At 39.7% G+C, this 72089-nt stretch overlaps 1 protein-coding gene across 1 annotated transcript; it reads right to left on the bottom strand.

Annotated features, from left to right (window-relative positions):
• Positions 1–15793: 15793 nt before the first annotated feature.
• On the bottom strand, positions 15794–31027 carry LOC131253340 (aspartic proteinase 36-like). Its single transcript, XM_058254312.1, has 10 exons — positions 30504–31027; positions 29982–30111; positions 28523–28779; positions 28202–28429; positions 25754–25916; positions 25523–25596; positions 25287–25383; positions 25061–25127; positions 16255–16326; positions 15794–16169 (listed from the first exon to the last, which is right to left on the bottom strand). Exons 1-10 carry the CDS (start codon positions 30746–30748, stop codon positions 15991–15993), a joined length of 1512 nt encoding a protein of 503 aa, XP_058110295.1. The 5' UTR covers positions 30749–31027; the 3' UTR covers positions 15794–15990.
• Between the last annotated feature and the right edge of the window lie 41062 nt (positions 31028–72089).

Raw genomic sequence — 72089 nt, forward strand, 5'->3', positions numbered from 1 at the left:
TCTTCAATACCTCATTCTTGATCCTCAGTTCTTCCTTCTCCCTCATTAGCATTTCCCTCTCCATTTTCAAAATCGCCCTCTCATTCAACTCTTCCCTCTCTAACCTCAAGGCTTCTTTCTCTTTTAGCATTAGTTCCATCTCCTTGAATACTACTTCTCTCTTCCTCTCCATCGATTCTTCTCTCTCTTTTAGCATGCGTTCCCTCTCATCAAATTATTTTTCCTTTTGCTTCAACTCTTCCCTGTCTCTCTCCAACTGAAGCCTCTCCACCTCCAGCTCTTCCTTATCCTCCCTCGACTCTCCAGTCAATTACAATCCCGCTCCCTCTCCCTTTCCCTCATCACCACTCTCTTCCTCTCCCCCTTCTTCTCCCTCTCCCTATCCCTTCAAAATGAAGTAATGTATATATCAAATATGTAACATGTCAAAGTAAATATAAAATATCAACATAAAAGAATATTTTTATGACATCTTACGTCAGATCTATCACGGACCAAACAAATAGCCTCCGTCTCTAGCTCCTTAATGGTGGGTTCTATGATAAGAACTATCTCAGTCTGCAAGAGAACACTATTCATGTTTATGTACAGAAACATATATATAGTTTAATGAGTGACCACTTAGTTTCATAAAAATTAACTTACATCTTCACTCTCTAGTATTTGATGAATCTTCTTATACCTCTAGCCCTTTTATCCCCGATATTGTATGAATCTTAAAATTTGGGAGGAAACGTATGAAATGATACATTCTCGAAGAGCCGGTACTCTCTCAAGGGCCCATATCTGTTACAATGAAATGTCAAGATGATCTTTAAAAAATATAATTTTGTGTAAACTATAAATTAAAATAGACAAGGAAAGAATCCTTACCTATAGGGGAAATATGCAGCCGGTGACATTGTACCGAAGCCCATGCGATGCCATCAAGGTACTCTCTATCCCTTCCGTCATCGTATGGAATGCCAAACTACCCCAAGGGTAGATATTAAGTCTTCCAACGAGTTCACAAAGTTGATATAATCTGTACAACACATAATATTCGTGTCGGTTCCCCTAATAAACCACTCAACACATAATATTAGGGCTCCCTTCACGACATCTTCATGCTTATTGCTATCAACTATCTTATTGAACACCTCATGTACATGTTTCTTTAGGATATGATGTAAGGCCCGTATCCTAGTCCGTATTGTTCCGTAGGCTTCCGCGGTCCTCTCAGTCGAATTCCGGCGACCCACGACCTGTAAGCAGCGTTTGCCCATGACCCTAAGTCATATCCCTAAGATCTATATCGACTTGACTTGAAACTTGTATCCTCGCAACCGCGCCGTCGCCATGGTTCCAATACCGCGTCTCACGCGCCGATGCGATACCCAGGCCAGAAGTTGTAGGCCCTCATGTATTTCGAGAAAAATGCCGTGCGTGCTAATTTCAAGAAACTCTTTACAACATATCCTATCAATCAGTCAATCAATCAAGTCAAGTACACACCCTATCACAGGTACAAGCAACCCATCCCCTCTTTCCCTAAGTCAACTCTCATGTCACTCATACCCAAGACAAACCCAAGTGTGGCCCACTTCCCTACCCCAATCTCCTATCATAGCTATCCAATCTTCATCATCCTCTATCAAGATCGAAGCAAAGGAGCCTAGGAGTCCAAGGAGCTAAAGAAGGAGGCCAATAGATCGGTGATCCACCATTGATTTTCAATTTGATGGCCCACTTGTGATGGGACCCAATTTGATCTATGTGTTGTAATCATATGAGGGGCCCATAGCAGCAGGGTCCCTCCATTACACCGATCTCTCTCTCTCTCTCTCTCTCTCTCTCTCATTGTTGATGGCCCACCCGATGATTTACATAATTTATCCAGGCTGTCCATTTTGTGGACCACACCATAGTCCGTTTGTGGGGCCCACCCTTCTACCTGTCCGTTTGGATGGGCCTTGATGAAGGAAAGACATAAATATCAACTTTATTCAGGCCGTTAGTGGGCCACACATGTGGACCCACCCTTAATGTATGTATTATATCAGCACCGTCCATCTGGACGGTGCCATGCAGGCCCTACTATGTTGTATGGTCTGGACGCTGGACGGTTTATAAAATAATAATAATAATAATAAATATATGAAATATGTATAATATAATATATACTATATACATATAGTATGTATGTATATGGTGGGCCCATGTGGGACCCACCCACTAGACGGAGTGGTTGGTGTACCTCACACCAGTAGCTAGCTAGTGTGATTGACGTCAGCAAGTTCTGAGGACCCCACCGTGATGTAAGGGTCTCATCCACACCGTCCAGCACTCTGGACGGGTGGGACCCACCTTAATGTAAAGTGTTTTAAATCTGCACCGTCCATCTGTCCAGGACGGTGGGACTCACCTAAGTGCATGTGTTTTACATCAACACTGTTCATCTATTGCGCTGCTGGACAGCAGCCCAGTAGCATTTAGCTACTGACAACGTCCGCAAGTTCTTTGGTTCCATCACGTGGTATGGGTTATATCCCACGTCCGCTGAGGACATGGACCCCACCACCATGATGCATGCGATTTACATCCAGACCGTCCATCCACCAGCCTTACAAGCTGCTGGATTGACGTCGGCTAAATTTCGTGGGCCCCACTATGCCATGTGTTATATCAGGGCCGTCCATCTGCTGGACGGCCAGCAGCCCCACCATGATGGATGTGTTCCATCCAAACCGTCCATCCGTTTGGCAAGCTCATCTTAAGGCTTGGGACAGAAAAATGAAGCAGATCTGATGATCAGGTGGACCACACCGTAGAAAACAGTGTAGAGTGAACATCCACCATTGAAACCCTTTTTGGGGTCACGAAAGTTTGAATCAATATGAAATTTATTTTTCCTCTTAATCCATGTCTTTGTGACCTTATGATCAGGTTGGATGGAAAATAAAATGGTGGGCCCAACGATGAAATCATTATCTCCACTGTTATTTGTGGTATGGTCCAGATGATCTTTTGAAGGGATTTATTTTTGGAAATGCCCTAATATGACCTCTAATTGATGTGTGGGCCCCACCTTGATGTGATGTATGTTGGGCCCATATGAGAGGCCCTTTATGATGTATTTGAGGCCCAGATATGAGGTCCAATGTGGCATGTTTTAAGGCTCGTATTTGAGGCCCACTATGATGTGTTTTGAGGCCCATTGGTGCGGCCCGTTGATGCGGTCCACTTGATGTATGTGAGGCCCACTGTCAGCCCATGTGATGCAGCCCACTTGATGCATATGAGGCCCATTGTGATGTATTTGAGGCCCATGGGTTAAGGTCCAATGTGATGTATATAAGGACCATGAGTGAGGCCCAATGAGATGTATATGAGGCCTTTGTGTGAGGCCGAATGTTATGTATATAAGGCCCATTTGTGCGGCCCATGTGATGCGGCCCACTTGATGCATATGAGGCCCATTGTGATGTATTTGAGGCCCATAGGTCAAGGTCCAATGTGATGTATATAAGGACCATGAGTGAGGCCCAATGAGATGTATGTGAGGCTTTTGTGTGAGGCCGAATGTGATGTATATGAGGCCCATTGCGATGTGAGATTCCACCATGATGTATGTAATGATGTTTATGGCAGCCATCCTTAAGAGCAATGATGTTTTGACGTCCACATTATAAGAGCAATGATGGTTAAATTTCTATATTATAACTCTCCCTAGGGCCCATTGTTAGGCCCATACTTATTGTGTATAGCCCATCTAAGCCTATCTTCGCTATGAATAGAGTTCATCACCATATAACATGCTTAGTATAGCTCCCTGATTCATGCTCATACACATCATATGTATGCTTGATATGAGGAGTGACTGATCATATCATATGCCTTCGGGTGGATTATTTATGAGGCTCCCTGATAGGTGGAGTTGCCCCACATGAGTGCGTGTTATGCGTAGGATTACTGCATGACTGATAGTGTAATTCATGCACCTCGCATTTGTATAACATAATTACTATACGCCCTAGCGACATCAGGGCTGTGGCCTCCACGGGCATATCGTGGATGGCCGGATCAGACACCGAAAATACAGTTACTAGCATTGGGGCGCCATAGATGCCCATGGGAGAAAATCCCTAAACCGGATGGTACTAGAGGATGACTTTAACGTTGAGACCGCGTGGATACATGAGCGCACGAGGGCCGAATACCATGAGGTCGCGTCTCCCATTGTGTCATGGTCGGTTGGAAGGGAGTGTGGCCTTACCCGCCCGAGGGTAGGGGGCGTAACTAGGCTGAGTATGACCAGCTCATAAATGGGTCCGCTATCGATGTGCCGGATAGGTATTGGCAGACTATTGGCCAAGAGGATGGTGAGGTTTCTTACGCTCACTTGGACTGCGTGCCTGGAAAAGGAGTAGTGTCATTTTGAGCGTGCTAAACCCCAGTGATTATCCAGAGTGAGAACTATACTGATATTTGATGCTCTAGTAATGAACAGCATTGATATATGGATTCGGATGAGGATTGGCATGCTTGAGTTGCATCTTGCATCGCATGGTCTTGATATGGCCGATAGCATTCATGTCTTGCACCGCATAGACTTAGTCCGACTGATTACATTCATATACTCATCAGTATGATTCCGCATTACTCTGATATTGCATTCTAAGTACGCTCATATTGCGCACACACTTACACTACCCTCTAAGTTTTTTATAAGCTTATACACGATTTATGCATGTAAGTGATGCCAGGTAGCGGCAGGAGCGTGCAGTCGAGCTTCAGGATTTTTCTGTTATTATTATCATTGTATTTCCCATACGCATTGTACCTTAAAGTTTTTTATCATATTGAATTTTGTGATGGTGTCTTGGTTATTGTTCGTGGGTTATACTTATGATTATGCTTATTACGAATCAAATTCATGTTAAAAATCCTCTTTATAGGATCTCAGGATCGGAACCTGGTGTATGGGCGTCGGGAGCTAAGAATGGGGTACTACAGAGGCTATCGACACCGGATTCGGCTATTGAAAATTTTGTGAGCCCAGTTTCCAAGTTTGGGACGTGACATAGGATATTTCTTGAAGTATTTCTCTCTTATTGACTTCTTCGAACGATGGATATTGGGTATGGAGAGGTCACCAGTTTTCAACCTTGCTATTAGGGTGAAGTCCATCTCAGAAAATTTTAAACAGTTCCCCTGTATCTCAAATACAAGATTACCTCTATATCTCTCAATAAGTGAGTGAAAAAATGCTCCTATAAACCTAAATGATGGGATATGCAATAAAAATGAGAATTAAGCCTGCCTAAATATATTTAATCTGTTGTTATTCTTCTTCAAACCACTCTTTACGCTATCAAACCACCATTTTAATGAACATCTGCATGGCAGGGTGGGGGCTGACTTGCCAAATCCTTTATGCATGGGTTTGTCATCTACAAGGATGAATTGAAAATTATATCAACGATAACATTCAAAGCATAATGTGAAAGTTGACTTGTTGTGGTGAAAAATCATAAAGTATGGTGTGAGTTTGTCAAGTCGGCGGTCAGTTTTTGGCGAATTCCAAATGAAAGTACAAGACTTACAAATGAATTTTCACAAGTTTTGGGCCTATTTCACTCATTTATCAATCAATTTCATGAAGTTGTTGGTAAATTTATACAAAGTTGTCGGTAAAAAAGATGTCAATATCAAGCAGTTATCGGTCATTTTGACATTCCAAGTCAAAGTAGTCAACTAATAGGTGACATTCCACAAGTTTGCAACTAATTTAACTCAGTTATCGATCAATTTTTCGAGTTATATGTTGCATTTTGGCTCAAGAACGCTGTGAAATTAACCATGAGTGAAGTTATCTTAAGACTGAAATTTGCCGTGAAGTGAAGGGAATTGATCGTGAAATGAATGGAATTGGTTGTGAAGTGAAGGGAATTGATCGTGAAATGAATGGAAATGACCATGACGTGAAGTGAATTGACCACGAAATACATGGAATTGACCATGAAGGGGAATTGCCAGAATTGACCGTGAAGTGAAGGTAATTGACTGTGAAATAAATGGAAATGACTGTGAAGTGAAGGGAATTGACCATGAAATGCATGGAATTGACCATGAAGTGAAGAGAATTGACTGTGAAATGAATGGAAATGACCGTGAAGTGAAGGGAATTGACTGTGAAATGCATGGAATTGACCGTGAAGTGAAGGGAAGTGACCGTGAAATGCATGGAATTAACTGTGAAGTGAAGGGAATTGACCGTGAAATGATTGGAAATGACCATGAAGTGAAGGGAATTGACCATGAAATGCATGGAATTGACCATGAAGTGAAGGGAATTGACCGTGAAATGCATGGAATTGACCGTGAAGTGAAGGGAATTGACCGTGAAATGAATGGAAATGACTGTGAAGTGAAGGGAATTGACCGTGAAATGCATGGAATTGACCGTGAAGTGAAGGGGAATCACCGGAATTGACCGTGAAATGCCTGGAATTGTCCGTGAAATGAAGGGAATTGACCATGAAATGAATGGAAGTGACCATGAAGTGAAGGAGAATTGCCGGAATTGACTGTGAAATGCATGGAATTGACCCTGAAGTGAAGGGAATTAAACGTGAAATAAATGGAAATGATTGTGAAGTGAAGGGAATTGACCGTGAAATGCATAGAATTGACCATGAAGTGAAGGGAATTGACCGTGAAATTAATGGAAATGATCGTGTAGTGAAGGGAATTGACCGTGAAATGCATGGAATTGACCGTGAAGTGAAGGGGAATCGCCTAAATTGACCGTTAAGTGAGTTATATGTTTCCTGCAGTTGTGAATCAAAATTCACTTAGTCCTCAGTCAATTCCATTCACTTCGCAGTCATTTTAACTCGGTTCACGGTCATTTTAACTCAGTTCACGATCAATTTAACTCAATCGCAGTCATTTTAACTCAGTTCGGGGTCATTTTAACTCAGTTTAACTCAGTTCGCAGTCAATTTAACTCAATTCGCGATCATTTTAACTCAGTTCAGGGTCAATTTAACTCAGTGGGTCCTCATCAATAACTCAGTGAGTCCTCGGTCAATTAACTCAGTCGGTGCTCGGTCTTCGTTTAGTTTCACATCTCATTTCTTTCTTTGTTTCAAAAACCCTTAATGTGGGCCATTTGAGCATGGAATTTGCTCATTTATCGGGACATGCCATACCATTCAATGTTTAAAAACAAGAAAATGGATTGTGAACCGTGTGCATATATAGTATAATATACAGTTGGGTCCACAAAAAGAAAGCAAGATTTCCAATATACCTGTCGTTCGAAGCTTCTTAGATGGGTGGACCATTTTCATCCTATCTTTGGTTCACAAAAGTGAAAAATGACATGTGTGGGGTGTGTATTCTTGACCAGATAATGGTATACCGAAATGAGGCTTTTACTCTTAGGGTGGATAGTCAGAAAAGGGGAAAGAAGAAAGTAGTAAAAGGAGGGTTTTACTGTTAGGGTGGACAATTAGAAAGGGGGAGAAGTTATAAGAAAATAGAAATCTTCGGCTATGATGAAGGATCAGGGAGAGGAAAGAAGAAAAAACTCAATTTCAAAAGGAGATGCGGCTGGCAACTTTCGAAAGTGCCTCTAGTAAAAGCAGGGGCATTTTCGACCTGTGAAAAGCTGTCCGTACTACATGGGCTTATTCTTGAAAGGTGAGAATAAGTAGGCTTAGAAAGGCGAATGGGCCATAAATGGGTCGTACAGTAGGAAAAAACTCAATTGATTTGGAATTAGATAGTTGTTTGGTACTCTGTTTAAGTGCGAAGTTTCATAAAGTCTATCATAAATTGCACACTTATCTCATGCATTATTAAAATTTAACCAACTAAAGTGTGGAAAATAACTTAGATGAGTCACGGAAAAATTATCTGATTTTTTGAATAATTTTAACATCTGAAGATATTTTTTTTACTGAATTAGGATCGTTGGTTGGTTTTTTATTTTTGACTGTATGATAAATGTCCATTGATAAGTTATTTAGATCATCAAATAAGCGTCGTTTACTTGGAAATATAATTGGACTGTTGATTTGAAGTAATTTTAATATGTATGCAACTTTTAACTGCCTATGTATCATGGATCACACTTTATTAGAGTATCAGTGTTTTTCTCTTTCCATGCATGAGAAGGATTAGGGTAATTTTTTACTATAAATTCGACCTACCAGCCACCTTTTTTTATTCGATTTGAACAAAACCTACCTTACCAAATTAGACCTCTACTCTTATGAACGACTCAATAAAAATAAAAATACCCCTACTTTTTCCAACTGCTTTACCCTAAAAACCAAAGGTTTTTTTATCCAAAACTCTCTTTCTGTACCCTAAAAATCTACTTTGGTAGTATAAATTTTCAATTATCAAAAAAAAATAAAGGCATAATAGGAAAGCGTCTACAGTTATAATTTTTTCTATTTAAAACATATAAAATTTTGATACTCTGGCATAGTATGATGTATGGTATGCACGCACTTAGAAATTATTTATCAATTGCTGATTTTGCTGAAATTAGTCAAATTAATCCGTCCAAATTATGTAAAATAAATAAAAATTGATTGTTTAATGGACCAAAAATTAAGTTTATTTGATTATCTAAGTATTGGATTGATGGTCATTTATTGGATGATTAAAATGAAAATAATGATTATGGAAACAAGAGTCCATAAATCATAGGTATTAATTGTTCAAACAATTTCATCTTGGGACGCGGATTGCCTATGAAAGGCTTTCCCAGCTTCTTCCTGTTCTCTGTAAGCTAGATGTGGCTGTCGTATTGTTTGTGAGAAATCCACTCTATTCATCTGATTTTCCGGCTCATTTAAAGACATGAGACAAAAAATTTGAGGCGGATCCAAGTTTCGAGTGCACCACACGGGAGGAAACAGTAGAGATTGAAATATTATTGTTGAAACGTTCATACGGCCACAGAAGTTTTGCACTTGGCTAAGTTATGTTTTCAGCTCATCCCATTGGAAATAATCTTATAAAGGATTTAGATAGCATATGAACAACAAGGTTGACTTAGAAAGATTTCAATAGCATGTATTTTATTTTTCGTGTTTTTACCTCTCGTGTAGAGGGGGGCGCGTGTGTATAGGGAAATGGTACCATACGGTCGAGTGTATGCAAGGCTATTGTGAGGTTGAGTCGTGTCTCCTCGTCAGCTGTCAGATAACATATTTGAAAATATACCGTGTAAATGCTTGCAGTGTAATCAAGTTGCTAAACTAGCAAAATCGGCTGTAACCAATTGAAAAGAGTCGTGTATGACTCTATCATCCTCTTTACATTTGTTAGCATCTAAGTTCCTAGGCTACGAGCCCAAAAAATGAAGCAGATCCAAAGCTCAACAATAGAAAGCACTGAGAATTGATCGCCTAGCATTGAAAACTCAATAATATAATACAATAGTGGATTAACAGAACTTGGTAACAATCTGCTTCCAAGAAGAAGCTACATAAATTACGGGATATATAATTTTTTATTATATTTTCTTGAAGTTTTGTGTGTGAGATCTAATCTGACCATTATATGCATAATCCCATGTTAGGCCCTTTTCCAAATGATCAGGATGTGTTTTGATTCAAATGGGTCACACAAACAGAAAAATGTTGGCATAAACATCCATGCTTGATTTTTACGGGCCCACCGTAATAATTATATGAAATTTACTCCAACCATTAGATTCCACATAAATCTTATGCCTGGTTCCAAAACTCATGTCCATCTATGATTCAGGTGGGCTGCTGGCATAGAAACAATTTAGAGGGTAAGCATGGTCATATACACTTTCCAACCGTGTAATCTATCTGAATCACAGATGAAGTTGATTTTTAGGTGAGAGACTTAAGTCGAGGTGATTCACCTGATAGTTGGGGTGGATTTTACATAAATAATACGTGGGTCCCACTTGAAGAACTCCAATGAGGTTGCAGTTTGCACATGTACAGTAAACTCCTGTAGACTTTCATTGTTAGTTCCCCACCGTGTAGACTTTCAATGTTCAGTCTTCCTCTTTGCATATGTTACACTGATTTACATTTATCCAGACCAACCAAATAATGGGTCTCATTTTTAATTTATCATATTCAAAAATAACACCGACCGAGCATTATTAGTTGTCTAATTAATGGAAATCAAATGACCGCATGACAGAATAAGTGAGGGTTGAACCTCCACTGCTCAACATTTCGCGGGGCTACAGAAGCTTTGGAAGAGGTTGATATTTTTGAGTTTTCAGTTCATCCCATTAGGAGTGAACATGTGAATGGTATGGATGGCACATAAGCATCTCGGTGGACACTAGAATAGTTTCTACGGTAAGCATTTCCCTACCTACTTTTTCTTGTCACACATTCCACTTGAGTTTTAGATCTGATTATGTTTAGGCCCATGGCTTAACATGACCTGACAAAAAGGTTGGACGGAGTGGATTTTCACGATGGACTACTTGACTTACCACTGGCAATGGACAATAAGATGTGGGCATAAAGAATTGCCTAATGTAAGTTATGTGTGCGTCACTATGATAAGTGTTATATCCACACGGTACATTCATTTTGTGAGATCATTTTAGGACATAAGCCCAATAATGAAAGGGATATGGGGCTCAAGCGAACCACAACATAGAAAGCAGGGGATTGAACGCTTAATATTAAAGACTTCTTGGGAGCCGCAGAAGTTTTGGACCAAGTTCATATTTGTTTTGTCCTTTCATCCAAGTCTTTGTGACCTTAGGAACAAGTTAGATGGTAAATAAACATAATTTGAGGCTTCAAGGTGGGCATCATTGTCCCTGACCCTTTCTTTGGTGTTGGTTCACTTAGATTTCGACCTGCCTCAATTTTTTCACTTAATGCACTAAAATGATCTTGTGAAATGGATGAATGGTATGAATATAACACATGCATCATAGTGGGTCCACAAAACTTGGTAACATCCAAGCACCACTAAGGTCTTGTGCACACCACGCAATCCCGCATGAGCCATAGGGCACCGTGTTACCATATTACACATGTTACCCTTAACACGGGGGTTCACCTTGATTATATGTTGTATATCCACACTGTCTATCTTTTTTCCAGTCTATTTTAGAATGTTGTACCAAATTTTAAATAGATCCAAATGTCAGGTGGAATACACCACAGGAAAAGTGGTGATTGAACACCTACCATTAAAAGTTTACCAAGACCCACCGAAAGCATATCCATAATGTTTATTTACCATCCACCTATTGATAAAGGTCAACCAGACCTGGATGAAGGGAAAATACAAATATCAGATTGATCTCATATTTTCGTGACCTAAAAAAATTTTAATAGTCATTCGCTACCTTTTCCTGTGGTGTGGTACATAAGAGATTTGGATGTGCTTAAGTTTTGGTATAACTTTCTAAAGTGAGCTTAAAAAGTGGATGATCGGCATGGATATATAAAAAATTCATAAAAGTGAGCCCCCACGTGATAAGGTAACACCTACTAGGAGTGGGGTATTTAATTAACAAATTTCAATTGCTTATATCCGATTTCCTAGTTTTCCGCTTCCTGCCTTATGTTACAGCACAAATATCTTTCCCGTACATTTTCAAATATGTTATCCTACGGCTGACGAGGAGACACCACTCAACCTCACAATGGCCTTGCATGTGCCCGACCGTATAGTACCATTTCCCATATATATATATATATATATATATATATATATATATATATATATATATATATATATATATATGGAAAAGGTACCATGCGCTCGAGCTCATGATAACATCCCATGAGGTCGAGCTGTGTGGGCCCCACCGTGATGCGTGTCGAAAATCTACCCCATCAGTTAGATGCACCATTCCATCTTGGGCCTAGGTCTCAAAATTCTAGTCAATCCGTGACTTGTGTGGGCCACACCACATACAGAAGTTGAGAGGGGCCGTGCACCATTAAAACATTCATAATCATTTTTTGGGCCCACCGAGATGGGGTTTGCAAATCCAGCCCATCCATTATGTGTGTCCTACTTGGATGAGGGTTCAGACCAAGTTTCAGCAGCATTTAAAACTCAAGTGGGCCCCACCAAGTGCTTTTATATGTTTTTGGCATGTCTTCACATGATTTTAGCTGGTATGGCCCACCTGAGTTTCATCTACGGCTAATTTTTGGGATATCCCATAATTTAAAGGGGACCCATCAAATGCACGGTGTTGATGGTTGACACACATCACGGTGGGGCCCACATAGCTCGACCTCATGGGATGTTATCATGAGCTCGAGCGCATAGTACCTTTTCCCATATATATATATATATATATATATATATATATATATATATAGAGAGAGAGAGAGAGAGAGAGAGACCAGTTCCTAGGGAACTCATGTGAACTTTTCGAGAACTCATCGTAATGATGTGTGATGTAGCACCCCATGAAACCTCAGGGCCTAACTTTTACTTTGGTCCAAAACTTTCGTAAGCCATGGGAAAATAAAACAGTTTCATTCCTTGATTTGCATCTTTGTTTTGGCTCACCAGAGTTTTAAAATCAGCATTAAATTTGTCCTTTTAGGGTTCATGAGATGCCGCATCACATAGACTGTTTGGATTAGATGCCCATGACACGTGTGTAAAGGTGTGCACATTCGCTGATGCGTTGCTGAACATGCCCCATATACACGTGTGTTTGTGTGTGTATGTGTTTTATTGAAACTGTTCATCTATTTTTTCAAATCATTATAAAGGATGATCCCGAAAATGAGGAAGATTCAAATCTTGAGTGAACCACATCACAAGAAAACATTGGTGATCAAATTGCCACTATTAAAAACTTCCTAAGGCTCACTGTAATGCTCATTTGTCATCTAAACTGTTGATTAGGCCACGCACACCTGAATGAAAAGAAAACATAAATATCAGCATAATCCAAAACTTTTGTGGCCCTAGAGAAGTTTTTAACTGTGAGTGTTCAATCACCACTCTTTTCCATGGTGCAGTGCATATGAGATTTAGACGTACCTCAATTTTAGGCTCATAACTAACATAGTCCGGAAAAATGGATTAAATGGGGGAGTTTTTTCCTACTCTACGCCGCTCTTTTAAGCCACCGTCCATTATCTGCCACTCCAAACTTATTTTACCAAATTCCTACTCATCTATACGGGCACTTTTTTACCAGACCAAAATGCCCCTACTTTATAATTTCCATCCTCTCCACGTCCGGCGGCGGCGGCACCGGACAGTCCGGGCAGTGGTGGGCGAGAGCGGATTGGCTGGTGTACAGCACACCAGCTAGTATTGACGTCAGCAAGTTCGGTGGCTCTCATATGTGGGTCCACTGACGTCAGCATGTTATGTGGAAACGGATTGGCTACGCCCCCGCCACCAGCCAGAGGCTGGTGGTTGGTGCTATGTAGACTCCACTATGATGTATACGTTCCATCCATGCTGTCTATATATTTTTCTAGATCATTTTATTGTATTATACCAAAAATGAGGTATATCCCAATATCAAGTAGGCCACATTACAGGAAACAGTATTGATTGAACATCAATCATTAAAAACTTTTTAAGAGCCATAAAAGTTTTAAATCAAGCTGATCTTTGTTTTTTACCTTCATCTAGGTCTATATGACCTAATCAACAGATGGGATGTCAAATAAACAATACAATGGGCCTTCAGAGGATTTTAATGGTGGATATCCAATCATTATTTTTTTTCCTGTGGTGTGTTCCACCTGAGATTTGTTTCCCTCTCATTTTTTGGATCAAGCCCTAAAATTATGTGTAAAAATGGATGAAGAGCATGGATGAAACACATACATCATGGTGGGGCCCACCAAACACCCACCACCAGCCACAGTGCTAGTGGTAGGGGGAGCAGCCAATCCGTTTCCAGTTCCGTGGCCTTATGAACAAATTCCATGGAAAATAAACGTTATGGTGGGCCCTACAAATTTTTTAATGGTGAAAATCATTATCTCCAATGCCATGTGGTATGGTCCAGTTAATCGTTGTATATGATTAATTTTTTTGGATACTACTCTAAGATGATTTAGAAAAATGGATAAAGCTTTGCGGATATAATAAATACATCATTGTGGGGCCACGTAACTTTGATCTCCTTTGAACTGTTTGTACAACCGTTTGTACAACTCGGAGCTCGAGGAACGTCAGCACTCGTCTTCACACGACATGTACCTACACCAACTATATAGATGGTATAGTTTATACAATCGTTTGTACAACTCGGAGCTCGAGGAACGTCAGCACTTGTCTTCGCACGACATGTACCTACACCAACGATATAGATGGTATAGTTTTTTTCGTGAGCTGACTGAAATAAGCTGCTTCCCATGTGAAATTGATCACGAAGTGAGTGAAGTTGACTGCTTTGAAATTCACTACGAAGTGAGTGAACTTGACCGCGAAGTTATTGAAATTAACCACGAAATGAGATAAATTGACCGCAAAGTGAGTGAAATTCACCACGAAGTGAGTGAACTTGACCGCGAAGTGAGTGAAATTCTTCTATCACCCCTCCCCTCTGAAAATCCTTCATTTTGTGTATAGTTGGGAGTTGAAATCCAGAATTTGTAAAAGTGGGATCTTCTATCACCCCTACAAATCCTAAATTTCAATTCAAAAAGGGAACCACTACCTTGCAAAATTCATGATTTTGAGATCAATCTCCAACTGCCATAATTACCATCTCCTCTTTTCTTAATGTATTCCCAGTCATTCATACCATTAAATGTTTTTATTTGCATTTACACCATGATAATGAGATATACTATCAAATTAAACCTATGCAATTATAATTTGAGCCACCCATAGAAAAAAATAAATTAACAACCACCCAACAAAAAATATAATATTTAATTTCAATATATAATTAATGGACCTACTTATAGGCCTCAAACAACCTAGAATTGCCTTGTTTTTTCGCCAAAGTTGTCTTACAATATGCTCAATATAATAATTATCTTATGCTGCATGTATGTCATGTTTAAAATATTTAAGAGTATTTAATTCACCACATTCATTATCTTGTAAATATACCCAAAATAATTCTAGAAATCTAAAAGTTAAAATTCAAGGTCCAAACACAATGTCTGAAATCCAGAATTTTGAATATCCATTCCAACAAACAGAACTGCAGGATTACAAGTCCAAGACATCAATTCCATGCTCCCAGACTAGTCCTAAATAGACCTCTGTAAAAATCCAACTGAACTCTATTAGGTCCAGGCCTTTTTACATAGATCTTGACCGCAGAGCTGTGAGGCTCAACAGCATCTTCAAATGGCTATGATATCAATGAAGAATCACTGAACCAAAAAGGAACGAGCATGGCATAAATGCTGCCAGGGAGCACCGAGAACTGTTGCGCACATTATCTCCCACCATCACAAGACAGCAGGCAGGATTACATAATCCATTCAAGAATTTGAATTTTCAGAAAGCCCATTTCGGAAATGCATGCTGAGATTCCCACCCACAATTGTTGAATGGACCATGTGATAGAATCTTTGAGATTGGAAGATCCTACCTGGCAATCCTTGGATCCTTTTCTCAGTTAAATGTGGACCATTGCTGCAATTCTCTTAACCATGTTTGATTCATCATACACCATGAATGGAATAGTTCTATTTTATCCATCGAAAACTTCCAGGGACGGTCCATCCACAGTAGTACGTGATCGACCGTTGGTTTGGATTGCAGAACCTTCGCCCCCATAAACCCAGAACAAATAATAATAATAATAAACTTGTGAAGCCGCCTCCAAACCAAAATATTTTTTTTAAAGGGGGGGAAACGCCCTGAAGAAACTATGATATGATGTAATACAAATGGTCCTTGTACAACAAATTTACAGATGCCCCATCCCTACCAATGGCCATAAATAAATCAGCATGACAGTATTTTCTCATCAAGTCAAATAAAGAATGGGAGGACGCATAACAAACAGCACTACAACCGAGCGAATTTGAACACGAAGTTAAGAGAAAGGAAACCTGCAATGATAATAGCCAGTATCGTCTTGTAATAGAAATCCGCATGCAGGGCTGCACTGCTAACACTGAGCTGACCGGTGTTGACAAACTCGTTCTTTCCAGATGATGTAGATGAGACGTTCACAGCTAATGAGCCTGAAACAAAATAAGATATGAAGTTTAATGGCTAGACGTGCTTGGTAAAAGAAGTTCTTGATTTGGATGAGATTGCTGGACTTACAATCATAGTTGGCCCACCCTATGCGCTGACCAGCCAGATCATAAACAAAGATCTTATCTTTTAGAACAAGGTCTGTGCAAAAGAAGCAATCAGTACCATTAATTCAAGTTCAATGAATATGTACATATGATTCATACCATAGTTTAAAAGCTCGAGAACTTGACTCAATGACTAGCTGGATCGGATCAACTAAAAGACTTGACCGGACTTGATATTTTAACAATTAAATTTTGAAGTATCTAAAAAGGTGGCAAATTTTTAAAATAGTTAAAAACTGATATATGGAATATCCAAACAAAAACAGAACCATGATATACGGCGTGCTGTCTGCATTTTTCTTTTATAAAGAGACCACGGTTGACTTCTCAAATGACCCATCAAGATACACCGAGTCGAGTCAAGTAAACTCAGCCAATTTTGGAGTCAAATCACCAAGTTTTAGAACTATAATTCATACAACAACAGGCGTATATTATCTACAAACCAGAGATCAGCCATACTTTCTACTATGGCTTAGATATGAAAGAGTAATTGTGTCTTTATGTGTGCATGTGCCCAAAAGTATTTCCATGACTATGTCCCAATTTATTCATCTTGAGTTCCCTTCATCTTTTTCCAGTCATGCATAAAGAATTTCCATGACTGATTACATATGAAATGTTATGAAAACAACCATTTCAATTAAGCCGTGAAAGTATTTATAAATAAACACACTGACAACAACAAAGGCTGTCAGGTGTCAACCTGCCAGGCTTGGGTCTATTTGGGACAGGAAATTGAACAGGTCAGTCTAAGCCCATTCAAATTTCTGATTCTGCCTGGCCCACCTTGGCCCATTGACAGCCCTATTCAACTAGCCCAGCATCCCAAGTACTGAAGTCTCTAGTTGAGCAAGATAATATAGCTGTGTAGCAGTCGTGGAGCTGAGTTTCCAAGAGAAGTAAACCAACAGCGCCCCGGCGCATTACACTAACGTTTGCAAAAAAGTCCTGAATAGACTTTGAATTTCTTTAGCGCAAACAGAATTTTCTTCTCAACCTTTCATCTCATTATCTCAATCATAAAAGCTCTGTAACTTCTAAGCTACTCCAAATTGATCATTCTTCTAGGGTGACTTCCATTTTTATTTAATTGAAAAAACTCATCGTAAGGAACCCACTAATACTGTGCATGCAGCAGAACTGTATTATTTTTTGTAAAAGTTGAAAAACAAGAAGAATGAGGCTACTTGAGGTTGAGGTTACAAGTTGGGGTTCTCTGTCTTTAATTTCTCAATATGGAAACTAGAGCCAAGCAGTCACACGACTGGCTGCTCTAGACTCTAGTAGTACGGCTGCAACTTCAGGTGAGGTTGGGTTGGGTCGGGTTGTAAAGGTCCTCTGGTTGGGTTCAGGTTGGAAACGCCAACCTGATTTGAATTTGGGTTGAGGAAATTCAGGTCAGGTTAGATCTGATTGGGAATAATCCCATGTATTAGGTAGGGTCGAGTTGGGTCACGTATAGAGAACTTCAGGTTGGGTTGCAGGTTGAGTCCTCTTGAGGTTGGGTTGGAATTCAGGTGGGAATTCGGTTTGGGTTGTGGGTTAAGTCCTCTTGAGGCTGGGTTGGGCTCGATCTAACACTCAACCTGACTGATGTAGAGCAGGTCGCGGACACTTTCATGTCCAAGATGGACCAGAGAAGGCCCGATCAAAAGCAGAAGTCATCAAGACCGCCAAAACCTTAAAACAGGCATATCTCGCAAACCGGAATGAGTTATTCGACGTACCATATATGATTTTGGGGTAGGACGAGCTACTTTAGCCAACCAACCTGGCCATGCCGGGTTGCCCATGCCGAATTTGTGAGATTCTATCATATCGACGGCCAAATTCCATGTTTAGTTCCGTTTTTACTATAAATAGTAAGTTTTAGTTTGATTATAACTCTTCATCCATTGGGCTTTAGGAGTTGTGTCCAACATGAAAAGTGCTTAGAATAATTAGGAGAATAACGTGGTTAAGCCACATAGGACACTTACTATAAAAGTAAATTTACTATTTACAGTAAGTTACGAATTTTAGGGAGTTTTAGTTATAGTTTGTTTCTGATTTCTTTCTTATTGCTTGGTATCCCTATTTAAAGGGTTGTGAACTCATTCATTTCAATCAATCAATCAAATTTTGAATTTATTAGAATTTATTTCTATTTTCTTGCTTTCTTTCCTCATGGATTCGAGAAGTCTCTGTGAGGAGTCCAAAGAAGCTCCGTGGATTCGGAGTAATTATTCTTGAGACAGTGATCGACCTCATCACGTTCATCCCTGCGTCAATTAGGGGTGCACATCTAACCGTTGGAACTGTGGAACCGGACCGGAACCGTTTGATCGGTTCAGTTTGGTTTGGTTCTAGGGTGCTAACGGTCCGGTTCCGGTTCCCAAATTTTCTGAACCGTTGATTACGGATCGGTTCTGGTTTAGGGTCCTGTAGAACCGAACCGAACCGTTGATCCAAACCGTGACAGGAATCGTGGATCTGAACCGTTGATCCAAGTTTAGTTTTTTATTTTTTTTAAAAGGAAAAAAACCCTAAGTTGCTATACCCCTGCCCTTATTGAGCGCCCTACCCCTGCCCTCTGCTCTCTCTCGCCGCCCTCCCTTGGTTGGTAAGTTCAAAAATAAGTGGTTGATGGAAAAAAATAAATCATCTTGATCCAAAAATTTCGTGGACCACAACAAATTCTTAATGGTCAGTTATCATTTTTTTTTCCTGTGGTGGCCAGTATGAATTTGGATCTTCTTCAATTTTGGTGTTATGCACTAAATAATATTGAAAAATGGATGGACAGCTTGAATATACCACACATAGATCAAGGTGGGCCCCACGTCAGTGACGCACTGTGTTGGTGAGGCCGGGCACACCTAATCTGCTCATACACAGTTGTATCCAACGTCAACAACCATCGCGTGAGACACGTGGCCACAATGCACGATAAAGAAAAAACACGTGCGCGAGTCTATTCGATAGTGTTCCGCGAAGCTTACCTCCACCGCCCGTCTCCTTCACGTTTTTCTCTCTCTCTATAAAGAAAAGAAAAGAAAAGAAAAGAAAACCCATTTCTTTCATTCCACTCCAGCCAGTCTTGAAAAACCCTTTCTTCTACTTCTTCCCAAAAAGCCCCTAACAAAGATGAGTTATTACAACCAGCAACAGCCTCCTGTCAGAGTTTCTCTTGGATGGTCTTTGTAAGATTGCAGGAAATTTCTAGGGTTTTGTTTAGTTGGATCTGACAGTGGGGTTTTGAATTTTGATGGATAGGAAATCCTCCGGCAGGGCATCCAAAGGACGCGTATCCACTGCCGAGGTACCTTGTGCAGGGATACCCGCAGCAGGGGTACTATCCTCAGTAGGGCTACCCTCCTTCACGGTTTGAATTCAATAATTTTGCCTGCTGCTGATGCACTAGTTCGTCCCATGTGTCGGTTCTGGTTCGGTTCCGATTCCATTCCATTTTCACGGTCTGGTTCCGATTCCGGTTCTAGGGTGCTAGCGGTCCGGTTCCGGTTCCAAAAATTGTAGAACCCTTAGGAGCGGTTCGGTTCCGGTTTCACCCCAGAACCGGACCAAACCGACCCGTGTGCACCCCTAGCGTCAATTGGTATCAAAGCGAGGACTCCCCTCGAGCCGATGGCAAACAACAAAGGTATGAACAAAAATTCTGTGGACGGTGATCCAAGGATTCGTTATCTTTAAAAAAGAATGGAAACTTTCCACCGGGAGAGTCAGTTGACCATGCAAGGGTTGCAAGCAACTCTCAACCGTATTGCGGATACACCAAATCCACCTCGACCTCATAGTGATGCTCAACCGCCCGTTGTCATTGTACGACACAACCTCGATTTCTTCAAAGCACCATCAGATGATGGTAGATCGTAGGTCACCACTTTGATCGTGAGGAAGCCATTATACATGCCAAAGGAAGAAATAGAATTACAGCAAGACAACATCCTTCGAACAAGGTGCACTGTAAGCCAAAAAGTCTGCAATGTGATCATCGATGTCAGGAGCAGTGAGAATCTCGTGTCAAAAATAATGGTGGAAAAGCTGCAGCTGAAAACAGAAAAGCATCCATCTCCGTATACAATTGGATGAATCAAAGAGGTCAACAAAACAAAGGTAACTGAACAATGTACTGTCTCATTTTCAATTGATAAAAATTTTAAGGATCAAGTACTTTATGACGTAGTTGACATGGAAGTTTGTCATATGTTACTTGGTCGACTATGACAAAATAATATTGATGTTATTACTACACATAAAGGTTAGGATAACGTATTTAAATTTACTAAAGATGGTAGAAAGATTGGCCTTCTCACTATTGGAACAGAAAACCAACCCAAGACTTTTAAAGTTGAGGAACAGTCTCTCACAACTGAATAGGCCTTTGTTAAACAATCTGAGAAAACAAAAGATATATATGCATTAGTTGAAAAGAAAAAATATATGGAGCCTGTGAACGTCCCAAGGGATTTAAAACTAGTGTTTGCAAGAGTTCAAAGCGATTGTGCTCGATGAATTCCCTAATAAATTGCCTCTCATACGAGATATACAAAACCACATTGATCTTGTTACAGGGATAAGTTTGCCTACTTGCCCACATTATCAGAAGGAATATGAGATCTTGAAGGCAGAAGTGAAGGAACTGATTCATACTAGCCAAGTCAAGGAGAGCATGAGTACGTGTATTGTGTCAACTCAAGAGCCTAATGTCAAGTACAAGAAAATGGCTAATAAACATCGGCATCAAAAGTTATCTCAGAATCATGAACCAAGTTCCTTGAGTAACTCGAGGACGAGTTTTTTCCAAGCACAACGGTCTGATGTAGAACGTGTCACAGATACATTCCTAGCATGGTTGGACCAAAAGAAGGTGGACCGTAAATTGATCATAACTTTTGATCTGGGTATCGTTACAGCGCACCAGACCGAGTATCATGAACCGAAGCAGCACGAGAACTCGAGGACGGGTTCTTTTGAAGTGGAGGGGACTGATATAGAGTGGGTCGCGGACACTTTCATGTCCAAGATGGACCAGAGAAGGCCCAATCAGAAGCAGAAGTCATCAAGACCGTTAGAACCTTAAAACAGGCATATCTCGCAAACCGGAATGAGTTACTCGATGTAACATATATGATTTTGGGGTAGGACGAGCTACTTTAGCCAACCAACCCGGCTATGCCAGATAGCCGAGTTGCCCACGCCGAATTTGCGAGATTCTATCATATCGACAGCCAAATTCCATGTTTAGTTCCGTTTTTACTATAAATAGTAAGTTTCGATTATAACTCTTCATCCGTTGGGCTTTAGGAGTTGCGTCCAACATGAAAAGTGCTTAGAATAATTAGGAGAATAACGTGTTTAAGCCACATAGGACACTTACTATAAAACTAAATTTACTATTTATAGTAAGTTACGAATTTTAGGGAGTTTTAGTTATAGTTTGTTTCTGATTTCTCTCTTATTGCTTGGTATCCCTATTCAAAGGGTTGTGAACTCATTTATTTCAATCAATCAATCAATCAAATTTCAAATTTATTAGAATTTATTTCTATTTTCTTGCTTTCTTTCCTCGTGGATTTAAGAAGTCTCTGTGAGGAGTCCAGAGAAGCTCCGTGGATTCGGAGTAATTGTCCTTGAGGAAGACAGTGATCGACCTCATCACGTTCATCCCTGCGTCACCGACCCAACCCGCTGAGTTGCATCTCTATCAAGCACATCCCTTGACTCAAAGGAGACTTGAAATTTCTCAAGAATCTGTAGTGTAGGAAGCTTCCTAGTCAGGGACACATGGAGCATGTATGAACTGAATAACTTCATAGGCAATGCCTGGTCAATTGGTTAGTGAATCAACTTAACCACCATCCTTTGGTACAGATGTACAGTCTGGGTTCAGCTAGAGAGTCTCCTTAATATGTTTGAAGAGGTTGTTATCCCCCATAGCTCAGTAGATAGGATTTCCTGATTACCTGCTCAAGCATGCTTTCAGAGATGAACTTCTATCCAGGCATCTCAACATCAATCCCTAATAAATATCTCAAAAGATGAATTGTCTGTGGACCAAAAGTCTCCCATGCATGCCTTTGTCTTGTGTTTCCCATGAGTCGTATTAATCTAACTCAGCATTCGACCTTTGAATAGCTTCAACGGGTCCTTGACCAGGCTTGACCTACAACTGTAATAACTGACTCCGTACCTTTCAGCTTCCATAGCTTCTCAAATTCATTAGAACCTTGGCTCTAGGTTTGTTTTGACCTTGTTAAAAACTAGGTTCGGGCTAGTCCTTGAACACCTTTGACTAATTGTCAAGCAACCTGTTGGACTCTTACCTACATGACACAAAAACACTACAACAAACATAGAACAAATAATGGCAGTAGCTATAGATTTGTACACAGTTCACCCAAGAGGCTTCTGCCCGTTAAGATTCAAGGTATTGCATAATAATGCGAATAGAAGCTAAGGACTATGCCTCCTCAAGATTCCAGTACTTTGATTTCAGTATATCAGGATTGGGCAAGGTGCCAAATGATCCCACTCTCTGATAAGATACCTAGTGTCCATAAAAATAAAAATAAAAAAATTAATAAAAAATCCAATGTATTTAAGGACCTAAACACAAGATGATATTGGTCAATTAACAAGTCGAACACAACCATGGTTAACTATGCAAACATATAGTCCAGATGCAGTGACTTAAGGCTTGTATAACAATAGAACGTAAGTTTGTATCTTCAAAATCAAAGTGCTATTCTCACAGTTTGAGAACCAGAAAATCAACTCAACTCAAAGGTCCAACATCTAAAGTTCACTTGAAGACTTGTTCAAAAGTCAAAATTGGATAATTAATGATGATGCAGAGACATTTTAAATGTTTAAAAAAATGTGTAAAACTATTTAAAATTGAGAGCATTCCTTGGTGCTAAAATCAGGTTGATCCACTAGTTGGTGGGGCTACATGTATGAGAAAAATGGGCAGTCATGAAAAGATGACCAACTATCCATATCCAGTGTACAGTTACAAACCACCTGATTGATGGATGACCTGGTTTTTGGGGTCACCAAATTATGGCCTGGATATAACAGGAGATATTCCATGTTGGCAGTTGAGGAAGGAGGCCTCTTCCATGACTCACGCTAGGAAAAAAAAAAAAGAAGTAAAAAAGAGAGACAAAGGAGGAGGCGGAAGCACAGCTATTGGCGCCCTAGTTGCAAGAACCTTCTATCAAGTCGACTCGACACATTTTTAAACCATGATTCACATAGCCTCCAACATTTTTGTCCATGATAGGGGAAAAAAAAAACTGTGAAATAGATAGCCACTTGGACAAAAAGTAAGCCAAGACCCTTGCAGTTTTGGTTTGCTAGAAGCATAGAATAGCTAGCTGATGTACTAAAACATTCAGGGTCCACTCAACACGTTTTTAAATGATGATTTCATAGCTTCAACTTTTTGGTCCATCAAAGCAGAAAAAGAAAGTGAAATAGATAATCACTTCTTTTTTTTTTTCTTTTTTTCTTTTTTTGATAAAAGGTATTCCAAAACTGCTGGGGTCTCCACCTGTAGGAAGCAAAGAAAAGCTTAAGCTAGTAATGTAATCACTAAAGAATTCTAGATAGGTAAATTTCATTTATGCATTAATTGAGGTAAGAATAGTTTATTATAGTTCAGCTTGAGTGCAAAACACTGAAACTAGAAGTATTGTGTACTGTTGTTTGATTGTTATTGTTAGCATCCCTACAGAGTGAAGGCAGCGCTGTTTGGTAAACATGTACTCTGGGCTCACTGCTGCTGTAGATAGCAACAGTTTGGTATGTATGTGAACGCATGCACCTTGCACTTGCACATTGTGTGTGTGTGTGTGGAGGTTGTTTGGGTTGGTTTTCTTTTTCTTTTTTCTTTTCTTTCTTTCCCTAGGTTTAGAGATGCTGTGTCATCTGGCCCTTTGGTAATTTTTTCCTTGGCTGTTTTGTTTTTGCCATGGCACTTTTAGCTTGTTTATTGAAGTTATGGCTGAGTATGTGGCTCTGGTGGGAGAAACTCCAAAAGGGCAGCTTGTCAAAGATCTCATTAGCAACAAAAATGGCATCTTGGACAGCCAACATGCCACATTTCTCTCTATATGTGTTTGCTTCATGTGTAGCCACATCCTTTGCTAAGTTCAGCAAATCAACAGATTGTTATTGGTAGGGTGTAACAAAGTGATCAGGAATTTCTTCACTTCTCCAATCACCATTGATGTTGCTGCAACCTAGCCATTAGCTTGGAATCCTAGTCATTAGCTTTGCTATTAAGATTTATTGCAACTCCATTAAGACGTGTTGCCATTAAGGACTAAAAGGATTTGGTCCTCAGGCAACTCCATGTAGCCTTTTGGTCCTTAGGCAACTCCATGTAGCACTGATGGGGGGAGGCACATGTGCAAATTTCAGGACCATTTCCTCCCATCCATGTTCCTCATTGATTCTAATGAACCTATGTAACAGACTTAGTACATTCAATTGTAAACAACCTATGTAACATTCTATACATTGCGCCTGTGTGAGTTTTGTGCTAAAAAAATCAAACCTTAAAAAAATGACTAAACCTTCCATAAATATTTTAATCACAGAAGAGGAGAATAAAAAGAATATGCCTAGCAGAAGACTGATTGCAATATGGAATCTTGTTAATATATGTGTGCATACTGTTTCCTTAATATTTTTTGTGCATGAAACCATCGCATTTAATGCAGATAACTTGTTAAAAAAGCCAATTCCAGCATACAAACCTCCTAAGATTGTGATTCCTTGACCCTGAACTTTCTGCCAGCCTATACACCACAATATCGCATTATTCTGCAGAAGAAAAACACAAAGAACTTAGGATTTATGCCAAGGCTTATAAATAGCAAATTAAATATTTAGTGGACGGCCCAGCCAAAATAGAATGCAGTCAGTCTTTGAAACTCAGGATCCTAGTGGGAAGGCTAAAGAAAAGCAGTTTGGAAAACTCACAACAGAACCCTGCTGCAGAAGGTAGTCTTCAGGTCTTAGAACCAAAGCTGCACCACCCTGGAAGTTTAGCGTCACAGAAGGAAATATCTCATCGACACTGGATACAAACAGCGTGCATCACAAAGGTTAGATAAACACCAACTCACGGATGGCATTCCTTTTTAACAAGATGCACATGAAATAAAATAATGACTTAATCATAGTTAAAAACAAAAAGAAAAAGAAAAATATTTAACCTGTTGGAGATCAAAAAACATTGATTTCCTTTAGAAAGAAAGGAATGCACAGATTGTGACACAGCAGCAGTTATCTGAAGATAAGAACATAAGAATTTGATGAGAAAACCAAACATCAGAAGGAAGCGATAAAAGATTAAATGGATTCACAGAATATCTTTCATGCGACATGGTTGCAGAAGTAATTGCACTTCATCAAACTACTGATAGAGGTGAGGCAGTATAACTCACTGCATTCACAAATGGATCATAGGCTTCTTCTGCGAGGTATGCCAAAGTTGTGCCAGAATCAATTATGGTTCCCCGATTGCTTGATGTTGCAAACACTGCTGGATCAATGGACAATGTTTGCCCATTGACAGCAATGCTCTGCAGATTCAAATTATAATGAGGCCTGAAAGATTGGAGATAGGATCAATCGCATCTTGCTGCAAAATTAGCATTTCAATACTTCAACATTATCATATTTCTTGTTTTCAATAAATAGAACTGCAGTAATTCGCAGCAGATCTTCGATGTAGAGGATGACTGCCATTTATATACCCCATCTCGTACATTGCATTAACAGAAGCAGCAACTATTATTGTTTTAATAAATGAGAACCACAATTATCATAGGAAGATTGTAGTGAAAAAGGTTTAAAAAATACATGAAAGCTCCTTCAAGGCAAGTTACAAGAAGGTTATAAATATACAATTGTTAGTCTCCATCTTTAACCAAAGAGTGAACAGTTGCAATTGCTTCTTCATGCATAAGTAGCGCAAATCTCATAAGGTATGCTTAAGTGATGCATATTTCCCCAAGATCCACATTGCCTCCTCATGGATGAAGTGCCACAAAATCTCACAAGGAATGAATAAGTTATCTATATTTTCCCCAGTATCCACATGTCTCCATGGCATTAATCCATCACACGAAACCAACTTTATATCATTATGAGAATTAACTTCCATCTTTCAGGTTACCTCAGCCCTGTCGGAATGACAAATCTTTCGGAGCTTATGCTTAAGCACGACCTCATCAGTGTCTACGATCAGACAGTGCCCATCAGGTATAAAGGTGAGTGTATTCTTCATCATTCTTGACAGGAGGAACCCGCAAACTTAACTCAAAGGTCTACCTTGTTTGATGTGTGGCCCACGATCCACAAGCTGTTGAGAAAGTAAGGGAAGCTTCCTTTTTATTCAACTCAGTATGGAAGTACCTTAAGTTAGACAACAGCATGCATGACTCAGGGCAATGCATGCTGCTCATGTGTCCAATCAAACCAGACCTAGAAAATCACCTGCCACAGAATTTTCTTCAAATTACTTTACAAAATTATCCCTCTCTAACCCTCAAAATAAGGTAAGATAGGTAGTGGAATGGAGGGAGAGAGAGAGCAGCTGGATTTCATATCTAGGTCTTTTCTTGAGAAGTATCCTCAGAACCTTAGCCATCATTTTCATGATTATATGTGTAAGTAACGAGGGCAAAAAATAACTGTGACACCAACATCTTTCAAATCCCTCCAGGTTCTGGTGCTCACTATGACACGACATGAGCATGAGTGTGGGACCCAAGCAGTACCATGGCTCTCCAATGCCCAAATATTTATGATTTTAAATCAATAAATTAATGTAAGTTATTTAGGATTTTTTTTTTTTTTTTTAAGGAGCACTGCCAGGGTTTGAACCCTGGTTCACTCACACACACTACACTGTCTCCACCAGTTATTTTGGATTTAATAAAAGTGTGTTTAAATATTTTAATAAATAAAAACAATAAAACATCTAGTTGCATCCCCCTCTGCTAAGATCTAGGGGTCAAGCGAGTCCAGCACAGAGTACCAGAGCACCATCTTGTACCTGATACGTGTACCCAAGTACTATGGGAATTTAAGTTTGTGCACCCTGCTGGCTACTTTATCCATGTCAAGCGTTGTACATCTTGCAGAAGTGGCTCCAATAAACCAAAATGATTGCCCCAGCATCCCTCAACAACCAACCTACCAGACCTTCATATATAACCCTAGAATATGTGGATGCTTCCATATTTGAAAACTGATGTACCTTCAGTAGTTTTCCCAAATGATAGGTCAACTATCAAGTATCATGTGCATGCTCAAGATAACATAGAATGTAGGTGCACCAAAATTCAGGCCATCCTGTTCAAACCTGTTTTAACACATGAGCACAATACAATAGTTGGTTTCATGCAGAAAAGTACCAAACATCTTAGATTCGGCGAGGCTGATGAACCCAAAGACGTTTTCCTCAAAAGATTTTCAAATAAAAAACTGCTTCTACATATATAAACTCGCCCTTAAAGCATCAATATAGCTGTCCAGTTATGAATCTTTAGAACCTAGATGAGATACTAATGTTTTCGGCATTAAACTCATTTTATCTGGCCTACGAAAGAAATATTTGTCCGCAAAAGTACATTGAGCCTTAAAAACAACTACCTATGCACATAACAAAAACACAATCAACCATGGCAGTCATTCCCATTTCTGTCTCCTAAGAAATAGAAACAAAAATGCAGAAAGTAGAAAGATTAAAAGCCAACATGTTTTGAACTTCTCAAGATAGAAGCATTAAGAAAATGGTGTTGGAATAAACATCAAAGCCCCAAAACAATCCATCATCACAAACCTATAATATTTAAAGATTCATCATGACAAAAAAGGTAACTTACTGTGACTGGACAAGTGGAGTATAAACGATACCCGGTTCCACAATCTCGCCAAGAACCAATATGCCGCCTCCATTGTCTGAGCCTTTCAAGCAATGAGAGAAGACTTTCGGGGCTATCCCTCGCGAAGATAGCTGTGAGATCACAGAAAGGTCGTGTTGCCCAAATCCGAATATGCCATCAATTGCCCTGTCAGGCTTTGTCAAGTCCCCTGTCTGAGAGACGCTACACCTGTTTCAAAAGTAGCCCGAATCCTTTAAATCTGACAGAACAAAACTGCAATGCTAACAGAAACTTAAACTCAATGAAGCAACAAAAGCGCACCCGAAAACAATAGAAGTCGAAGAATTGGCAGTCACGTCATCCCCGACGACCGTGTCGAAGAACAATGTGTCGGACACATAATACCCTGCCGTTCCGCTGCCATCACCATACTGGAATGAATAATTGCACTGGGAACTCGGAGACTGTGAAGCGCAGCCGGCTTCCGTAGTTTGAATTGCAGAAGAGCATATCTCATCCGAACAAGAAACCACCGAAGCTGTTGACGATCCATCCGGGTTGAAAGACTCGAGAGTGATCTATTAATGAACAAACAGCAACAGTGGAAAGAATTTCAGCTTTGCAAATGTGGTATAAAGTACAAACCCAACAGGACCGTGTCGATGCACAACCAAATTGCTAAATAAAGTAGGAACTAAATTGAGATTCATTTATTACAATCCTATTTACACAAAACAGTTACATCATTCATAATGGTTGCTTGCCCAGAATATGGAATAAACTTAAAAAAGCCTGATTTGTGCCTTTTCCTTTTTCAGGCGAGTACGTGTCTGATAGGGGTCTTTGGCCTTCACTGCCCACATGCCAATATGGCATGCGTGCGTGTAATCCACACCATTTGTCACGTGGGCCATAATATTACAACTCCATAGCCCTAAAACATAGCTGCCAAAGTTCTACACTATGTAGGTGGGCCCCAAATGCATGTTGAATTTGGATAATCCAAGTTCTTTGGGAAAGCAATCATTATGGGTGATCCCACCCAAATTGCTTTATGTAAATGGATTGCCAAAAAGGGGTATTCCCGACATCCAAACCGCCCATTAGTATTCAATAACAAAGCACATTTCAATTATTGCTCAAATAAAGTGGAATGAGAACCTATTACTTCCGAGTGAACTTAAACCTACAACCCTTTTTCAAAAGCATTTTACTATTGAAAATATCGATTTTCAAGGGCAAAATTGGAAACCGAATTCTTAAGGCATAAGAGAAATGGGTTGCAGAATACAAACTGGCTGTATTAGTACTGCAATCACATTACTTTCAAGTTCGAATTGAAATAAATGCAACTGCAATTTGAGGGCTACTTCCTCATTACAAGTATTGGAGAAACATCATTAATTTCTGTCATTTCGAATGTTTGCAATTCTGTTTGTCTGTGCGTCTAAACGTGGCCAATGGGATTGAAGATGGCAAAATATATGGCATTTTCAAGTGCAAATATGGAAACCAAAATTGTTAGGGGATAAGAGAAATGGGTTGCAACATACAAACTGATTGTTTGTACTGCAATCACATTGCTTACAAGTTGGGATTTTTATCAATGCAACTGCAATTTGAGGGCTGCTTCCTCGTTATGAATATTGTGGAAACATCATTAATTTCTGTTGTTTTGAACGTTTGCAATTCGGTTCGTATGTGCATCCAAACATGACCAATGGAATTGAGAACAGTGAAAAGAAGAAAAGATGATGGAAGAGAGGCAAGGGGATCATACACCAAGTCCGCTGGATTTGGGGCAACCATCACAGCCATTGCAGGTCACCCACAAGATGTCGCTTCCCGTGTCAATCTGCACATAGAATTCCTTTGGAGGGGAACCCAATTTCACTCGCGTAAAATAAAGCCTAGAACCGAACCAACAAACCAGAAGGAGAAGAAAGAGAAAAAGACAATATCAAAATAGAAACAAAAAAAAAAAAAAAAAAAATCCAAAGCCGAAAATCTAAACACCACATAAAACCCAAGAACAAAGATCTTCTTTTCTTCTTCTTCTTTTCTTTTCCTTTTTATTTTGAAAGAAAAGTAGAGAAATTCAAACAAAACCCAAAAGGTTTCGAACTGAATTGGCGAACAGATAGGAAAAGGAAAAATTTTTTAAAATACCAAAATCCTTTAAATAAAGAAAGAAAGCCAAGCAAAGAACCAAATACCTAGAAATGAATACCAATGAAAGAAAAAAAAAACCAAAAATCAAACCGAAGAGCGAGAAAGAGAGAGGAGAATTAAAATCGAATACCCAACGGTGAAGGGATCGGAGGAACCTTCGACGGGAAAATCAACAACTCCAGCAGCGCTTTGCAAGAGCCGTCCGTGCCGACTCCGATCTCGGGCCTTCAGCGCCTCCAATTCCACGCTCCGGCTAGCCGGAAACGCCCGCTCCAGCGTCAGGCTCGCCGGAAATGCACAGTAGACCACCGTCGACGACAGCAACAGCAAGACCACCGCCAAGATCGGGAATCCGGCGTGGAGAAACGCCGGCATTTTTCCTCTCTCTCTCTCTCTCCCTCCCTCCCTCCCTCCCTCCCTCCCTCTCTCTCTCTCTCTCTCTCCCTCCCCCCTCTCTGAAATACAATCCCAGAGAAGGAGAAGAAAAGGAAAAGACAAAAACGAGAATTCAGACACGCGAATCGAGGGTCGTGTTTATCTGCAACACCAACACACGATAAAATCTCAGCGAGAAGAGAACAGAGAGAGGAAAATGGAAGATTTTGAAATTGGATGACGTGTTTTTATAAAATGCGATAGCTTTTTAAAGTATATGCTCGCGACGAGCACGAGTTTTTTTTTTTTTTTTGTTTTTTCAACTCTTGTTTTTCTAAGTGCTACTTAGCTTCAAGGGTCTACGATACGGTTGCTGCGTGCTCTGCACGCCTGGTTTCGTATTTCTGTGTATTGTGTTGGTGGGCCATATGCTTCAGTGATTTCAGGCCGTTTGATGTTGTCGAAATCACCGTTGATGGATTGTTTTACAAAATATCACCTATTCTGTATTAAAGCTTAATTTTTGTGATCCACTAAGTAAAAATGACGTGGTCAAAGTTCGACGGTTTAGATCCTCCGAAACCAATCTGGAGCGTACTTTAGAAAGGGTCAGTGTCAGGTTTATCAGATTAACGGTGTGGATTACCAAATAATGGGCCCTACTTACAAAAATAGAATTGGACGCGGTTTGGCTAGTTACGCTGAAACCAGCGAGGTGGCTAGTGGTCGGTGCTATGTGGACCCCACTATGATGTATTTGTTTTATCTACTCCGTCCATCCATTTCGAAAGATGATTTTACTGATTTAATCCAAAATTTAGATAGATCTAAATTTCAGGTGGACCACACCATAGGAAAACAGTAGTGATTGAATGTCCACCATTAAAAACCTCCTAGAGGCCACTGTAATGGTTATTTGACATCTAACCTGTTGATTAGGTCATACAGGAATGGATGAAGGGAAATAATATATATCATCTTGATCCAAAAATTTTGTGGCCCCAATAAGTTTTTAATGGTGGACGTTCAATCAACACTTGCGGTCCACTTGAGATTTGGATCGACCTCATTTTTTGGTTCATACCATAAAATGATATGGAAGAATAGGTGGACGGAATGGATGAAACACATACATTATGATGGGGCCCACAGAGCACCGACTACTAGAGATGGGCCAGTGGCAGGGTCAATAGCCCACAGATTGATGGTTAAGTAAAAGTGGCGCGGCCAAAGGTTGATGACATGGATCTATTAATATATAGGTACTGGGACTAGTTTATAAAGGGTCAGATCTATCAGATAAACGGTGTGGATTACCAAGTAATGGGCCCTGCTTGACAAAATGAGGTTGTGAGAATGCATCACGCGCATTGGGTGAGTGAGTTTCTACAAGTGGGGCCCATTTCTCACTGATCCAAACGGTTGAAACTATGGGCCCCACTTGTAGTGGGCCATGAAGTAAAAGTATCTGAGACCGAAGAACTGGAATGAACAGATGAGAAAGATAAAACAGCAACCGTTCTCATTCAACGAATAAGAGGCCCAGCGTTCTACTTCCTTGATTTTCAAATCTGGGGTGTTTTTGGTACATGGGCCATCCAAGGTGAATCCCATCGTACCAACGTTTCAGATCAGTGATCCATGGACCCCAGATGTAAAAACAAAATAGCGGATGGTATGTACAATCTCTCCGTGCAACGCAAAACAATCATACAATCCATCTTCCATGAGAGGACCATGAACTCGCTGGTGGGACCCACTCCGTTGGCCTGTTGTGGGAGCTCCACGTAACGCAGTGCAGCTAGTGTAAAATGATACGGCCGAGAACGTATCATGGGGTCATGGAAGAACATTTCTCCGTAGCACAAGTGTCGGGCTGATGCGTAAATCAGAACCGTCCATATAGTACACTGTATCTTGGATGGAGACGGATTGCGTAGCGCAGCACCCAGCACAAACGTTGGTACGGTATGCCGTTGAAAACGCTTTGTGGGCCCCACCACGACGTATGTGTTTTATGGAAGCGGATTGGCTGGTGTACCACAGACCAGTGATAAAGCTGCTGTAGGTACGTATCGTGCGACGACGAGCACTGACGGTCCTCGAGCTCCGAGTTGTACGAACGGTTCAAAGGAGATCAAAGTAACATTGCTACACAGTAACGTATTTATTATATCTGAATCATTCATCTATTTTTAAAAATCATTTTAAAATATTATCCAAAAAATGAACCATATCCAAAGATCATGTGAACCACACTATCATTAGCAGCAGCAATAATAATTTTCACCGTTAAAAAAGCTTTAGGGCGCACCATAACATTTATTTTACATACATTTTATTCATAAGGTCACGTAGGCCTAAATGAAGGGGAAAAACAAATTTCATATTGATCCACTAGTTTTATAACTCATATAATTTGCTAATATAAATAAAGTGGCTATATAGCTGGTGTGTGGTACACCAGGCAATCCGCTTCCATATATTATTTGTGCACGTATATTATCTCCAGCACAAGCTGCAAATATATATGAGAAATTTATTATGTTCATCCATTTTGGTAGCCCATTTTAAGTAATACAGAAAAAAATGGAGAGGAAACAAAACCCAAGTGGTTTACACTAGAGATATTTATATGCTATCTAGACAGTTTATAAGGTCATTTCTAAATGAAAATACAAAAAATTGGCCTGATACAAAACTTTGATGGTCATAAAAATGCTTTAATCATGCTCACTAAATGCCCACTCTTTTCTCTTGTGTGGCCCACTTAAGCATGGCATATACATCATTTTTAGTCTCATAGCTTGAGATAAGCTCCCGAGCTTACAAAATAGATGGATAGAGTGGATTTCCCAAGCTTACAAAATAGATGGATAGAGTGGATTTCTCACAAACATCACGGTAGATCTACCTTAGTATCCTTGCACAAAAACTTCATGCAAAACGCTTTAACAAGAAATCTGTCCTTCTAACTGATCATTTTAAGACAAAAGCCCACAGTCAATTAGACTTAATTCTCAAGTGAATAACACCCTAAGAAACAATGGTGATTAGATGCCAACCCTAACAATTGGAGGTGACTTGATGATAGGATAGCAAATAAACACTATAGTAGGCTCACTGAGATTTGAATTTGCTTTTTTTTTTTTTTCTTTACTCATACTTTAAAATAATTTTTATCTAAAATGGATGGACCGTGTGGATAAAACAAATACATCATGGTGGGGCTTAAGAAGTTTTCAACCGTTGGCATTCAATCCGCTCTATTTCCTGTGGTGTGGTTCACTTGATCTTTGGATCTGCCTCATTTTTTGTTTTATGCCGTAAAATGAGTTGAAAAATCGTATAGATGGAGTTGATAAAACACATACATCATGGTGGACCCCACATGCAATCCACGTCCACAAAATTCACGCCCTCCAGGTGGGCCTCAACGTATAAAACAGTGAACGATCAATGGATATATTATCAGGCCTCAATGAACGTTTCTGGCCCACTTAATCGTTGAGATGGGGCCTACTTTCTCAATGGCTTTAAATGTCTCGTGCACGTGCCATGTTGTCTGTACGCCCTCAGTCCACTGAGTCAGGTCTGAACATTCCACGGCTAGTTTTACGGTTGTTTCTCAGCGTTTCACAAACCTACTTGCAAGGCAAGATTTGGAAACGTTACAGGAGAGGAACGTGCTTCGAAGATTCGAGCCTACCAAGAATTCAAAGAATCACTCATTCCACGTGGATTATACTTATTAGGGTTGTTGGGAACATTGGGTGGGAATTGCATTTGGTTGACGGGTGATTTTCCGTCCACTCTTACAGAGAATTACCACAAGATTTCTAGGGATTTCAAAATCCACTACATCCATAGGTTCACATTAATGTTTATGTTTTATTCACACTATTTATTTATATACACCTTTTATGCATGAAAATTAAGTTGCATTTGCATATATCTGACCAACATCAACTGTAAAATTCATTTCATTAATTATAATTTCATGAACCACCGATTATAAGTTTTATATAATATATTGTTCTTTTCACGAATGAATAATTTAATACCATTTAATTTGGCTTTCCAAACTAGCTTAAGCAATAAAAGTTTATTTAAAAATGACATACATGATATATGAGTGATTAATTAAACTTTCAAATTATAATTTCTAGGTATAATGGATCCACATAATGATAATCTCAACCTTCTACCTAAATAATCAGGCTACTTCTACCAATTGGCAAATGTCATAAATGCCAGAGTAATAATAATCTCTGCCCAAACATACCGCCCAAACATACCATGAATTTTGTGCTACATCCGCTCCATCCATCATTAGCTCACTTAGCTCACGTTAAAATGTGAGCTAAAAAGTCATAGACAAAACTCCAGTGATATAAAGCATGGGACCCAATGTAAAAGGAACACTCACCAACAAAACCTTCGTATCTCACTTGTAATTCTTTACATGCCATCCAGCTCTCTTAATAAGGTGGGTCCCACTAAGATGGAGGGGAAACACCTTGATGGCTCTTGAAAATAACAATGGTAAATATGTAGTAAGGTAAATTTTAACTTCTACTTTAATGTCGGCAAATGTAAAATTTTGGTCATTTGCTTGTCATAAATATATATTTTCTATCTTAATGCACTATGATTGGCCTGTATTACTACTAAGGGCCTGTTTTGCAGGTCGGATTGGAAGGGATTGGATAGTATTGAAAGGGATTGAAAGTTAAATCCTGGGATTGGCCAGGCATGCCAAATAGAGTCAGTTATGTGATCCCAATCCTATGGGTCTTAAGATAATCCACTGGTAACACCCATTTTACCTTTAAATCCCATCCAATCCACCTTAGTCCAATCAAATTTGCCTAAGACGTGTTTGGTTTGAGGGATTGAAAGGGATGGGAAGGTTTAATCTCAGGATTGAGAGGGCGTGCCAAACAGACTGGATTTAGGGATATAGCAATCCTATGTTTCTCAAGATAATCCACCGACAACACCTTCATTACCTAGAAATCCATGCCATCCACCCTAATACAATTCAATCCCTTTCAATCCACCCGGCCAAACGGGCCCTAAGTACAATCCAAAACGATGTGGCATCCTTTTTTCTTTCTTTTTTTCAATTGTTAGGTGCAAGCATAGGATGGGAGTTCATGCAACAAATGCATGAAATAAATATTATAATAATTAAAATTTTAACGCACAAATATCGAGAAGAGTTTAGCAACCGTACCATTAGTTAGTCAGCAACTTTGGCATGTATCTGGGGTGGTATGCGACCGGGCTTCTCATGATACAGCTCAAAGAAGTGATTTGTTGTATATTCCCAACGTGCCTAACGTATGACATCTGGACCAGTCATTATATGGGGCCAGGCCAATTTACTCATCAGATCAACCACTCTCATCACAAGGAAACAGACGGATAGAACAACAACAATAGCCTACATTCAAATTATTCGTGCTGTCCACCTTATCAGTAGACCATATTCGATTATATTACACGGAATGCTAGCTTAATACGTATCTATCAACGGTCCGGATCTCATACATATATGCCAAGTTTGCACATGTGCGGCGATTCATCTCCACAATCTCTTATCGCGCGAATCGCTTTAAAAGATTTGTTTCGTCAATGCTGGCAAAAGCATTTTCTGTTTGATTTGAAAGCCGCGGCAGGCCAGGCAGCAACGAGCAGTGCGATTTTCAATAAAAGCCGACGAATACGACTGATGCTCGCCGCAGCTTACTAAACTGGTAGCTCATCCAGTACCAACTGTACACGTGGCATAGATTTACATCAATCTAGACCGTTGGAATTAATGGCACCATCCTAGATGGATTGTACTAATCGATCAATACTAACCTTCCAATTAGAGAGCATAAAATGGACGGATGATAGAAATGTTCGTAGGTTCTAATTAGATAAATAATCATACGGTTGAGATCATCTGATCAGTGCAGTTTCTACACTATACAACATCCATAGTGGGCCTGACGACTTAAACGGTTTGGATTGGCGTAAATGCTACAAGCGAGAAGGGATCACCCACAAAGGTGCCAAAACTTGTGCTGCCATACCAGCTTTCCATAAACATGACACATGTGTGGGAGATCAGTACCGTGAAAATGGTGGGCCCCGCTATGAGGATCACATGGCACAAAAATCAGATCTGTACGGTTGGGAAGACCAGAAAAGCTAAAAAGCAATGGAAAACCGACCGTCTGACTCAACAGGTGTGGCCCACCTTGAAATCCAATCATCATAATTTTCTAGAAGGACAATATTAATGGTGGGACCTATCTTTTTCATGGTACTGATTTCTACATAAGTGGCATGTTAGCGGGAGTTTTGGTACAGTTGTGATGAACTCTGGTAAAGAAACAGATCATGTTCCACGGTCCAAAAGTCTCAAGCGAAGACTACCGTGATGGTTTAATGATGACTATTTAGGTTGTGGTGTCCAACTCAATGCAAACTTTACATAATCTAAATTCAAATCTGACCGTCCAAATCTCATGGTTCACGGCGGATGAAGTCTATCTTGAAAACTATACCAACCATCTAATTTCTGACCATCAATTGAAGTTGTCCGCTAAAGGTAAGTGGTTAAGGCCGTTTAATTAAAGAAGTTTCTGTATATGGTAAACTCATCCTGGGAACTACAACTTTATCGGTCCAGATTGCTACTTATTTATGCCACGTGTACGATGGATGAGACACCAAATTTTCAAAAATGGTGGAAAACTACCACAGTATCTTCGATTTTTCTCCTCAGTTGCTTTTATGCGGTCTTTGCAACGAAACCGATAAATCGCTGCCGACTCATACCTTTGTTTATACATCAAAGGAAGAGAAAGGACAAAGCGGATTTTGTTGACCTGACTTTTATGTGAATTGACTAATAAACCCCTGAATTCTTTAAAATGACAAAATTGTTAAAAGAAAAAGTTAGGATTTGTGTAAAAAGGAAAGGGTATTTTTTAACTCTCAACAACATTGACCGAAAGTCGCCTCGTCGACTCGGCAATTTGAAACGACTAATACGAAGGTACCAGCAACACTGCGCATAGCCGCGTACGCGGCAGTAGATCCGAGGACAGGTACATGTACTCGGGTTTTTAATTTCTAGGGTGTCTTCCGGAAGCGGATTAGGTGCGGCCCTTACAGTGGGGCCCACTTTAATCTATGTATTGTATATCCATTCCATCTATCCTGTTTTCCAGATCATTTTAGTACAAGAACCCAAAAATAAAGCAGATCCAAATCTCAGGTGAACCATCCTAGAAGAAACAGTGTTGATTGAACGTCACACCATTAAAAAATTCCTAGGAACATCATACTGTTCCGTAATGTTTATTTTCCATCCAACCTGTTGGTAATGACACCAAAGTCCTGTACGAAGGGAAACAACAAATATCAGCGTGATCTAAAATTTTTGTGGCCCACAATTAAATAGTCAATCTTACTTTTTTTATTTTTGATAAAGTCTACCTGAGATTTAGATCCGCTATATTTTCTGCCTATGTACTGAAACAACGTAGAAAAAGAATAAACTACGCAGATATACAATACACACATCAAGGCGGGCCCTTATGATAATGGCAAGATTGTCTGGGGTGAGGCAGTCAAGTCACCGTTTACTTGAGTAGAGCTGGACAACTCACACCTGTCCTCAATCCAGTCATTAGACAGTTCTAGACAAGAAGGTCCCAATTCATGTGGTTGGATAAGGCACATTTTGTAAATAACATCTTAGCTTTTTCGATTTTTCTACATACCCACGTGTGCATACCTCAGACGGTCACTTGGTTTTCAATCTCACTGTTGAAACATAGTCCAACGGGGAGATGTGGAGTCGGACTCAAATAATTTTCAACTCATTAAGTACACGTGGAAACTATTTTTTTTTTTTAAATGACATTAAAAGGGGCGTTTGGATTGTAAGCTCCCTCTACCTTAAGTAGCTTATCTTGATTTTCACTTATTAAACAAAAGATTAAATAATTTTAAAAAATATATATAATTGATGATACACGAAACTTACTTCCCTACTATTGTAAGTAGAAAAAACATCTTATTTGGTGGTATCCAAACAGGCCCTTGGTACAAAAATCAGTCACATCTACTCATTAGGTGGGCTACACTGTAAATAAAAATTTCTATCCATTGATAAAAAGGTTAATCCTTTAATAATCTAATTTTTACGAAAGTGAACCCTGATGGACAACTAATTTGGAAATTGAATTGCATGCTAGGTAAACTTTGTGGCTCACCATAAATGTATGTGCCTTATCCACACAATTCATTTGGTTTTTCAACTCATTTTAAGGGCTAGAACCAAAATTGAAACAAATCTAAAGCTCAAGTGGACCTCAACACAGGAAACAGTAGGGATAATGATGTCTGGGGTTGAAACCTTCCTAAGACTCCCAATAATGTTTATTTGTCATCCAACTTGTTCATAAGGTCATATGGACATGGAAGAAAGGAAAACTAAAATATTAGCTTGATCCAAACCCTTTGTGGCCCGTTAGAATTTTAATGGTAGGTGTTCAATTCACATTTTCTCATGTGGTGTAGTCCATTTGAGCTTTGGATATGCTTCGATTTTGGGCTCATACTCTAAAATAAGTTGGTAAAATGGATGGACATGATGGATAACACACGTAAGTCATGTTGGGCCTCACAAAGTTTACCTGGAGACGCGAGGAGTCTCCTAGTGAGTGACCAACTCTCTATTTCCTTCTCTCTACCTCTTACACGTGCATATGGTGGGTGAAGGCCTAGTTTCTTTAGGTTTTATCACTGATTCTCTCTTGTGGTGGTTCATATAAAGTGAGAGCCATAGTTAGATAGTTCTCTCACATTAATTCATCTTTTAAGGTATTCCTTGATGTAGGATTCCTTATTAGGATGGTAGATATATAAACCTTACATTTTTGTTTCTCTTGTTTTTAGTAAGAAGAAAACTCCGTGTTGTTGCCCCGTGGAGTAGGCCTATTTTCGAATCACATAAATCCTTGTGCATGTTGTCTCTTATTTTGGTTTGACCCTTTTAGCTTCTATTTGACATTTTCTCTTGTGTTTTGGCTTCACTTACATTGATCATGTGCAAACATTTTTCTGTAACAAATAAATGAGATTTCTTCACATTTATATCAGCTCCATTAGTGCTCACTGGTCAATATGAGAAGGCTTATTACCCAATTCCAAAGGTACAACATAATACCTAAATGTACGAGGATCAACCCGGTATAAGTCGCCACCCAAATCGAGTATAATCACTCAGATATGAGGTGCAAGCTTGTCACATTTAACTAAATTACCATAAAGGAATGGGCTCATCACCCAATTCTATTCACTCCCGGATTGTTCGAACGGTACTCCGGCACGGAACCATCGGTCGGGTATTTGACGAGGACAGTTCGAACAATAATATATCAGTTCCAATAGTGCTCACTGGTCACTACGGGAAGACTCGTCACCCAAACGTAGGTCGGCAGCTTGAACACAATATCCCATACCACCATTTCCGGCTCATGAGTCCTAGTGTGATCGTATCGCACTAATGGTTATGAATGGACTCATCCATTGAGAACGGGGTATCCTAGATTCTATTTGTTCATGTCACGCATTTTGAACATAAATACTCAGTCGGCTTGCGGACTAATTTGATTGACTTGGGAGAACCCCGACGTAACCGGCATTAGGTGCAAGCATCCTCTGTAGTCCAACTACTTTGGTCGTCCATGTTCAACCCGAGTCGATCGAACATGCCTAGGATGACCGCCTAAACTCGAGCCACCCCTTAGTTCGGACAGTTAGTCAACTAATCCAACATCGTAGCAATCCTAAGTATCGCTATGGACTAAATACTACATCACGTAAATATAGCATAGGTTCTACTACACAACTATTTAGGCATTTCATCAAACATATAAGTATTCATAGGGTACCACATTCACTAAGACATTAAATCGAACATGTGAGCATGCATAAAGTAATACAATCACTCAAGCATTAAATTAAATATATGAGCATCGACAAAGTAACACATTCCACCATTTAGGCATTTCATCAAACATGTGAGCATCTATATTCAACTAATATTATATATTATAGAAAAAATCAAAATGTTAATATATTAACATGCACAAAATTATTTACAAGCATCTAATCATTGACTGTGACCTTCAAGGTTCGATAAAAGATAACTTAGAGGTAATGATCCGCACCTTTAAGAAGGAATCTCTAATTTTGAGCTCTTAGGATTAGAGATTTGAGAAAAGTCGTTGAAGGACCTAAACAAGCATACAAGCTTGTGAGATTAAGGACAAACAACTATTGAAATCCTATATCACAAGTGGCATTCAATACTTATCTCCAATCGTTGCAGAAAAAGCTTCGACAATGGCTTCGGTTATAACGAGGCGACTAGAAAGGGGATGAGAGGGTGGAGGTGCACCAACACTCACACCAACTCCACAAATCGATATAAACTTGAACTCCACAAGTGTTGTTAAACCGAGTGAATTGAATTCCGATCAAATCAATGCTAGACTTAGTGAAACTCACCGAGCCATCCCGACAACACGAGGATGCACCCAATTAGACTCAGAATCGAACCCAAGCTCAAACAATAACTAGCATAACCACCTCTAATGTTGTTGAACATGATCGAACCTACTTTCACCTCACCAGGTTAAAATGACTGAACATAGTCCCACTATTATGCTGGACTCAGTGAAAAAGATAACGGAGTCAACTCGACAACATCGGATGAACCCAATTTAAATCGGATGCACCAACTCTCCATGGTATCTTCTTCCTTATGCCTCTCTTTTCACTTCGTTAACTTCTCTTATCCTATAAGACCCAATAGTGAGCTGAATAAGAACCAGACCTAGGAATTGACCCAGATCTCTTACTAAGTTTCGTCAGCGAGTCACGAACTCGACAGCTCCCCAATATGCATCTATTTCCTATTATTTCATTCTTCCATTTCATTTTATTTCTGTTTCTTTCTGCTAAAACATCGAGCCTTAGATATGGACCCAAATCTAAATCCAACAGCACGACTCGAAGGAAAATCATCTGAGATAACTCGGTGGTTAGGCGTACGACCCAACGCTTCTCCTTCTCTTCTTCTTCTTCTTCCTCTTCTTCTCGTTATTTCCTTCTTCTCGGCCGAAGAATGCTTTGGACAGTGGGAAGTGGCCTCAATGCAACTCAGACTGAGTCAACATCCGCAACAACGATGCCTTAACTCAATCTCAGAATAATCGCCCCTCTCTCTCTCTCTCACTTAGGATGTTTAAAAATGTTTAGATTCAACTAGACCTAACCCAACATGATCCCCGACTCCGCTAAGCTGAGTCAGTATAGCACAGTAATGAATAAGAAAGAAGCTTTAAGCGCTAAAGGTGGATCGTTACTCGGTGAACTTTTCTTCGAACTTATTATTGTGGAGGATCTGGATCTTCTATCTGATGCTTGTAGAAGTGAGAAAACGAAGCTCTATAGGGCCTGTATGGTCCATGGGATTAAATGGTATGGAATTGCATTAGATGGGATTAATACCATTATTGAATAATGATTACATGTCTAGAAATACCATGGTATTTTGGCCATACAATCCGATGTTTGGGATACAATTCTTGCTAAGGGAAAAATATTGGATTAAGCAAAACCACGTTTCGTAGACCATGGATTTGTAATCAACAAACCAAATTCACAATTGATGTTGGTCACTTGTATACGTATATAACTAGAATGTCACCTGTAAAGGGCGTATATGGATGGACAGCATGGTTAGAACACATGCATCGATGTGGGGCCCACATGTGTAGTGGATTTCAAAATCTATCGAAAATCCCACATGGGACCAAATGCAATTCCATCCCACATAATCCCAACCCTTTCCATCCTCCCCAAATGTCGGATGAACTTTTGCATGGGACCAATGCAATTCCATCCCACCTAATTCCATGTACCAAATAGGCCCTTGAAGTTTGGGGGTGGCTTTAAAGGGAGAAGGGCTTAGGTGATTTTCTACGGTTTCCGCAAGAAATAGAGAAGAGGCATGATGTTTAATCTCTCTTCCTTCTTATAGCACTCCCTGATTTCTCCCAAGTTATTGGATGAAAAAGATATATGGTTTGAATTGGTCGAATGGAGGCAAGGTTTCATGCTCTCTCAAACTCACAAAAACCATTTTTTTTAGTTCAAACAACTGACAATCCATGTGCTTTTGAAATCGAGGTCTAGGATTCAAGGAAATGAAGGGCTAAGATTTACGGATGATCCCTCACAGAGATCGCCAGGCTCGCAGCTAGAAACGGATTTGCATTTTTGGAAAACACCGTGCGTAACTCAACTTGCATTCACGATCGTTCGCACGTATGCACTTGCTTGCAGGACTACCATGATTTTGGTTGGATATCATTGCTCCCCAAGATGAACAACTCAGATTTTTCATTCGGTCCTTGATGTTGGGCCATGAACATCACAGTGGATGGTTGCCCATTTAAACACACTCGGGCGGGAAAATAGAAAGACAGAGATGTTCTTTCCTTCTTCAGGTCTTCAGTCAAACCTGAATTGACAGAGTCTGGTAGTCAAGGGCGTACACGTGCTATGTACACACACAATTATTGTTTGGTCCATAATGATGTTTTGACAAATTTACTACATCCACTCATTTTGTAAGATCAAGTTAGGACAGTGGATCAAACACGTGGCAGATTCCAATATTTAGGTGGGCCACACTACTAGATTTTAGTTTTAATTAGAGGTGTATACAAGTCGAATTGAATCGAACTTGGCTCGACTCTGCTTGGCTCGGCTAGCAGGCTACCCTAGCTTGAACTTGGCTCGGCTCAGTCCTCGAGCCTAATTGGGCTGCTCGGCTTGGCTCGGTCAGCAGCTCGAGCCAGCTCGAGCCAAGTTTCAGCCGAGCTTGAGCTTGATCTTTCGAGCGAAGTTCGAGTTCTGTTCACACCCCAAGTATAGGGTTGTGATGTAGTAATAATCTCGGTAAGACCGAGGTCGAATCCACATGGACTGAACCTTGTACGTAATCTGAAAGTAACTTGAACAAGAAGTAGGCGAAGATGAAATCTAAATCAGAGGTTTTTAAGAGAGTAATGGTGAAATATTAAACTAAAACTTGTGAAATTCAAAGGTATGAAACTAGGGTGTCAATGATCTACTTGTAGAGATCAGGGAGATCTTTATGCTTGATTCAAGAACACAACTGGACTCAGAGTCCTATCTTCATCCAGATGGAAGGTATAACATTAAAGATCAACTATGAACTTCCTTTGATCCAGTTTTCAAGAGATGAGAGGTATGAGAATTAGACTTGATTCCATCACAAAATCATGCCCGTGAGACAAAGTAAACAGTAGAATTTAACTAATCCACATCCAATTTGAGAGAGTTATGAACGTAGTGAAGGGTTCCATCATCCATCCATGCCCATGAGACGATGGTGAACAACAGGGTCCCTATGACCATAACCTCCATACATGCATGAAAATACTAGAAGATATTGCAAATCTATTGTAATTTAAGTCAAACAAACCATAAAAAACTAAAGACATTCCTTATAAATAAACTAGAATTAAATACAGTTCATAAATCAAACTTAAACCAAAGGCATAAAGGAAACTCTCCCATCTCACTACAAGCTTCACCTCTTAGCCCTAGCTAAGAGGTTTAGTTTGACATGATCATGCAAAAATATCTAAACAAAGTCATAGGACAAGAAAGAACGTAAAGAAACCGAGATTAAGAAGAAGAAGAACACCAGCCAACTTCTCTCTCTCTCTCTCTCTCTCTCTCTCTCTCTCGCGCGTTCTCTCTCTTTCTTCACGTGCACAAGATCGGATCTCATTGCATGATTTTTTGCTCCACATTCCCTCTCTCTTTTATAGAAGTCTGGAGGCGGTGGCTGGGAGTGCGCAAGGAGTTACACACTCCCTTTTGCAGCGAGAACAATCGTAACAATCCTTGCATGCACATTTGACATAACCAGTTTTTATACCAAGGAGGCTCGGTTGCACGATCTGGTCCATTCAGTCTCCTTGGACTGATCGGACGTCCCTGAAGAGAAGTTTGGAAGGTCCAAATTGTGGATCCGAATCTGGCCATGGTTGTAGAATGACTCGGATCGTCCAGGTCTCGGACGTGCGTAACCGACGCACGTAACCACGTTGGACTACTTGGTGGGCCCCACAGTGATGTTTTCAGAAAAATTCACCCCGTTCATTAGATTCATGGTGAAATTTCAGTCGGAAAAGGGTGGTATTGGTTGAGTTTTGGTGATGTCCACTCTATAAAATAAATTCGTCATCCATCTTGCGTTTTCTGGCGATTCAAGTGTGTACGTATCTAAGGGACCAAAAAGAAAGCATTAACAAGGTTTTGGCCACCCTCTGGATTCAATAAACGGTCCTGATCATGCAACGGACCCATGATGGTGGCCCAATGAGAGTCACAGCGTCCCCACCTTGCAGACACTGTTCTCGCGCAGACGCTGGATCGGGCGGGGTCGGTCAGCGTATGTTGACCGGTCCGGTGCCCTGCATGTTCATGCGCACCATGTACGCGCATGACCCCAGGTGGGGTCCACTATGATGTGTATGAAAAATCCGCTCCATCCATCCATTTTGCCACCTATTTTAAGAGATTGGGACCGAATTTGAAGCATCTTCAGATATCATGCGGGCCTCAAATCAGGATTTTGGTGGCTGATCTATCCGTTGGGGTACTTCCACAGGGATCCAATGGCAAAAATTCGATATGTACGGTTAATTTATGGTCCTCAGACTATATATAAAGTTTCGATCCAAACGGATGGTGGAAACCTTGTGATCTTGTATTAAGGACGCCTTTTAGGCCTCTTTAATGTGAACAACTTGATTTTCTCGGATCTCTGGCATGTAAATTCCTCGATCTTAGTCCCCTGGGGTCCATCCCTTGCCTTGGTAACTTTGGAGCATTAAATCTATGCTTTTAATACCATTTTTCAGTCCAGGCTCCTAAATTCATCTTGTAGCACAAACAGGATTAAAATAGAGCGTTAAACATTATCATGTATGTAAAATTAGGTAATAATTGGGGTCTAATATGAAATATTTAACCCTCAATACAATCTCCAACCAGCATTTTGCTAGTCCCGAGCAAAGTATGCGAAAAATAATTTAAGAATTACGGGACAATTCCTATAAAACCGAGTGATATTTGAAAAATAATCCAGTCAATAGAATTCTAAGATTCATGAATGGTGGGTATTACTTTCTCCTAGACTCAAGTGCATGGTAAACTTCATAGTCAAGTTCAAAGTATTAATCCATCAATTAGAAAAATTCTTAACATTGAGTTCCATGGGTGTATAGTGAAACCTAAACTTATCACAATCAAAGGCTCAATTCTTTATTTTCATGATAACATTAATAATCACAAGAACATTCAAGATAACCATAACCTAAACCAAAACTTGCCTTACAGTTCAACTTTTCATTCTTCCAGCTTTTGATTTTTCCATCGATGACTTTCACGCTATGTCAACCTTTTAAAGGTAAAGCGAAGTAGGGGAATCGAACCCTCACCTATATGAAGCAAACTGATGATGAAGACCATTCGCCTAACCTTTTTCGAAGACAACTATTTTTTAAATAGGTATTATTTTTTGTTTGAACATGATGGACAAATTCCTCAGGTTGGCTCCTTCCATGTTTAGTGCCTACCGGGTTAACAATTCAACGTTGAACTGAAGCCTTAATGCATAAGCTAGGTGTGACATGTGAAATCATGACTCAATCAATGTTTAAAACTTCTAATCATGGATTAACAATTCGACTTAACTGTGAAATCTAACATATAACTGAATCCAAGAGTCATAAATTACCAACATTACGTATCTTATACGTCTAAATCAAATATGGCCGTCAAAATCACTTCGAATTCACAAAAATATCCAGAAAAATTTTTAAAAAAATTTCACAAATTTTTGCTCAAGACCAAGAAAATACTAATTAGGTAACCTAATCTCCCATCCCCAACCTAAAATCTACATTATCCTCAATGTAAAAGATATAAGCATGCAATGCACATGAGACAACGAAAGTAACGGAGAAGTGATGGACAGATAGTACCTGATGAAGGAGTTAAGAGGTTTCTTCCAAAGAGATCTTAGCGTGAAGGTGGCTCGGTATAAGAGTTAATCCAACAAAAGCAAACTATCTTAAAACAACTGAAAAATAAACTAACCTAACAACATAAAGCTGACTAACCTAGAACGATAAAAAGCAAACTACCCTAGTCCTATGAAAGCAATAAACCTATCTATACCTCCATCAGACTAGGAGATCAATCTAGGTAAACAGGATCATTCAGAGGCATGGACATGTCCTCTGAATCAAATTTCTCGACAAATGACTTTAATCGATGTCCATTTACTTTAAAGTCATGGTCGTTGTCTGGATTCCGAATCTCGACAGCCCCATGAGGATAAACATTGATAATGGTGAAAGGGCCGGTCTAACAAGATTAGAGCTTACCCGGAAAGAGATATAAGCGAGAATTATACAAAAGGACTTTCTGACCTAGCATGAATGATTTTCACAGAATGTGTTGGTCATGAAACGCTTTCATCTCGTCCTTATAAATTCTTGAGTTCTCGTACGCATCATTCCAGATTTCTTTAAGTTCATTCAACTGAAGTTTGCGCAGCGAGCCAGCATCATTCAGATTGAAATTCAGATTTTTGATCGCCCAGTAGGCTCTATGTTCCAACTCCACAGGCAAGTGACAAGCCTTCCCATAGACAAGTCTAAAGGGAGACATTCTAATAGGGGTCTTAAATGCAGTACGGTAAGCCCATAAGGCATCAGTCAATCGGATTGACCAATCCTTATAGTCAGGGTTAACCATCTTTTTCAAGATGTGTTTAATCTCCCTATTAAAATTTTATCTTGCCCACTTGTTTGTGGGTGGTATGGGGTGCTCACCTTATTAGAGATACTGTATTTATTCATTAAACTCTCAAATTGTCTATTACAAAAGTGTGAGCCCCCATCACTAATGATGGCTCAAGGCATTCCGAACCGGAAAAGGATATTCTCTTTTAAGAATTTAATGACCGTGTGATGGTCATTATTCTGGCACGGAATCGCTTCAACCCATTTAGTGACATAGTCTACGGTGAGCAAAATATATAGATTCTCAAAGGATTGGGGGAATGGTTCTATGAAATCAATGCCCCAGCAATCAAATGCCTCTATAATAAGAATGAGGTTCAAGGGTATCATATTTCGACGGGACAATGCTCCCAATTTCTGATAATGCTCACAAGCCTTGCAAAACTCATAAGTGTCCCTGAACATAGTGGGCCAATAAAAGCCACACTACAAAATCTTGGCTGTGGTCTTTTTAGTAGAAAAGTGACCACCATAGGCCTGTGAGTGACAGAAGGAGATGACACTCCGATGCTCATCGCCTGGCACACATCTCCTTAAGATTTGGTTTGGGCAATATTTCAACAAATATGGATCAATCCAGAAAAAGTTGCACACCTCTGTGAAAAATTTATTCTTATCTTACGTAGTCCAATGTGTCAGTATGAAACTTGTGGCAAGATAATTAGCAATATCAGGGAACCAAGGTGAATTGGAGACTTTGAACAATTGTTCGTCAGGGAACATGTCATTGATATGTGCCATCTCAAGGGAATCAGAGGGATTAAGGCGTGAAAGATGGTCAGCCACTACGTTCTCTACTCCCTTTTATCTTTAATTTTTAAATCAAATTCTTAGAGTAGAAGGATCCATCTTATCAGGCGGGGCTTAACATCATTCTTAGCAAGAAGATACTTGAGCACCGCATGATCTATGCAACTGATGATCTTGGATCCGATCAAGTAGGATCAAAATTTGTCCAAAGCAGATACTACAGCTAAGAGTTCCTTTTCCGTAGTCGAGTAGTTCATTTGGGCAGGATTTAGAGTCTTATTTGTATAATGAATAACGTAGAGCTTATTTTCTTTTCTCTGGCCTAAAACCGCTCCAAGTGCATAATCAGATGTGTCACACATAAGTTCGAAATTAAGACTCCAGTTGGGTGGCTGTATGATAGGTGCAGTAGTTAACCTGCTCTTAAGCTTAGTGAAAGCTTCTTGGCATGGCTCAATCCACTCATATGGTACATCCTTTTGAAGTAGATTACATAAAGGACGAGAGATGAGACTAAAGTCCTTTATGAATTGTCTGTAAAACCCGGTGTGTCCTAAGAAGGATCACACGTCTCATTTGTTCTTGGGTGGAAGTAGGTTTGAGATAAGATCGATTTTAGCGTTATCAACCTCGATTCCTTTGGACGAGATGATATGTCCAAGGACAATTCCCTTACGAACCATGAAATGACACTTCTTCCAATTAAGTACCAAGTTCTTTTCTTCACATCTTTTCAGCACACATTTAAGACTTTATAAGCGCTCTTTGAAAGATGGACTAAAGACGGAGAAATCATCTATGAAGACCTCTAGATATTGCCCTACCATATCAGAAAAGATACTCATCATACATTGCTGAAAAGTGGTAGGGGCATTACATAGTCCGAATGGCATCCTTCGGTAAGCAAAGGTGCTATAAGGACATGTAAATGTAGTTTTTTTCTGATCTTCAGGGGCTATCTCTATCTGATTATAGCCTGAATACCCGTCAAGGAAATAGTAATATGAATGACCAGCTAACCTTTCCAGAATTTGATTAATGAAGGGCAAAGGAAAGTAGTCCTTCCTTGTGACGGTATTCAACTTCCTATAGTTAATGCACATTCTCCAATCAGTAGTAACTCTAGTTGGCATGAGTTCATTATTGGCATTAACTACGATGGTGATTCCGGACTTCTTAGGAACCTCCTGAGTTGGACTCACCTATTGACTATCGGATATAGGGTATATGATACCCACATCCAACAGTTTAAAAACCTCGGCCTTAACCACTTTCTTCATGTTTGGATTTAGTTTATGTTGTCGTTGCCAAGAAGCCTACACATTATCCTTAAGAAAAATACGGTGAGTACAAATCGAAGAGTCAACTCCCTTGAGGTCTGCAATCGTCCATCTAATGGCTCCCTTATGCTCAATGAGACTGGATATGAGTATACTCTCCTGTTCTTTCTCCAGGTGGGTAGAGATCACCACCGGATATGTCTCATGTTGACCTAAATAGACATATTTTAAATCAGAGGGCAAAGGTTTTAAGTCAAGCTTCATTGCCTTAAGGTTAGACGGCAGAGGCACTTCTTCGATTTGGGGTAATTCTTCAAATTGTGGCCTCCACCAGTTAACTTCAAGTACCGGCACAGTATTAAGCATGGCAACCATATCCCTAATCATGTCATAATCAAAATCATGTGAGTGGGCCAGGCACGTCTCTAGAGGGTCAGGATAAGGTCAAAGGTGTCCTATCTTCCATGAAAGAGTCAATCATGTTAATGTCATGGAAATCGTCATCATCCTCTAACCGCCTACCCGTGTTGAAAAAGATGTTCAACTCCAAGGTCATATTCTTGAAGGACATGCTCATGACACCATTCCTGCAATTGATAATTACGTTTGTAGTGACAAGGAATGAGCGACCAAGAATGACGGGAATTTGAGTGCTCATGATACTGATGGGTTCGGTATCCAGGACAATAAAATCTACAGGATAGTAGAATTTGTTAACTTGGACCAACATATCCTCAATTATCCCTCTTGGTACACGAACAGAGCGATCAGTAAGTTGTAATATGGTTAGGGTGGGTTTTAATTCACCAAAACCTAACTGTTTGTATACCGAGTAGGGAAATAGATTAACGCTCGCTCCTAAGTCAAGAAGTGCGTGCTCAATTCGGTAGTTCCCAATTACACAAGATACGGTTGGGCTACTAGGATCTTTGAATTTCTGTGGCACATCTTGCTTTAGGATGACACTCACTTTCTTAGTCAAGAAGATTTTCTTTTGAATATTTTACCGTCTTTTGGTCGTACACAAGTCTTTCAGGAATTTGGCATATGAAGGTATTTGTTTCACGGCATCAAGTAGAGGAATGTTGACTTTCACTTGTTTTAACACCTCTAAAATATCTTGAAAGTTAGAGAAAGGTTTTGGTGCAACCAACCGTTGGGGAAATGGAGCAATTGGCTTCCCCTGAGGTTTCAAGTCTAATTCTTGTGGAGCAGTGCTAGGTCTATTGTCGTTATCCTCTTCTAGGTCCTTAGGCTTTTCAGCCCTTACCGGAATAGATTTGTCAATTATCTTCTCACTCCTAAGAGTGGTGATAGACTTAGCTTGCTCCATCTGATTTGAAGAGCTTGGATCACTTATCTCATATTGCAGTTTAGGATTGGGGAGAGATTGAGCAGGAAGCATCCCCTTTCCCCTATTTGTTAATTGCGACTCTATTCTTTGAATAGATGTCGTAAGTGGTCCCAAAGCCACTCTGATGTCCTGGTTGAGTAGCTCTTGGTCTCGAATATATTTTTGAACCAGATCCTCTTGATGTTTCACTAAAATATAAAGTAAACTAGTTTCTAAAAAAGGAAAAACTTCTAAAAACCTAAAATAGAAATTAAGAAAGTTTTTAAAAATAAAAGAAAACTAGAAAATTAGAAAGAGATACCAATTTAGAAAGTCTATGTCAGGGTCCTACAAAACAGGAAAGTTAAGTTAGTTTCTAGAAATCAAATAGGAAAACTTAAACCTAGAATTAAAAATTGGAAAAAAAAACCTAATCTCAACCTAATTCTAAAACTAGTTAATCTCAGAAGAAAGTAACCGTCAGTCTTCGGGAATGACGCCAAAAACTTGTTCACAGCCCAAGTATAGGGTTGTGATGTAGTAATAATCTTGGTAAGACCGAGGTCGAATCCACATGGACTGAACCTTGTATGTAATCTGAAAGTAACTTGAACTAGAACTAGGCGAAGATGAAATCTAAATCAGAGGTTTTTAAGACAGTAATGGTGAAATATTAAACTAAAACTTGTGAAATTCAAAGTTAGGAAACTAAGGTGCCAAGGATCCACTTATAGAGGTTAGGGAGATCTTTATGCTTGATTCAAGAACACAACTTGACTCAGAGTCTTATCTTCATCCAGATGGAAGGTATAACTTTAAAGATCAACTATGAACTTTCTTTGATCCAGTTTTCAAGAGATGAGAGGTATGAGAATTAGACTTGATTCCGTCACAAAACCATGCTCGTGAGACAAAGTAAACAACAGAATTTAGCTAATCCACATCTAATCTGAGAGAGTTATGAATGTAAGGAAGGGTTCCATCATCCATCCATGCCCATGAGACGATGGTGAACAACAGGGTCCCTACGAACATAACCTCCATACATGCATGAAAATACTAGAAGATATCGTAGATCCATTGTAATTTAAGTCACAACAAACCATTAAAAACTAAAGGCATTCCTTATAAACAAACTAGAATCAAATAGAGTTCATAAATCAAAGGCATAAAGGAAAGTTTCCCATCTCACTACAAGCTCCACCTCTTAGACCTAGCTAAGAGGTTTAACTTGACATGATCAAGTAAAAATCTTTGAACAAAGTCATAGGAAAAGAAAGAAAATAAAGAAACCGGGATTAAGAAGAAGAAGACCACCGACCAACTTCTCTCTCTCTCTCTCTCTCTCTCTCTCTCTCATTCTCTCTCTTTCTTCACATGCACAAGATCGGATCTGATTGGATGATTTTTTGCTCCACGTTCCCTCTCTTTTTTATATAAGTCTGGAAGAGGTGGCTAGGAGTGCGTAAGGAGTTACGCAATCCCTTCCGCAGCGAGAAAAATTACAATAATCCTTGCGTGCGCTTTTGTCATAACCAGTTTTTACACCAAGGAGGCTCGGTTTCACGATTTGGTCCATTCAGTCTCCTTGGTACTGATCAGACGCCCCCAAAGAGAAGTGTGGATGGTCTAGATTGTGGATCCAAATCTGGCCATGGTTGCAGAACGACCCGGATCGTCCGGGTCTCGGGCGTGCTTAACTGACGCAGGTACCCACGCTGGACTGCTTGGTGGGCCCCATAGTGATGTTTTCATAGAAATCCACCCCGTTCATTAGATTCCTGGTGAAATTTCAGTCTGAAATAGATGGTTTTAGTCAAGTTTTGGTGCGGTCCACTGTATAAAATCAATTTATCGTCCATCCTGCATTTTCTTGCGATCCACGTGTGTATGTGTACAAGAGACCAAAAATAAAGTATGGTCAGGGTCTTGGCCACCGTCTGGATTCAACGAACGGTCTTGATCATACAACAGACCCATAATGGTGGCCTACTGAGAGTTACAGCGTCTGCACCTTGCGGAAACTGTTCTCGCGCAGACGCTGGATTGAGCGAGGTCGGTCAGCGTATGTTGACTGGTCTAGTGCCCTGCATGTTCATGCGCACCATGTATGCCCACAACCCCAGGTGAGGTCCAGTATGATGTATATGAGAAATCCTCTCCGTCCATCCATTTTCCACCTCTTTTAAGGGGTTAAGACCGAATTTGAAGCATCTCCAGATATCATACGGGCCCCAAATCAGGAATTTGGTGTTTGATCTGTCCATTGGGCCACTTATGCAAGGAGCCAATGGCCGACATTCGACATGTATCGTTAATTTATGGTTTTCATGCCATATATAAGTTTTCGAGCCGAACGGATGGTGAGAACCCTGTGATCTTGCATTCAGGACGCTTTTCAGGCCTCTTTAATGTGAATGACTTCATTTTCTCAGATCTCTGGCATGTAAATTCCTCGATCTTAGTCCCATGGGGTTCGTGCCTTACCTTGGTACCATTTTTCAATCTATGCTTTTAGTATCATTTTTCAATCCAGGCTCCTAAATTCACCTTACAGCACAAACACAATTAAAATAGAGCATTAAACATTATCAAGTACGTAAAATCAGGTAATAATTAGGGTTTAATATGCAATATTCAACCCTCAACAAGTTCAAGCATACGAGCTGAGTTCGAGTTTTGGTTTTATAGTTTTTAATATGTGTGTGTGTGTGTATAATTTATTTAAATATATAAATATATACAAAATATTTATACTAAGTGAACCTGATCCGTGTCGAATCGATTCGAACCGAGTCAAGTTACAGTCAAGTTTCGAGCCGAGTCGAATCTAGTTGAGTTCGGTTTAGCTTGGATTTCGAGCTCAAAAAATCAGCTCGACTTGGCTTGAACTCAATTTCGAGCCAAGTTGAATTAAGCTTTTTCGAGTTGAGTTGAGTGAGTTAACGAAGCTAACTTGATTCATGTACAACTCTACTTTTAATTACTGATTTCCATCAATCCAAAGGTTGAATAATTTCTAATTCTGATCATTCATGGTTCTTAAGGTTTCTAAGGTTGTTTGATTGCAATCCATCGGTTGAATTTACAAGTAAATGAACTAGTAGTGTATTCTAATGGCAGATTTGTATGATGGAACTATGCATACCTGATGAATGTTGGATTTATTGATTTAGGTCTCGAAATTGACAATGTATGGTTCAATTGTTCTAATAGAGCATTATGTGAAATGTCATCGCCATTAGATTCCTATAATTAGGTCTTTTGAGGATTAGTATAAGACCTGTAATCTCTTGAGACCTTCTATACACTTCAACTTCATCACCGACATGTTCTTAGTGGACCAAATTAACGAGTTTTGATCACGACTTTATTTCAATACCGTAACACCCCGAGACTTATACCTTAGCAACTGTGCGGGCGCCGCGTGGCATGCCCCATTACGATCCGTATATTAGAAGTTTCTGTCTTGGCACAAGCTAAGGTTGTCCGCGTAACGCACGCAAGCTCCACTTACATAAATCCCAAGGTTATCTAATCAATCAATCAAGCCATCAATCACTCATGTCTCTCTCTCTCTCTCTCTCTCCCCCCATTAGTCGAACATGCCCATGTCTCCCATCATGCAACTCATCCCTTGCCCATACTTAGGCATCCCTTTCTCTATCTTTCTCTCCCCATTATACCCCTCCATCTTCTTCTAATTCCCTCCTTATCCTAAAAATTCTACCACAAATTCCCAAACCTTCTCTCATTTCTACCACATGTTTCTAGCAAGAGTAGAGAGAGATTAAGAGAGGAGATGGTTTAGGATGGATTGAGAGAAAAGAAAGAGATTAGAGAGATTAGGAAGAGAACTAGAGGTTAAGAGAAAGAGAAGAGGAAAGAGAGATTAGGGGATATTAGGGGTGGAGATGAGCTTGGTGGACCGTCCAATCGCCGATCTGAGCAGATTTAATCATTCATCCATCGTTGTGAGTGCCTGGGAGCATCAAAATCCTCCATTTCTTTGTGATTTCTCTATTTTGGTGGGCCCATAAGGGTGAGACCCACCTTGATCATGTATAAATTGTATGGTGGACCCCATAGTGGCAGGAGACCACCCCAATGGGCGGATCTCCTCTCTTACTTTTCTTTCCATTCCTTTCTTTTCTCCTTCTTTCTTTTAAGAATATGATGTTGTGGGGTCCACAAGTGGGCCACGCTGTTAAAGAGCTTGTCCCGCACATTATGACAGTGTAGACCACCTTGTATGGCCCACCATGATGTTTACTTTCCAATCCAACATGTTGATTTGGTCATACAGATTTGGATGGTGAAAGAACCACCAAGATCAACTTGATCCAAGCTCCTTGGGTCCACCCCGAGATGGCCCAGCAAATGGATGGAGTGGATTATCTACTAGTGGGCCCACTTGTATGAAAAATGGAGCAAAAAGGGGAAAGAAAAAAAATGGCCCTCGGCATCTAGATGCTAACTGTCTATCGACTAAAGGCAAGAATCCTTTTTGAGCGTGACCAAGGGCCCAAAATCGTGGGGGCCATCATGATGTATATGTTTCACCCATTCTGCCCATCTACTTTGCCATATCATTTTAGGCATTGGGCCCAAAACTAAAGCTGATCCAACTCTCGAGTGGGCCACACCATGAGCAGCAAGGGGCTAGAAGCCCCATTGTCATTGACACTACTTGCATGGGCTTGACTAGTGGGTTCCACTCGTGGGACCCACCATGACATATTTCTTAGATCTAAACCATCCATCTGTTTTTTCGGCTCATGTTATCCGTAAAGCCCAAAAATCAGGCTGATCCAACCATCCGGTGGACCACACTACAGGTGACGGTGGGGCTAGTGACCACCCCCACATCTACACATACAAACATGTGTGGTGCCCCACTCATGGACCCCACCTTGATGTATCTGTTGAATCCACATCGTCCACCTGTTTCTCCAAATCATTTTAGGTCATCAGCCGAAAAATGAGGCAGATCCGATTTTTGAGTGGGCCGCATGAAGGGAAATAAATTTATGTTGTAGAAACCTTCCAAGGCCCACCGTAGGGCCCCTGATAATCCAAACGAGCCCAAGTCAAGGCCCATCGATCCCCGCTCAAGCTGGCTAATCTGGTGAACGGGTCGAATCGTCCAAATTGGGCCTACCGTGATAGTGATACAAAAAATAACAAAAATAAAATAAGAGCCAGCAACAACTGGCACCGTTGCCAGTGTCTAGGGGTGGGCTGCCGCCCAACAAGGGGTGTGGAAGTAGGGCCCACTCATGGGACCCTCCATGATGTATGTGCCTTATCTACTTTGCTCATCGGTGTTGCTAAATCGTTTTGGACCAGGGGCCCAAAAATCAAGCTGATCCGAATCTCTAGCGAACTGCATCGAAGGGAAAAGTGGGTAGGGAGTACTGCCCCTTTTGGATAGCACATGGGGCCCACTCATGGGCACCATGATGTTTATGTGTCATCCATGTCATTCATCCTCTTCTTCAAGCCGTGCTAGGCTAAGGGCACAAGGTTTAGGCCAATCTAGATCTTAAGTGGGCCGCACCATAGGGAACTGTGGGGTGGAAACCCCTTGGACTTGGAATTCCTGGACTTTGAAATCCCATGGACTTGGGATTCTACTGGATTTGAAATCTCATGGACTCAGGAATCCCTAAATTTGGGATCCTTTGGATTTGGTGTTTTCTTGGACTTGTCTAGGATTTTTGAAATTCCATGGCCATGTTTGGCACCTTGGATTCAAAATCCCTGTAATCTTAAGTTAAAATGCAAGATGTATTTGCAAGGGTTTGAAATTAATTATTAAATCAAAAATTAAAACCCCTAATTAGTGTACGTTTGACACTGTGGTTATACTAAATCTATTGAGGCATGTACTTTACCTGAAATGATAAAATTCCAAGACTCAGATGGGCCATGTGCACATGATCACATCTTAGTGATTAATCAACAATTTATAACTGTCGATTACATCGACAATGTTCAAATGATGCATATCATCTTATTGGAGCAATTATAGTGATGTCAATGATAATCTGATCATTTTAGGATATTATAGTGGACAATGTACCTAAAAGATTAATAGCCTAGTGGCACACATGTCGCACATGTGGGTGTCCATCCAGGTCATTCCCAGTGGATCCCACCTTAGCATATGTATCTTATTCATGCTTTACATCCAGTTACTAGATTCTTATGCACCAGCTATATGAGGGGCCAATGTTAGTCTAATGTAGGCCACACCACATAGACCTCTATATTTATAGTGGGGTCTATCGTTCAGTTCCTACTCTCTGTGTATGATGTGCCAATTAGGGCCGATTATATCATGATATGTTTGATAGCATGCTAGTATGCTTGGCCTCATAGGACATACTGATAACATGCTTAGTGTAATGGATATTGTGCCTAGTTATATACCCATATGCATCATTGTATGCCTGTTGTGGATGGCGATTGTTCATAGCATATGCCCTTTGACTTAATATACTTAGGGGACTCTATATGAGATAGGGTCACTCCGCATAATTCGCACAGTGTGCACATGTTTTATGCATGTCTTGAGTAGTATGATTCATGCATTGTGCACTATATGTGACACGTTACATCTACTCCCTAGCGACACTAGGGAGGTGGTCCTATAGCCTTGTTGTAGATGGCGGATGATTTTATGGACACCGAAAACTATTGAAGTTAATAGGACATCACAAGCATCCCTGGGTGAAATTCCCTAAACCTTATGGTACCAATAGGATACTCCAACGTCTAAAGTGAGTGGGTTCATGAGCGCATGATGGCTGGATACCAGTAGGCTGTATCTCCCACTATGTCAGGGTCGGTTGGAAGGGAGTTTGACCTTACCCGCCTAGGTGTAGAGGATTATATGCTAGGTTGAGTTTAACCAACTCGTGAAATGAGTTCGCTATCGACTGCCAAAGTGGTTTTCTGTGTACCACTGACAAGGTGGATAGTGAGGTCTTTTGCACTCGCTTGGTCTTGCGCGCAATGGGCGGCAAACAATGTTAGAAGTGTATTAGACCCCAGTGATGATCCAATTGTGAATTATTCTGACATGTGGACTAGTGAAAGATTGGTACATTGCATTGCATCATTAGCATATCTTATTTGGCCGTGCAGGCCCCTGCATTGCATAGCCTGGGTATAGCTAATAGAATTTATGGACTTGCCAGTTTAACCCTCCATCATTTTCACTCACTCTGATATTTGTATGCTTAGCACATGTATTATGCACACACGCACGCACTCTCTAAGCTTCATAGTAACCTTATGCATGTTGTTTACATGCAGGTTATGCTAGATCGTAGCAAGCTTACGCACGTTGTTTACGTGCAGGTTATGCTAAATCGAGGCATAAGCATGTGCCTAATCTTTTGGACTTTTTAATATCATGTATTTCCCTTTGCATTGTATTCAAACTGATATTGTAACGTCTCAAAAAAATCCGTACAAATACTTGAGTACCACCTCAAGCAGAAATCACCAAGGACCGAATCCTTTAGAAATTAGACAAAAATTTATTAAGAGCTAAACTAAATAATCAGTGGAATAAGCTAGAACCACTTTCTATATGAACTGCAAGACCCAAAACCATTAGAATCGTTAACCCAATATTACTTAGAAACCTAGGATAAATCTCAAAATCCAGTTGCTCTCGGGAGCCCATTGAAGCTCTGTATTGGACCTGGACCGCGCATCTAAAGTCCGATTACTCGAAACTATACGGTTATGACCGCCTTACTAGGCTTGACAATGATCGCAGGAATCAAGTCCAAATAGTATCTAGAAACGCACAACTTGAGCCCAGAGCGAAGTGTGTGAGAAACGCGAATATCTTTAGAAAATAAACTCAAACTTAAGTGAATTGGGTCATTCGCTTGTAGGTCAAATCTAAGGTTTCAAACCGTCAGATTTTAACCCAACTACACCCTTGGATTAGAAAAATTTTCCTATACATGTCAGTATACTTGTGGCCCTGATCGAGTAATGATAACCGTTGAACTGAAACGGGTCCTCCACGATCGATCCACTAATCCGATCGGACCGAAACCTTAACCTGACGTAAATCCATTGTCATGGAACTTTCTTTGGACCGTGTGCAGAAAAGGGATCTCTAGATGAGCCCTGTTGGCCCGAAACAGTCGACTTTTGGCTATAACCTAAGTACACCATGGCCCTGGGGTCATTGAGACCAGTTCTGGGCCTATATAAAGGCCTTAACCCACCCCTCTCTCATTCCATATGAATTTCCTAACCCTAGGAGAGAGAAGAGAGAAAAGGGGAGAAAGGAGTGGAGATTGAAGGGAGGTCCTTAGAGTTTGCTGCCGTGGTTCCTTCCTGCTACTCCACATGTTGAATCGCCTCTACATCTAGCTACACCATCAAATCCAACTTCGATTTAGGTAAGGAATCCTACTGTTTTAGGGATTCAAATAGAGGAATTGGTGAAATAGCTAACCTATTTCATTGATTCAAGTAGCCGTTGTGCCGTAATCAAAGAAGTAGGATTCGAATTGAGTCGATACAAGTCTACCGACGGAAGATGTGGACTATAAATGCTTAAGTTATGGTTTTCAAGGCTTTCAATGTCAGCAATGATTTATGTCTGACTTGATTGCTGCCATATGATCTTAGTTACGATGTATCTGATAACTATACATGTATGTGTACTATGTAGATATCAAGTGCATTCTATGTGTTTGTTGAAATGTTTGAATAAAAGTGAAATTATGGTTTATACTGGCCATGCCTATTAACCCAGAATACATGTTCGTCGTATGTATGGCGATTCCTTTGCGAAAGGATTTCTCATAATATATGCTATAACTAGATTAGTTCATGTATGTGGTATTATGTAGCCTAAGTGTTCGATAAACTGTTGGAATGAGTGTGAAATCCTGTTTTGTGCTTCTCATGACTATTAATCTAGGATTCATGTTTGTTGTATGTATGGCAATCCCCTTGTAAAAGGATTTGTTATAATATATGCCATAACTAATGTAGTTTATGTATAAAGTAGTGTGCAGTCTAAGTGTTTGTTAAAATGTCTGAATGGGATTTTGTTGATGGATTGTACGTATTAAGTGTATTAAGACAGGATTCTTAGTTTCCTTAGTCATATGAATAGTTTCCTTTGTATAGTGTAAATTACTACTATGTGATTTATGGGTGAAATGCATATGTATAACAACATGTTTAGTGAGTTTGATAAAATGCTCAAATGAGATTTATTTTTGAATTGATTGTTAAATGCTATTATGAATATCACATGTATCCACATACTGCATTTGAGTATGATTGTGACTATAATGTAGTCCAGGCAATCGGTAACGGTTCCCGTTTGAGTGGGCTAACTAGTTTCACCATATTTGATGCGTTCGGTAAATCTGAGTCGTATGATGATTGTCGACAGTGGTACCATGTCGATTAATTCACCGTACGCTCGTACCAGTCGAACTTGTCTAATAAACCGATAGGCCTATTGTGTGTTTACCATGTATGAACGCTACTACTGGAATCTAAGATACCATTTACCAATGTAAAAGCCCGTTTCAACCATAGTACCATGATCCACTAAGACTCATGAGCCGGGCATGGTAGTATGGGACACCATGGTCGAGCTGTCGACCTACGTTGGGGTAACGAGCCTCCCCATAGTAACCAGTGAGCAACCCAAACTCGTGAGCTGAATACGGTGGTATGGGACATTGTATTCGAGTTGTCGGCTTACACTGGCGCAGCCTGGCTATGGTCCCCAGTCGGGTTGGTGAAGAGCCTTTGAAAATAGACTGCCAATTAGTAAGGCGTTGGTGGAGTGACCTCGAGTATACATTAGGACTACGCTAAGGTAACGAGCCTTTCCATAGTGACCTCGAGTATAAACTAGGCCTGCGCTGAGGTGACGAGCCTCTCCGTAGCGATCCGCCCACCGTATGCGATTAACTAGGATTGATGACCCTAGATGGATCATCGTTTGGGTAAATGATATAAAGGGAGGTACCTTAGCTTCCTAAACTTACTGTATGAATAAGTCTAATTAAGAACTTGGCTAATCACACACATGCACCACATTGCATGTGCATTTGGCATTGGAGTTGAGCACAACAGAAGTGTTGCATGTGCAACCATGAGATGATGTCATTGAGGGAGTGCAAGCGAGGGCATGCATCATTAATACATATCATCCCTGCATTAATAAGAGTAGTTAGGATTATTTGATGTACTGCTTTATCATTACTGCTTGACTGAATTGATAACATGTTAACATTTGTTTTATAGTTCCACTGAATTAGCTACTCATTTTCACTTGGGATGGTGTTTTAAAACACTAACCAGACACTGTTGTAGATGCAGGTGGCGACGATGTCTACGTTGCTGATTTGGATTTCATAGACGAGGAGGAGGAATTCTCCTATGTTCAGTTATCATCAGGCGGGCCTATTGAGACCATGTACTGATCGACAGGATCACAGGGTTACGAATTAGTTAGACATTACATTTGGTCATTTTGTATATTTTGGAATGAGCATGTATATATTTAGCCTGGTGACATGATCATAATCTAGGGGTTTATAACCACATATATACCTCATATATCTATCATAGTTTTTCGCTTGTTTAATTTAATCATCTCTATAGTGTGATATACTGTTTTAGTATAATCACACTCATGTTTAATGCACTAATATGGACAACATTTAAACATCATTATCTATGCTGCAAAAGTGATGCGTTGGAACTCGGGAGTTGAGCTTCTGCTCGACCCACGATTTTCAGGGCATTACTGGCCACAACCTTGAACAAGTTATTTCTTAATATAAAAATCAGAGATACTATACACATAATCACATCTGCTTTATATGAATTCCCCTATATTACTTGCTTAGCACGTTTAATAGCCATGTGTTTATCCTATTTCATGAACAATCCTAGAAGAAACTCTAACTCTCATGAAAGACGATACCACCTCCATGTTCACATAAGTGGAATCCTTCCAGTGTTCCCGGTACTTAAAACTCTTATCCTCTAGACTGATGTAACGTCCTGGATTTTCGCTATTTTGGATTTCCAATAACTCTTGAAAATTTTCATTATATTTAACTTATGTTGTCACTTACTGACCATTAGCACTCGATGTTAGCCTATACGCGGGTGGTACCAATAAAGAACCGTACAAATCTGATTAATCAACCATAGGAAGCCAACGAATTCGTCCGATCACTTTAATACCAACTTTAGCCACATGATTTATTTACATGGGGCCCAAATCTAGTCAACCTATCACTAACTAATTGAGACAACTATAAGTAAATAAAGATCTACCCAAAGCCAAGATAACTAGGGGTCAGATTTTAATTAATAAACCAAACTGACCTCGTGTCATTTTAACCTAAGAACTAACGGTTTAGGGTGATTATGTTTAAATCATTATTTCTGCTAGTTGCGAATAGACCACACTATGAACTTAGTTAATCTAAACCCTAATCATTGTGCACAAGAAATCTCGATACTTAATTCATTTCGAAAATACCCTGATTATCCAAACAAGCTCTAGACCGTTCGTTAGTGGACCAATAAACCTGAGGCTATAAAAATACGTTCGTCTTAATGGGATTGACGTTCAACATGGGACATTGAGCCAAAATCACATCTCGAATAGTTCAACTTGGACTCACAAGGCGAGTGTTTAGGTTGTGTGAATACCTTTTATGGAAATCTAAAACTTAAGTGAAACTATTCCCTTTATTCTTTCACAAAGTTGTAACTTTCAGACAGTCAATTCACGACCAAAGTCGGGGTGCCGACTAAAGACATTTCCCCACACATATCCGTATAGCCACTGCCCCGATTGATCATCGGTGATCGTTGATTTAAGTTAGGGCCTTCCTGGTTGATCGAGATGTCCGATCATCAGATGGTTGTTTCGAAATATAGATCTCCTATTGGGACACTTATCCTATGACTTAAATTGACCCGTACACTTCCTAGCGGGTCTCATTGGTTGGAAACAACCCCCTCCAGGGTTTATATAATGAATAAAGGGTCATTGGGACCATTTGTGCAACATCTAGCACTGTAAATACCATTTCATTTCACACCTCCTCTCCCCATACGAATTTACCTTAGAAAGAAAGAGAAAAAGAAGAGAGATAAAAAGAGGAGGTAGATCTTGGAGTGTTCTTAAAGAGTTCCCATCAATAAAGCCTTGGCCTCGACCATTCTCCTCCGCCGAATCCATCCCACTCGTAATTGAGACATAAGAAACCAATCCTACTTTTTAACATAGGTTTTTCTAGATTAAATTACATGAATCTTGCCTAAATGCTTCTAAATTGGTATAAGAATCATTTTCCTCAAATTCCTAATCCTATGAGCGATTTGAGTTAGGCGAATCATTGCAAAGGTGCGGACCATTATCTTTAGGTTATTTTTTATCAACTCTTAAGGGTCTCAGTCAATGATTAATTTCTTGTAGATGAATTTGTACATGCTAATATGCTGAATTTTAATTTTGTTATAGTATATGTTATTGGTTAGATATGGATGCTCATGTGTTCGATGAAATGTCCAAGTGGTAAAATGTATTGCTTTGTCGATGCTCATATGCTTGATTTATTACCTAAGTGATTGTATTACTTTATGTATGCCCACATGTTTGATTTAATGCTTTAGTGAACATAATACCCTATATATGCTCACATGTTCGATGAAATGCCTAAGTGTTGTGTAGTGAAACTTACGCTATAATTTTATGATATAGAGTTTAATCCATAAGAATACTTAAGATTGCTAAAATGTTGGGTCAGTTAGTAAATCACCCAATCAAAGGGTGGCTCGAGTTAGGTCGACCATCGTAGGCTTGTTCGATCACCTCAGGCTGAATATGGACAACCGACAGTAATTGGACTACACGAGATGCTTGCACCCAATGCTGGTTGTGCTGGGGTTCTCACAGGTCAATCAAATTAGCCCACTAGCCGACTGATCATATATGTTCAAAATGTGTGACACGACTAAAAAGAATCTAAGATACCCCGTTCCCAATGGATGATTCCATTCATAACCATTAGTGCTATATGATCCCATTAAGACTCATGAGCTAGTCATGGTGATATGGGACATCGTGTGCGAATTGTCGGCATATGTTAGGGCGACGAGCCTTCCTGTAGTGACCAGTGAGCATTGATGGAAGTGAAAGATTGTTGTTTGAATGACCCCCGTCAAATTATCCGGCTAATAGTTCCGTGCCAGAGTATTATTCGAATGACCTAGGCATGAATGCAATTGAGTGACGAGCCCTTTCCTTGTAGTAATTTGGTTTTATGTAAAAACCCTGTACCTTGAAACTGAGTGATCATACTCGGTGTTTGGGTGACGACTCATACCGATTTGATTCCCATACATTTGGGTATTATGCCATACTATTAAAATCACTGATTTATGAGATAAATGGGTGATACCTAAATCTCGATCAAAGGACACTGGTGAGGAGCCACTACGTGCCATAACGAGCCACGTGATCCGGATAAGGACTCGTGATATAACGTTGGTATCTTAACTTCGTCAATCGGTTGTATGAATTGGAATTAATAATCATACGACTAATTGTGCATACCCTAGGATAGGTTGCGATTTTGCATTGGAATCGCTTCTGAGAGAGTGTTGGCATTTGTGAAATGGGTGTTGAAGTCGCTTGTGAGGGAGTGTTGGATTGTAAGGCGCATACATCATTTCATAATCTCAATTGTGCATTTAACAAGAGTATTTAAGAAATGATTGATGTCTTCTTTATCATTAACTATGTTGATTGAATCAATAACATGTGTAACTTAGAACTAATGGAACCACTGAGTTAGTTACTTACTCCAATTTGGGACGGCGTTTTAAAACACCAACTAGAAATATCTTTGATGTAAGTACTAGTGAGACCTCAGACGGGTAGGCTTAGATCAGCTTGTGTCATCGTCGTTATGTTTTGGAGAATTGGGCGTAAACTAAAAGCTTTATACCTTAACCGTCTTAAGTATGTATATTGTGGCTTGTATAATTCTGGGCAATCACCACTATTGGAATTGTATTTTTTACTATTAGCCCTATATTTTTTATTTTTGTTATCTCTACCTCGCTTTAAATCCGCTAAATTGAATTACGCTACTCTGATTTCTTATGTGTGAAATAAATGTGAATTTGAACGAGGTCACACGTGCGTTTTCATTTGGTTAACACCCGAAAACTCAAGATTAGAATTTATGTACTCGGGTGCTGATTTTCGTACTATTACAACTGGATTCATTAAGAGTTCTAAGATTCAGCCCTCTATTTATAACGACTAATACAATTCATCCTGAATGAGGTTATCTATTGTTTTTAGTTTTGAAACTATCCACTTATCAATGATTTGTCTTTACCTATTGAACCTGGACTTAAATATTTTCTAGTGTTAGATTAGGTTTCCATCACGCATGGAGCTTTAAGTGAGGAGTTTTAACCACATCCCTCTAGATGATATCCTTACTACCTCTCTTCTAAGAGGTTTAGTGAAAGGATCAGTCAAGTTATTGCTTGACTTCATATATGACATCATAATGATTCTATCGTGAATCAACAGCCTTACATAATAATATCCCAGACTTATGTGTTTGGACTTTCCATTATATGTGCCATTGTAGGCTCTTACTAAAGTGGCTTCACTATCACAATGAAGTGAAGCAACTGGTATACAAAATAAGATTTCTAGTAGAAAATCCCTTACTCACTCAGCATCTTTGCCTGTTATAGCTAGAGTTATAAACTGAATTCATCATCGAGTGTGTTATGCACGTTTATTTCTTGAATCTGTAAGAGACAATTATACCTCCTAAGGTGAATAACCACCCTTTTATGGACTTATTGTCCCTTGTACTTGATATCCAACTCGCATCGGAATATCCTTCCAATATGGTTAAAAATTCTTAGTAGAATAACCCCAGTTCTTTGGTTGCTTTGAGGTAACTAAGAACCCTACTGATAGCCTTCTAGTATTCTGGACTGGGATTACTAGTAAACATGCTTAGTTTACTCATAGTGTATACTATATCCGATCTTGTGCCTTACATAACATACATAAGACTGCCTATAACACTAGCATACTCAAGTTGTGCAACTGCTCTTCCAATGTTTTCTTTCAACTTGATACTTGGATTAAATGGAGCATTTTTCTATTTAATTTTCAAGTGGCTAAAATTTTTTAGTATCTTCTCAATGTAATGAGATTGACATAGCAGATAACACCCCCTATGATTTTTAACTTTGATACCCAGTATGGTATACACTTGTCCAAGATCCTTCATTTTGAAAATGGAAAAAAGAAATTTCTTTGTTTCAGTTACACCTTTCATTATGTTACTGATAATTAACATATCATCAACATATAGACATATAATAATAATGCAATCATTATACACCTTAAAGTAAATGCACTTATCAACTATATTAGGATTAACCAACTATGTTAAAGTATGTTATCCATTGTTTAGGTGCTTGATTCAATCCATACAATGACTTAATGAGCCTACCCACTTTCTTCTCATTTCTTGGTAGAACAAATCTTTCTGGTTGCTCTATGTATACCTCCTCATTGAAGTTACCATTCAAGAATGTTATCTTTATATCTATTTAGTGAATGTGAAGATGATGTATGGATGCTAATACGAATAAACTCATAATCGATATTATCCTACACACATGTGAATATATGTCAAAATAATCAATTCATTCTTTTTGATGGAATCATTTTACTACCAGTTGAGCCTTGAAGGTCTATATAGTACCATCAGTGTGATATTTCCTCCTGAACACCTACTTGCATCCTATAGGTTTGGAACCTAGAGATAGATCTACTAATTTTTATGTTTGATTTGACACAATTGAGTCAATATCATTATTAATGGACTCATTCCAAAAGGCAGAGTCTCTTGAAGACATTGTCTCATTAAAGGTTTTAGGGTCATCTTTTATAGTAAAAAATATAACTATCTTCCTAATAACATTCTCTCTATTACCCTTAATAAGATGAAATGAGATATGTTGAGAGTCTATCCAATCAGGATCAAAAATCTTTTCTACCATTGCCCTCTGACTTTTACAAGACTCTTTATGAGTATCAACCTCTTGTTAAGTTTCCTCTATAAGAATACTACTAGGAGTTTAGATCTTAGTATCCTTTGTCTCAATATATAGCGTGTTCTCAAAGAACTTTGCATTCTATAATAACATTATATTCTAAGTCTAAGAGTCTATAGGCTTTACTATTTTAAGCATAGTCCACAAAAGCACACTTAACAACTCTAAGTCCTAATTTGGTTCTTCTAGGATCAGATATTCTATAATACGCGAGATACCCCACACTCTTAAATATCTTAAGTTTAGTTTTTTTTTTTACTTTTCATATCTCATATGGAGAGGTTTTGATCTTCTTAGACAGAATCCTATTTAGGACATGATACACTGCTAGTAGCTCCTCTCCCCACAAACTACATGGAAACTTTGCTTGTAGTATCATTGAGTTGAGCATTTCAATAAAGTTTTGCTTTTCCTCTCGGCCACACTATTTTACTGTGGTGTGTAAGGTGTCGTGCACTAGTGAACTATGCCATATTCTTCATAATAGATAGAAAATTCATTGGAGAAGTATTCCCCTCCTTGGTCACTACTGAGAATCTTTATTTTCCCATCTAATTATTTTTCTACTTCGGATTTGTAGATCCTGAATGCATTAAATGCTTTATCTTTTTATCTTGACGGGTACACATATACATACTTAGATCAATCATCTATGAATGTTATGAAGTACATTTCACCTCATTGAGTAAGAATTCCATTTAAGTCACATATATCAGTGTACACTAGGTCTAACACTTTAGACAATCTCTTAACACTAGGAAATGATTTTCTGAGTCATCTTAGACCGTATGCAAACTTCACATTTATTGTTCTTACTTTCATTATACAAGGTTAAGCCATTATTAGCCATAAGTCTTATAGTATTATAACTTGTGATAATCTACCATGCCACAAGGTTACAAACTCAACCGTATAAGCAGAAGAATTATTTTGAATTAGCGAGAACTTGATCATCCCATTACAAGCATATCCTTTTAAAAAATCTCATTTATTGACAAGATCAACTTGCTAGATTCATATACTATCCTATTCCCGGGTTTACCCAAAAGATCCCCTGAAATTAAGTTTTTCCTCATGTCTGGGACGCGCAACACATTAGTCAGGATTACCTTCTTTTTAGAGGTAAACACAAGTTTCACAGTTCCTTTTGCTAATAAATTTCGACTAACCTTCATTCCTCATTTGAACCTGTTGACCATTGGTTATGTCTTCATAGATTTTAAAGGAAGATTCGTCGTAACATACATGGACTGTGGCAACTGAATCATACCACCAATCGGAGACTTTTTCTTAAACCATGTTCACTTTAGTAATCACTATGACTATGTCATCATGTCATCTTCCACTATACTAGTCTCTTTCTTAGGCCTCTTGCGATCCCTAAAGACCCAACCAAAATGCCCGGTCTTTCCGCAAACATAACAAGATCCTTTGTGTTTTTCATTATTCTTTTGAGATTTTTTAAATTTTCCATTATCTTTATTGGGTTTTAGGGATCGTTCTTTTCAGGGTTATTATTGTTCTGAGATGGCCTTTCTACTGCATTCACATTGGATAAGGATGAATCATTGGTATCTTCTTTCTTGTCTCAATTGTGAGATTCTTCCTCAATTCGGAGATATTTTAAAATATGTTTCAATGTGAATTCTTCAAATTTATGTAGTAGATTCTTCCTATAATCTTTCCAACTTGGAGACAATTTAGATATCATGGCCCCAACTTGGAAGGATTTAGGAAGGTTAATTTTTAAGGCCTTTATCTTGTTTATGATCAATTGCAATTCTTAGATCTGGGCCAATAAATGCTTATTATCTACTATTGTAAAGTCGAAGTACCTAGCAAGTAAGAATTTCTTCGTTTTTTCTTCTTCATCCATGTACTTAAATTCTAACTCGTTTCAAATTTCTTTGACTAGTGTAACGTCTTGGAAAAATTCGTACAAAGACTCGAGTACCACCTCAGGCAGAAATCACACAGGACTAAATCCTTTAGAAATTTGGCGAGAATTAACTAGTGTTAAACTAACTTATCTGTGAAATTAGTACTAATTACTTTAAATATGATCTGTAAGACCCAAACCGTGCAGAATCATTATTGCTACATTACCTTAAGACTTAGGATCAATCTCAAGTCCCAGTTGCTCTTGGGAGTGCTTTGAAACTCCGTATCGGACCTGGACCGCACGTCGAAAATGCGGTAACTGCGAAACTATATGAATATGACTGCCTTGTTGGACTTGACAACCATTCCGAAAATCAAGTCCTAATAGTATCCAGAAACGCACAACTTGAGCCCGGAGCGAAGTGTGTGAGAAACGTGAATACCTTTAAGAAATAAACCCAAACTTAAATAAACTGAGTTGTTCACTTGCAGATCCAAATATAAGGATTCAGACCATCAGAATATGACCTAATTGCACTCTCGGATTAGGGAAAATTTCCAACACATGTCAGTACACTAGTGGCCCTGATTGAGCGTCGGTGACCGTTGAACTGAAACGGGTCCGCCACGGTTAATCTGTAAATCCGATTGGACTGAAAACTTAGCCTGGCTTAGATCTAATGTCAGGGAGCTTAAGTTCAACCGCACGCAGAAAAGGGACCACCAGAAGTGCTCCGTTGGGTTGAAACAGACGCCCTTTAGATATAACCTACGTATACCTTAGCCCTGGGGCCATATCCATCAGACCTGGGCCTATATAAAGGCCTAAACCCACTTCTCTCTTACCACATACGAATTTTCAAACCCTAGGAAGAAAAGAGAGAGAAAAGAGAAGGAGAAAGGGAGGAGAAATGAGTGAGAGTGGGAGTTAGTTACCGGGATCTTTCCTTGATGCTCCACGTGCTTAACCACAATCCCTGTATCGTTATACGGGCGATTCTGATTCCGTTCTTAGGTAAGAAAAACCTATCCCTAACCTGTTTTAGGGTTTCAAATCGTATAAGTGATGAAATAGCTAACCTATTTCATATTTTAGGTTGCCGTTGTGCCGTAGACAAAGACTCGGTATACAAACTGAGTTCGATACTTGTTTACCGCCGTAAGGTGCGGACTATAAATGTTTAGGTTATGATTTTCAAGGCTTTCAATGTTAGTTAATGATTTATGATAGACTTGATTGCTATCACATGCTTAGAAACGATGTTTCCCGCACTTTACACATATATATAAACTATGTTGAATATAGTGAAATCCATGTGTTTGTTGATATGCTGGAATGAATGTGGAATTATGATTCATGCTTGCCATGATTATTGATGGTAAATGTATGATTGTTGTATACGTGGCATCTCCTTGTGAAAGGATTTTCTATAACATGTGTTTTAACTAAGTTATTACATGTATGTAATATGTATAGTTTAAGTGTTTGACAAAATGACTAAATGAGTAAATGCTTGTTTATGGTATGCAATTGGGCGTTGAGACAGGATCCTCAACCCCCTTATCTGTACTTATGGTTTCGTTATGTAACCTATCTACTATTATGTGATTTGTGATGAAATGCCTATGTATGTTGACATGTACACTATGTGTTTGTTAAAATACTCAAATACGATCCCTATGTGGATTGATTATCACATGTTGTTCTTGACTATCACATGTGAAATGAATTGTTTGGAGTGTATTTGGGACTATGGTATAGTCCAAGCAATCGGTAACAGGTCCTGGATTGGTGGCTAAGGTTGTTTCGCCACACTGGATGTGTTCGATGAATCCGAGTCGTACTTGGGTTGTCGACAGTGGTTAGGCCACGCGGAATGCTTATATATTCCATGTCGATCAAGTCAACGTGCGCTCGTACCAGTCGAGCCCGTCAAGTAACCCGATTGACCTGATGTATGTTCACCATATATGGACGCTACTACTTGAATCTAAGGTACTAAACTCACCAGTGAAAACCCCTTTAACCTTGGTACCTCGATCCGCTAAGACTTATGAGCCGGGCATGGTGGTATGGGACACCGTGGTCGAGCTGTCGGCCTAAGTTGGGGTGACGAGCCTCCCCACAGTGGCCAGTGAGTAACCCAAACTCGTGAGTCGACTATGGTGGTATGAGACACTATATTCGAGTTATCGGCCTATGTCTAGGTGATGAGTCATTCGTAGTGACCTTGAGCATACTCTAAGACTGCGTTGAGGTGACGAGTCTCACCGTAGTAAACAAGAGTATAAATGTAATGCCCGTGTCCTACTCCGTGCCATTCCGTAAGTTCCTGCGATCCTCCCGATCAAATTTCAGCAACCTTCGACCTTATTCAACGTTTGAGCGTGATCCTAAGCCGAGTCCTGCAAACCGGAGTCGACTCAACCTGAGACTTGTACCCTAGCGACCGCGCCGTCACTGCGGTTCCGATAATGCATCTCGCGCGCTGAGGCGATACCCTGGCCAGGAGATGTGGGCCCGCGTTCAGTTCGAGGAAAACGCCGCCCATTTGCAAATCCAAGAAAGATTTCAAATCATGTCTCATCCATCCCATCAATCACACCTCATGTCAAGTACACATCACCCCATCCCTAAGCAACCCCTAAAGTCAACACTCTCTTACACAAAGTACACCCATCACTCACCTTTTCACCCATCACACCCATCTCTCCCTCTCTCTTACATCACCTCTCTCTCTCTCTCTCTCTCTTTTCTCTCTCATTCTAAGCAACCCAAAGAGAGAAGCCAACGTCCAAGGCATTTCTAAACATCATGAGAGCTTTGTGTGGCCCACTTCTACCTCCCATCTCCACCATCAAAGCCTCATCTCAACCGTTAGATCACGTTCTTTGGAGCTATAAAACGC

The sequence above is a fragment of the Magnolia sinica genome, chromosome 1, assembly GCF_029962835.1.
Source record: "Magnolia sinica isolate HGM2019 chromosome 1, MsV1, whole genome shotgun sequence".
Classification (NCBI taxonomy): Eukaryota; Viridiplantae; Streptophyta; class Magnoliopsida; order Magnoliales; family Magnoliaceae; genus Magnolia; species Magnolia sinica.

What these genes read in the sequence shown, in the direction of transcription:
- LOC131253340 (XM_058254312.1), bottom strand. Translation starts at nt 30,748, where the DNA reads ATGCCGGCGTTTCTCCACGCCGGATTCCCGATCTTGGCGGTGGTCTTG. An exon ending in TGTTTTTTGATCTCCAACAG is followed by an intron (nt 25,384 to 25,522) that starts GTTAAATATTTT and finishes GTTTGTATCCAG; the next exon opens with TGTCGATGAGATATTTCCTT. An exon ending in TTCTGCAGCAGGGTTCTGTT is followed by an intron (nt 25,128 to 25,286) that starts GTGAGTTTTCCA and finishes TTTCTTCTGCAG; the next exon opens with AATAATGCGATATTGTGGTG.